Here is a 72,089-nt window from a genome sequence, read left to right as displayed (position 1 = left end):
GATTGGTGTTGATACTGCAGAGAACAAATTTTCACCGACATTATAGACATCTGGTGTTGCCATATGGGAAGAGGACGAACTGGAAATGTTGTCAGAATTTTTATGTTCTGGTGAGCATTTGGAATCAGAAACGTTTGTTGTTGATGCTGAGGACAAATTTTCACCGTCATTATTGACCGCGGGTATAAGTTTCACTGATGTAATCTTTTTTGGAGATGCGTCTGGTGTTGCCGTAGGGGACGAGGACGAACTGGAAATGTTGTCAGAATATTTATGTTCTGGTGAGCATTTGGAATCAGAAACGTTTGTTGTTGATGCTGAGGACAAAATTTCACCGTCACTATTGACCGCGGGTATAAGTTTCACTGATGTAAACTTTTTTGGAGATGCGTCTGGTGTTGCCGTAGGGAACGAGGACGATCTGGAAATGTTGTCAGAATATGAACGTTCTGGTGAGCATTTTAAATTAGAAATGTTTGTTGATGCTGAGGACGACAAATTTTCGACGATAATATTGATATCTGGTGTTGCCATATGGGACGGGGACGAATATTGTCAGAATATGTAACCTCTGGTGAGCATTTGGAATCAGAAACGATTTGTTTTGATGCTGAGGAGGACACATTTTCACTGACATTATTGACAGCGGTTATAAGTTTCACATATGTAATCTTTTTTGTAGATGCATCTGCTGATGTCGTAGTGAACGAACTGGAAATATTGTCGGAAAATGTACGCTCTTGTGAGCATTTGGAATCAGAAACGAGTGGTGTTGATACAGCGGAGGGACAATTTTCAACCGCCTTATTGACAGAAGTTCTGCGTTCCAATGCTATAATAATTTTTGGAGACGTTTCTGGTGTTGCCGCAGAGGACGAATTGAAATATTTGTTAGCAGATACTATGGAGGACACATTCAGGCTGTAATGATAATATGTTAGGTATTGTAGAACAGCTGGGTGAACAAAAAATTTGGAAAAATGTACGTTCTAGACTTAACTCTGATTGAACTTTTTTTGTGACGCTAAACAGATTTTGAGCAGAAACTTTAGATGTTGTTGATACGAGCAACAAATTGGTGCTGGCATGAGGTATGGGCAGTGGAGATAACAAATTTTTAAAAGATATGTTTGGTGTTAATACTGGGGAGGAGGAAGTTGTATTGACAGTGTTGGAACAGGAGCTGCAAATAACAGAAATTTCTAATAACTCAGCTTGAAATTTGTTCGTGTAGCTTAATACGTTATGTGTTGATACTAAAAAGGAGGTCATAGCGGTATTGTTAGTAGGACAATTGTGTCATTTTTGTAGGAGATACGACATGTGTTGTTGAAGTGGATGAAGATTTGTATTTGTAACAACTTAACCGTTCTGACGATGATATATGTTGAAATTTGCTCATAGAGCTTGTCGATGGTAACACTTTTAAAGCAGGGACGTTAGGTGTTGATAATATAGAGGAGGACATCGTAGTGGTAAAGTTTGGAGGACATATGAGTTCTACTGTTGAGATTCTTGAAGAAGGTCCTGTGTAGGTGCTTGGCAGCAATTGTTTGAAACCAGAAACGTTAGATGTTGATGCTACGGAGGACGAAGTAATGTTGGTTGTAATAATTTTTTAGATGTGTCAGATGTTGTTATATTAGAGAAAAAGTTATAATTGTTGGTAGAAGATGCATGTTCTAGTGGTGTTGTTGAGGTAGTTGACAGCAACTGTTTGAAACCAGAAACGTTAGACGTTGATGATAAGGAGGACGAAGTGATGTTGACACTGGTAGATAATGGACCTTGTAATAAATTTTTAGGAGATGTGTCAGATGTTGTTATAGTTGATAACGAAATATAATTACTGGCAAAAGATGTATGTTCTAATGTTAATTTACTTTGAAGTGTCTGATTACAACTTAGGTGTAAGGATGAATTCGAAATGGAATGATTATTATTATCAGAAGATGCTATTAAATTTGTTTCAAAATTAATTTTGCAGACTAATGACGCAGAAGGAACGATAGGTGTTAATACTGTAGAACAAGCATTATTCGCAGGAGACGAACACACATTATTAACCATAGGCATAGCTTCTAGCAAATTTTTATATTCGATAAGTTCTAACTTGTTATCTGAAAAGTTTAAATTAACAGCATTTCTTATCATAATGTTTATAAACCAACTGTACAATCTATAAGTAAATAGTAAAAATATGTAACTTGTAATACCCAGATTAGCATCTTATTCGCTCTTTTATTCTTTGTTAAATTGATTTATTTTGTTGATTTATGTCACTAAAATTTGCGACTTAAAGATTTGCCTTTCATCAGCATAATTTTTCTTTTTGTCGATCATAAACACATGAGAATTAATGTTCGGTTATGCCACACTGACGGGCATATATACATAGACCTTCCTAGAACCCTATTAAGAACCGGCATATACATATATTACTTTTGAATTTACAACCAATATTTTTTTGATGAGTTAAAAATGAATTAACAAAATGAATATACCCCAGAGATCATATATATATATACACATGCATGCAGACAAACAGACGGACATACCTAGATCTTCTTAGAACATTATTAAGACATAAAATATATTATACTTTTGAGTCTACAACAACCTATTAAGACCCAAAATATATTCCCCAGATTTTCGGTATAAACAGGCAGACGGACGTTGCTAGATCATCTTAGAACCTTATTAAAACCCATCTACAAACAACCAATATTTCGATGAGTAAACATCGGAACGACAAAATCAATATTCCCCAGATTATCCATATAGAAAAGACTACTGGACAAAGCTTGCTTAGACGATTAAACCACGTAATGACCCTGAATATTTATACTTTTGTTGGTATGCAACCAAATTTCGATGTGTTTCAAATGGAATGACAAAATCAATTTTCCCCAGATTATCTTTATAGACAGACAGACAGACAGACAGGCGGACATTACTAGATCCTCTTAGAATCTTATTAATACCAATATAAAATCAACCAATATTTCAATGAGGTAATATCGGTACGACACTATCAATAATCCCCTGATTATCTATACAGAGAGACAGACATAACTATATTCAATATTCCCCAGATTTTCTATCTGTTAGAAGCGGAATGACAAAAATCAATATTCCCCATAATATCTTTATAGACAAACAGATTGATATAGCTAGATCTTAATTGAGCCATATTAAAACCAAAAAAAATATATTCCCAATATTATCTGTATAGACAGACTGACGGACATTGCTAGATCATATCTTTATAGACAGACAGATGAATATAGCTAGGTCGTAATAGAACCGCATTAAAACCCGAAATATATTCCCCAGATTATCTGTAGAGACAGACAGACGGACATTGATAGATCTTCTTAGAACATTATTAAGATCAATATACACTCAACCAATATTTTGATGAGTTAAAATCGGAACGACAAAATCAATATTCCCCAGATTATCCATATATACAGACGGACATAACGAGATTTTCTATTATGCTTTCAAAAGACTAATGCCCCGGAATATTTATACTTTTGTTGGTCTGTAACCAATATTTCGATGTGTAAAAAACGGAATGACAAATTCAATATACCCCAGATTATCTATATAGACAGACAATTGGTCATAGCTATATCTTCTTAGAACCTATTAAGAGACGAAAGATATTGTACCTTTGAGTCTACAAACAACCAATATTTGGATGTGTTAAAACAAGAAAGACAAAATTAATATTCCCCAGATTATTATAGACAGACAAACATAACTATATTCAATATTACCCATATTATCTTTATAGACAAACATATGGACATAGCTAGATTTAAATATAACCGTATTAAACCCCGAAATATATTCCCCAGATTATCTGAATAGACAGACAGACATTGATAGATTTCTTAGTACCTTATTGAGATCAAAATACAATTAACCAATATTTCGATGAGTTAAAATCGGAACGACGAAATCAATATTCCCCAGATATACCACGGACATAACTAGATCTTCTATCATGCTTTCAAAAGACTGATGGACAAAGCTTGCTTAGATGATTAATCCACATAATTGACACGGAATATTTATACTTTTGTTGGTCTGCAACCAATATTTCGATGTGTTAAAAAGGGAATGACAAATTCAATATACCCCAGATTATCTATATAGACAGACAATTGGTCATAGCTATATCTTCTTAGAACCTATTAAGAGACGAAAGATATTGTACCTTTGAGTCTACAAACAACCAATATTTGGATGTGTTAAAACCAGAATAACAAAATTAATATTCCCCATATTATCTATACTTACAGAGCAACGGACATTGCTAGATCCTCTTAGAATCTTATTAAGATCAATATAAAATCAACCAATATTTCAATGAGGTATTATCGGTACGACACAATCAGTATTCCTCATTTTCAACTGAAAGACAATATCTATATTCCCCATATTACAGACAGACGGACATTGTTAGAACCTCTTAGAATCTTATTAAGATCAATATAAAATCAATATAAGATCAACCAATATTTCAAATGAGGTAATATCGGTACGACACAATCAATATTCCTCATATTATCTATAAAGACAGACGGACATAACTATATTCAATATTCCCAATATTATTATAGACAGACGGACTTAACTATATTCAATATTTCCCATATTATCTATATAGGCAGACAGAAGGACATTGCTAGATCTTCTTAGAACCTTATTGACACATCTATTCCGAATCAATGTTTCTATGAGTTAAAATCGGCAGGACAAAATCAAAGTTCCCCAGATTATCTATATATGGACAGACGGACAAAGCTAGCTTAGATGATCAAACTTCATAATCGGATTGGCAAAATCAATATTCCCCACATTATCTACATAGACAGACGGACATAACTAGATCTTCTATCGAGCTTTCAAAATGCTGACGGACAAAGCTAGATTAGATGATTAAATCTCATAATGACCCATAATAACCTTTGTTGGTCTGCAAGCAATATTTTGATGTTTTAAAAACGGAATGAGAAAATCATTTTTTATTAACACCCACATACACCCAACCAATATTTATTTAAAATCGGAACAACAAAATCAATGTTACCCATATATATATACAGGCGGAATATTCCCCAGATTATCTATAAAGACAATGGGACAATGCTAGCTTAGATGATCATTCCTAATGATGACCCAGAATATTTATGTAAATATATAAAATGTGCTAAAAAGGAAGTGACAAAATCAATATACCCCAGATTATTTATAGACACGTGGTCATAGCTAAATCTTCTTAGACCTAATATATACTATACTTTTTAGTCAACAACATAAAATTCGATAAAATTCTGAATAAAATCTAAAAACTTGCTAACAGTTAGCTCGTTTCTATAAAAAGTTACATGCATCCTATGTTGGTACACGTAATCAGGGCCCTATTTGTTTAGTTTTTTCCCAAAAAAAGTTCCCATTTTTTGTCTTTTATAGAAACAAATTTCTTCGGGACTATATATAATTTTTATATGATCCGGAAAGAGAACTTGATGTGTAAGCGTGTAAAATAAAACATGGTCCATATTTAAGCGGACATTGGGAGGTCTATAAGTTCCATGTATGGATCTATATCAGTTCCAAATTTTGTTATGATAACTTTATCCACTAAAATTTTACATTAATTCAAATTTTAACTGTTAGAGGTATCATATCAAAATTTGGAACTAAAATAGATCCACGATTCCTTTAATCGATAACGTTATACATATATTTTTTATTTTAAAATGCCGGAATTCCTAAAACGGTGAAAATGTGATTTTTATAAAAGTCCCGAAGGAAATTTGATTCTATAAAAGAAAAAAATATTGGGGCTTTTTTGGGAAAAAACTAAAAAAAATGCAGCCCTCTTTTCTTTACATGTTTAATCTTTGAATGCGTGTAACTTTTTATAGGGATGAGACGAGCAAGTTTTTTATGGCCGCCGTAGCCATATTTAAAAAAGAAAAAAAAAAGATCGAGCTAAATTAAAAATAATCAACACATGTAAGATTATTTTTTGTAGATCTTTGTAAGGACTTTTTTAAATATATTTTTGTAAATTTTTTAAAAAAAAAATGTCAGGTGACCAACTTTAAATCAACTTGAAAACACCTCTGCTACAATCTTGTAAAATTTCGTTACTATATCGCCAATAGTTCACGATACCGAATTATTAAAAAAAAAAACTTTCTAAACCACTGTGCATCCCCATTAACAACGCAAATTAGGGTGCATCAAAATTATATCTCTAATATTTAATATTTTAAATTAGAGTACTTATTAAAACTAATTTTGTAATCGGCCCCATTATGCAATGAGGACATATAAAACAATTGTTATTTAAGTTAAAAGCTCTTACTCAACTTTAATTTTGAAATTTATTTAAGGGTTGTAACAAAAAAAATTTGTGTAAACATCTTAAAACTGAATAAAGGAAGAATTATCTACATTAAATAAGTTTCCACTTACCATTTATCGAAATTAATATTGTTTTATATCTGGTACCTTTATATTTTACAGTACAGTTCCCGTTTTCTGTTTCTTTGATAGGTTTAAACATTAAAATTATCACCCCAATTATGAATAAAAAATTCCCCGGGAGTTTTTTCCCATTGAATTTAAATAGGAAAAATGGGAAAAGGAAAAAAAACTCCCGGGGAATTTTTATTCATAATTGGGCTGTATATGATTTAAGAATAATATATATAATAATATATTTTTTTTTAAAAATAGATCAACAAATTTAATTGCTTGTATTTACGACGAACAAAAAAGTTTTTTAAGAAACATATTTTTTAAATATTGCTTGAAAAGTATCAAGTCAAACATATACATATTTGTATGTACATATTTGGTAAATATTATCTCTATTTTCTTAGTTATTTTTTAATTATAGAAATTAAATGTTTTATCGATTAGATAAATTCTAATTGTATTTCAGAAAATCTAATTGCGTTTCAGAAATTTCATATTTAATTTAAATTCCAATTGTTTTTCAGAAAATTCCATTTGTGTTTTAGAATTTTCCATTTCTTTTTTAGAATTTTCCAATTGTATTTCAGAAATGAAAATTCTATTATAAATTTCTGAAATACAATTGGGAAATTCTAAAAAAGAAATGGAAGATTCTAAAATACAAATGGAATTTTCTGAAATACATTTGGAATTTAAATTAAATAAGAAATTTCTAAAACGCAATTGGAAATTTCTGAAGTACAGTTAGAATTTTCTGAAATTGATTTAGAAATCTCTGAAATACAATTGGTAAGTTCTAAAATCCAATTGGAAAAGGTGTAGTAATTAATATTAAATCAATTTTAAATGTGCCAACAAAATTTTAAAATTATACTTTTTATAAATTATTATTTCAGAAGACATTTCAATTTTTGAAAATAACCTTTTCATTTGTGGCAAGTTAATTCATGGACACGATCATAAAATATATGTATATGATTTAAGGATTTTTACCACATTTAGTTTGTCGAATGATAATTCGAAAAAATTAAACGTTAGTATAAAATATAAAGTTAACAAATGGAATTTAAAGATTTTTTGATAATTTTTTAAACTAATTTTGTAAAAATATATAAAAGATTTTGCTTACCCGTTATCCACCATTTAGTAAATGAAAATGTCCACAAATTATCCCAAACTGAAAAACTATTTATAAAACATTTATTAAAAATATGAAAAGCACGCGGATTCTGTTTAAAAAATTAACAAAAAAAAATGATACTTACCTACTTGCTGCCAACCACACTTGTTGAAACTTTTTCTGGAATGCAAGCCATTTCGGTATCTTTCCATTTTTAGGCCGATTTTGATGAAACTTAAGAAAAATATAACAAAGTCTAGTATTTACAATAACAGCACAAACATTAAAATTAACCCTTAATAGCATTTGGGGTTAAAACGACCCCAAACGTCTAAAACTATAAACAAATTGTCAATTTCAATAGTGCTGATCAAAATTTGAGTTTTATAGTAAACTAACTTTAAAATATTGTATTGTGTATTAGAAAACAGTACTACTAAGCCATTTTGAAAAATGTTCACAATTTTGTTCAATTGTGACAACACATTTTTCAAACTGCAAAATATTGTATTTATACCAGATTTTTGCTTTAATAGCGTAATAAATATTTTATTGAGGAGTTTTGAATAATAAAATTGATTTTAACCCTTTAGTGTACTTTTGATCTATTAAATTTTAAAAATAACTTGAATGATTCAGTTTATTTAATTCTGAAAAACTTTAAAAATATAAAAGTTGAGGGTCATTTTAACCCCAAGTGCTTGCTATTAGGAGCTAATTTTAATTTTTGTGCTGTTATCATAAATACTAGATAAAATCCAAAAATATATTACATTTCGCTATCTTTCCATGAGAAATTCCAAATATTGAAAAAATTTACCTTTTACCTTCTCGATTTAAGGGTTAACGTTTTCCGATTTTAGTAAAACTTTCAGACTATATTTAGAATTACCTGGATTATAATATCCTGAATAGCGTTTATTTAAAAATCATAACGGTAAGAAAATTCGACTCATTCGCCGAAATATGGCCAAAAAATTAGTTTTTCTCGAAAATCGCAAAATTTAAAACGCAGGTACGGAAAATCTATGGGAGGTTTTATCATACTTTTTCATATTTTTATTCCCTATTATGTTTTCAATAAATCCCAATGTGATGATCAAAAAATTCTGAAATTTGTTTAACGAAATTTTTAAAAATTTAACTGCCGTTAAAAAAAATTAAATTTTTTTGGTAATACCTGCGAATAGGTTAACGGTATCCTACGAAGATAAATACTCATATACAAGTAAATATTGATATATTCTAAGTAAAAATAAGCTTTTATTTTAATATTTCTCAAAATATGTTAATTTTGTTCCTACATTTCTTGTTCTAGTGGCCTGAGACACTTTAATGACCTAGCGATTTTTTAATAAATTTAACATTTTTTTGTCTTTTATATCTTATTAGAACGACAATTACGTACACATTTCGATTATTTTAAATTAAATTGCAAAAGTAATTATTTAATGGCAACATTTTCACAAAACCTGAAAAAAAAATCATTTCCCCCTTGTAAATACACCTTGTGGGGTCCATTCATAATCAAAATTATTCATTGGGAAATAAATACTTTTAGAAATTTAAAATATAAATTATTTTACTAAGCTTTGAAAAATATATAATGCTAGGTATACACGTTACGATAAGTCGTACGATAAATCGTATAAGTATGAAATTAGTAACGTGTATCATGTTGTCGTACTAACGAAGTATGAAAATCAAAAATTTTTGATTTTTGTGATATTTTTATTACTTGTCATTTTTTTCAAAGGAAATAGTACGATTTGTAGTAACGTCTATCACAAAATCGTACTTCAACTCATACTACGATTAGTACGAAAAATAGTATCGTGTATACCCAGCATAAGAAAAATTTTCATTTCGATTTTGAAAACATTTACATTTACATTTAACATTTCTCAAACATTACTTTGAGAAATTTCGAAAAATTTAAAAAAAAATATAAAAAAAGGATTTTTAATACAAATCATATATAATACAAAGGACATTTCTCTATAATTGGCTATCTTTGAGGATCTGGAGTTTTATAAAAATAAATTTTTGGGAAAGATTATAACTAAAATATTAATTTTATAAATTTGGTGGTAAGTTTTAGTAAAATTATAAATATATCACTATCAAAATAAAGAAACAAATATATCTTGTTCAGCTATAAATCCAATTTTTGAGCATTCAATTTCTCAGCATCCATTTTCTGAGCATCCAATATTCAATAGATTCCAATAAAAATTGGATACTATAAACCTGCATTCAATATATATGTATATCCAGAAATCTCAAAGAAGCGGAATTAAGAAGTTTGAATTCAATTCTTTTAATGCAACAGATTGACATATTAAAAAGCGAGATAAACATTTCAATTTTAAAATAACTAATATCACAATAATTGACAAACCTAATACTAATTACTATTTACATATAACGATTACATTTGCCATTTACCATTTTTAATTTGTTGGCTATTTTGTTTGTTTTAAATAATATAAATTTTGTTATAAAATATTGTAATAGAATACATAAAACACATCCAAAAATACATATACACTAATATCTACACAACAATTCAAATGCATATATACACTTTCACATACATACATAAACAATAATTTAACTACACTTAACATTTTTATATAATTTTGTTATAAAATGGGAACATTTGAATATCGCGATTTAGATATGTCAAGAACATCAGGCCTGCTCTTATCTTCGAATTAAATTTTGGTGAGCTATATTTATATCTTATTCTTACTTCTCATTTTATTTCTATTGTTTACATTTTATCATTTAAAATAATTTCAAATTCAAAATTGACTTTGTTTATTTATTAACATTATTGAGAATCATGTTAATAACATTTCAAGCCTTAATTTTTACATTGTTTAAATAATAAATAATTTTCTTTTGAATTTGAAATTACATATTAAAATAAACAACAAAAAGAAAACATACAGTGTAAGACAAAAATGTATAAATGATGGTCATATATTTACACTTTGTGACACCATTTTTAAAGTGCAATGTTTATAAAGAAACGTTTTGTGTTTTTTTAAACAATATTTATTAAGGATATTTTAGGACTAAATAAATAAAATATTTCCTTAATTATACTCCAGTAATCTAAAAAAAATAACTGTAACCCATTTACACACTTTTGGCGCAGATTACTAAAGTAACTTTTTTAGTACTTCGAATAACCTGCTTTCGCGTCAATGGCAGCCTGAATTCTGGAGGGCATACTCTCCACCAGTTTGCGACACTCTTCTTGCATTATAGATCCCTAGATATCATGGGAGCGCTCCTAGAGCTGAGTTGTGTTTCTAAATGCATTTTGATAATTATAAACGCGACGTTTTAGAATTCGCACCAAATTCTCAATCGGATTTAAATTCTGAGATTGTGGAAGTCAATCTAGCAATGTAATTTTGGCGGTTTTTAAAAAATTAAGCGTCTTTTTAGACTTATGTTTGTTGTCGTTATCTTGTAGTATCACAGTGTTTTCAATTTGTCCACGCCAATCATTCAGACTATCCACATCTGTTGTCTTGATAATGTCTATATACATTTCTGCATTCATATTACTACCAATTTTATGGAGTTTTCCTACACCTTTCGCAGAAAAACAACCACAAAATGGCAATATTCCACCACCATATTCTAGGCACTTTATTATATATAGTCGTCATAAAATCACGGTCTTTTAATGGCGCATTTCGTTTTTGGTAGTCATATTTTGGTCCATCAGTTCTAAAATGGTTAATTTTCGATTCATCTGTACAGATAACTTTTTCCCAATCATCAAAGGTCCATTTCTTAAAAAAATTTACAAATGTTAGTCGAAGAGACTTGTGTCTTTCAGTTAAACGAGGTTTTTTAACAATCTTTATTGCATAAAAACCACATCTTTTGATTTCTCTAAGAGATGCACGTTTTGAAATCTTAATTTGGTAGCATGAAGATAGTTTTGGTTGTACCTCACGGGGACTATTTTCTTCTCCTGATGCAACTAGACGTTATACAGTGAGACCATCTTTTAACAATAGAATTGAATTCCGTCCACAAATTGGTGCTGGAAAAGCCAAACCACATATATTCGCTATGTTCTCAACAGATTAAAAGAAATATTGAATTTGGTCGATATTTTTCGATGGGAGATACCATTTTTCAGCTGCTCGGTAACAGAATTTGCAACTTCGGTGATAATCTTCTTCATATTCAATATTCCTTAAAGAATTGTAAATTGTTAACTAGTAACATGTTTTAACTAACTGTCATTAATGAAATTGATTAAAATTGTTCTTTTTCTAAATAATAATAACAAGTTTATTTAACTTTAAAGAAAATGCGACAAAATTGTGTAATTCAGTTTTTAACTTTTTGATATCCTGGTATTTAAATGCCATTACTTGAAATTAATTTTTTTGTATTGCTATACTTCACTAATCATGATCTTCATATTGTGTAAAAAATATTGTCAGATTGGTAAATGTTGAGCATAAAAATTCAAATTATAGATATTTCCAAATTTATTTACACATTTGTGTCTCGTACTGTATATGTACTTACACTATACAATAATTATTAAATTTAACAATTTTGTATTACCAATGTTAAATAACTTTTAATAAACCATGTTATTGTTTACAATGATTAATTAAATTGGTTATTGATTCTACGAAAAGTTAATCTTCGATAGTTAGTTAAACATGTTCGGGCTATATACTAGAATTTTGTATTAAGATAGCATGGTAGGGAGGGTATTAGACCTTGAAGAAATCACATCCACTTCTTCAATTGACTTGTCTTCATTCATTTATTTTGTTGTTGTTGTAGTTAATGTAATGTAAGCTACCTATTTAAAATTTGATAGTTTATGGCTTTTAATCGGTTTAAAGGAAATAAGATCTCCACCCCAATATCCCTGAGCACGGCCGGAAAAAGATAGGTAGCAATGATTTCCTTATACATACATACTGCATAAATGAAATGAATTATATAACAAATGAAGTACATATAAATATGTACGAATTAAAATTAAACTATTATTTTCACTGGGGATATCACAAACTGTTTTTTGGGGAATTTCGGGGAGATAAGTCTCAAAAAAATTCTGGGATCCGTGATGGTGGGTATATACGATTCGGCATAGCTAGTGTTTATAAACCGGTTAACCGAAAAACCGGGTTTTCTTTGAAAGCTCGGTTTTTGCGAACCGCTTAATTTAAAATGTTGATTTTTAGTTAACCGGTTTATCCGGTTTTTATCACTCGGTTAATCGGTTTTTAAAATTTGGGACTAAAATTAATAAATCTTATGTTTTTGTGAATTTTTTATATTCATCGTATACACATTATTGGTCTGGTTTGAAACCTAAAATGCTGATTTACAATACAAACCTCTTTAGATTAATATTTTTAAGAATTACAATGATTCTAAATAGTAGAGGACGATGACTCTACTGAAAAACTTTTTCAGAATAAAATGCACATAATGCAACTATTAAAAATTAAAATTCCGCATAATTCTAGAAGTTAAGCTAAATCTTACTATTGTTTCTTTATAAACTTAGGGATGATTTTACCAAACCTTAAATTGAATTTGATGTACATAACTTCTTTCAATAAATTTGACTCATTATTGTGTTTTTTTTTTCCTTAAAAGTTTATTTTATTAATCATTTCGTTCCTTTTCAGAAATACACGTCCTAAAATCCATGATTTGAAATATTTTTGAAATCTGATAATGGAGTTTTATTAATTAGTTGGTATGATTTATAATGACAAATAATCACAGCTAAGAAGAAGTGCATCTTATAGGTCCTTTTTTGTGACTTGTAACATTTTCTGTTTCATATCAGAAAGTTTGGTTGAAATTTAATGAATAAACCAATAATTAAAACAAGTATTATATATTTAGTAACATATTTATACTCAATTCCATTTGACTGAGATAATAATTTTGAAATTTTTACAAAATAAAATGGACTTAGCAATTTTGAATATTTATAGTTATTTAATATTAACCATTCCTGACTACTAAAAACTACAGATTTTAAAGCTGTGTATACTCTCGGCTAACCGAAAACCCGGTTTTCTAAAAAAGGCCAATTTTCGGTTAACCGACAAACCGGTTTTTTAAAAAGTCGATTTTTTATAACACAAGGCATAGCCGAATATAACACTCATACTTGTTTATTTCCAAATATCCAAAATAGTTTGATTCTGCCACACTGAGTTACCGTTTAAAGCCATTACCCTAATTCTTAAATTACCCAACTCTCCACTTAATGTGCACAAGAAAAGCCATTACTGGAACATGTAGTATGAGCTGATAACAGTATACCTCTTACAGATAGTACTATGGCAATTAAATACTAACGTTTTAATGTTAATGAAATTATTTCGCCAAAGGGGTTTTTCATTTGTATTTATTTGCTCACTCAGAGAAAGGTACTTAATAAAACTCCAAGCTGTTCATTTTAAAGGACAAAATACTAGTATACATAATTAAGTTTTCTAATACGCAAATACAAACCCAAGATATACAAAACATAAAAGTTAATTCAAAAGAAGAGTTAAATTTAAACAAAATGAATTAATGATTTTTTATTCTATTGTATTAAATTAATACAGTAATTGTAGTTTATGTTCTTTAAAAGGTTATGTAAGGTGAAAAATCCACTGAAAGCCATAAATATATAAATATTGGTAAATTAAATAAATAATGAATTGATGAATTAAATAATAACAAAATGTTTAACAAATATTAAAGAAATCACAATATCTGGTTAATCATAGAGGATTTGTGCTAGACTTATGGATTTTGGTATTCGGTTATATATGTATTTCAACAATAAAGAAGAAATATCGTTATAATTATATGGTAATAAATATTTTCTATATTTTTTTTTTATTTTGATCACGGATACCTATAGCCGGTGTTACCATATGTCAAGTTTTGCTTTTATTTGAAAGTTTTTTTAAATGCAACAAAGATTTCATGTTTTGTCTAAAAAACTATTTTTAAAAATTTATTAAGGCCCTAATTTTGTAAATCACGTCGCCAAAGTGATATTTATGTGGAAAACAAAAACAAAATTTCAAAAATTTAAAAAAATTGTTTTTGTTTTATATACAAATTCTGAACAGAACAAACGCACCAAAATTCAAGCGTTGGTTTGCCTTTCATAATTTGAAATTTTTGTATATAAAACAAAAACTAATCTTTAAAATTTTTGAAATTTTGTTTTTGTTTTGCACATAAATATCACTTTGGTGACGTGATTTACAAAATTAGGGCCTAAATTTTTTAATGTTTTTATTTTATAATCTTTTTAATACCTTGTACAAAACGGATCCACTAATTTAAATTTATTAAAAAACAAGTAAGAGTGCTATATTCGGCTATGCCGAATCTTATATACCCTTCACCTTTGTTGTGGATGCATTATTATTTTTTATAATTAGTATATAGGTATGTATGTACATTGCCCACTTTCTGCGTACAGCATCCTAAATTTATCAAGAACACAAAAAACAACAACAACGCCAAACGAAACAGAACACCAAAAGAAAAAACAAAAACAAAATACGCAAGGAATGAAACCAACACACATCCAAACATACGTTTAATTGTATAAAAAACAACAACAACGCCAAAAGAAACAAAACACAAAAGAAAAACAAAATACGCAAAGCTTGCACATCCAAACATACGTTTTGTTGTTTTTTTGTCAACAAAACGAACACACAACCAAACAAACGTTTAGTTGTATAAAAAACAACAACAACGTCAAAGCAACAACCATACGTTTTGTTGCTTTTTTGTCAAAGCATGCAATACATTGTGTTTTTTGATGAAATTTTCAGAGGTTGTCTCGGATTTTTGCTCATATCTCCATTATTTATGGACGGATTTTGCTGATTTTAAATAGCAAAATTCTCGAAAGTATGTCTGACAGAATTGTTTAAGATTTGGATCCCGGAGATATCTGGGGCCTTCAGAAAATTGATTTCAACAGACAGACGGACAGACAGACAGACAGACAGACAGACAGACGGACATGGCTTAATCGACTCCGCTATCTATAAGGATCCAGAATATATGTATATACTTTATAGGGTCGGAAATGAAAAATGTAGAAATTACAAACGGAATGACAAACTTATATATACCCTTCTCACGAAGCTGAAGGGTATAAAAACATATTTCCTTAAATATATTGAGGCTTTAGCAACAGTGAATATAATGAAAGCCATTAAACAATCTACTCCCATATGTGTGCTTTTGTACCAAATATAGTTGATTTGAATAATAACAGAAAAACTGATGATGAATGGCGTGAACTACTCCATTTTGATTTGGCGGAATTTAGTGATCTCTAAAAATATGAATTTTTTTGTTATACGTTAGTTAGTTTATAGTTATATGTATATAGTTTTTGTTTATACATATGTGGAAAATCAAAAATTTTGGTGAATTTGACCAAAAATATTTAAAAAAAAATAAATTTACAATTCATGATCATTTTCCACAATGATATTTAAAAAGCACGCGATTTAAGTTTTTAAAAAAAATGTATATTAAATGTTATATTAATGCAGGAGGATGTATTTCATGCATTCAAATTCGAATTATAATATAATAAAAAGGATATTTTTAAGGTTATAAAAGTTTATTTTGGTTTATAAAATTGTAGGTCCTTAAATATATTCGTATCAAGCTAAATTAGAGCTTTCTACTTTTACACTTATTTTGATGGTGTTTGTAATTGGCCGCAGGGGTCTGGATCAAAATCTAAACAAATTTAGATTTTATATTAATATTAACATAGTATTATTATAAGTTTACAACTTTTATAAAAAAAATTAAAATTGGTGATACTCTAAAGCACAGTGTTCGGTGAATAATCCAGTAAGTATCCTCAAGTCACTCTTTCCAAGCGAAAGCAACGACTGGTATCTACGTCTGGATAGGGTGATGAATCGTTTGGACTGAAACGAATACGTTCCATAGTGTATCCACGTGCGATGCCAAAGAACGGTTCAGGATCTATAAACGAGCGTCGAGCGCCCCTTTTGGCAAGACAATTGCCAGCGTGACCTTCATGGACAAGTACCCAGCACAATGTAAGTTCATTGTGTGCGCCGAGTTCATTCAAGGATGTCCAGCAGTCCATAACAACAGCAGACCTAACTTCGTATGATGATAATGTTCTAAGAGCAGCCTGACTATCAGATATAACAAATATTCTATTATTTCTTAGTCTCCTTCTTAAGCCTTCATTGGAGCATATAAGGATGGCGTAAATCTCCGCCTGAAATATTGATGGGAATGTACCCATTGGGATACCCCTTTGAAAATTGGGACCATAGATACGAGCCCCAATGTCACCATTAGCCTGTTTGGAACCATCAATAAACCATACTCTTCTTTCATAATATAAATGGCTTGTACCGAGCCACTTTCCACGTTTCCCGTAATAAATCAGCAACGATTTTTTTGGCCATTTTGGAGGAAGTCATTTTTCTATGGAACCAATCACACGATTTTTAGCACGATTGGCTCATTTTGTTCCAAAAACTGTCTTCTTTCATAATATATATGGCTCGCACAGCGCCACTTCCCACGTTTCCCGTAATAAATCAGCAACGACTTTTTTTTGGCCATTTTGGAGGAACCCATTTTTATCAGGAACCAATCACACGATTTTTAGCACGATTGGTTCATTTTGTTCCAAAAACTGTCTTCTTTCATAATGTATATGGCTTGTACCAAGCCACTTCCCATATTATTTATAATTGTGTATTTTTACTTCCCGATTTTCTTAATTCGACGCTGAGTTAAAAATACCCATTAATTGGGTATTTTTACTTCCCGGTTTTTTAAATTCCCAAAATCGACGCTATCTTGGCTCACGTCCAAAAATGTCCAGTAACAAATATCAATTTCTCTATCAACGAACTGTCACTTTTAAATCTCTCTTGCTCTCTCGTTACAAGTTTTTAAAAGTAAACGAACGCAATCCCGTAAATTCCAGTAATAATTTGTACAAATTATCAAGTACGCGAACAAAACTAATATCAAAATGAACTAATAAACATTAGGAAATAAATCTTAATAAAGGACATTAAAAACTAAAACCAACAAGAAGAAAACCATCAAACTAATATAAGTTAAACATTAAGAACAAAGTGGATCCGGAGATTAGCATTTGAGTGGAACTGATTGAAATTGATCAATTTTGCGGTAAGTTCCAGCAAAATTATAATTTTTTTCTATTCGGTCAAATCATTGTTTCAAATGTTGTGCATGTAGTGCACCTATTAGTTGCCCTCTAATATGTTTAACTTCATACTGATTATTTCCAATTGCCTTTCGCATACAACATTTTTAGAATAACGAATTTGGTTTTATTAACTATAAAAGTATTTCCCGATTTCGTTTTTGTATATGATTCTAAGAAATCTATGTATGTAGATTTTCAGGAAAGGGCTTTAAGTCCTTACTTCTTGACCCATTGGTGGACGTAGCATTTGTTTCGGGTGTTTAATATCCTTACAGGTGTCACAATTTCTAACCAGTTCTCGAACTTGCTTTACCATCAACGGCCAATAAGAGTATTCGCGTATATTGTACAAGGTTTCCCCCATTCCACTATGAGACGTGTTTTTTACGAGTGACCTTTCAATTATGTTACTCGTCAATGCACTAGGTACGCAAATCTTCCAAATCATTTCTATTGAACTTTATCCTCTTATATACTACACTCTATCTATTTTCAAATCTGGTAGTTTTAAACTCCATCGAGCCAACCTTCAGTTTAGGTCTTGTTGCCGCATTAGCCATTTCAGGCTGAAATGATCCGTAATGACTGAAATCCATCATCGCTAGGACTACCGACAAATACTCTTTCTTCGTAGTTGAATAATTCTTTTGGGCATTGGATGAACTGGCGATACCATCCTACCTAAGAATTTCCGTACATCCATTTGTTTTGTCGGGGGCTTTATATCTACTATTGCGCTAACTTTTGGCGGCATGAAATAACCCCCCACGAAATAACACCCCATCAGATTTGTTAAAATATTGATTTGTAAATATGTATATTTTGAATCGCGCGATTTTTTATTTTTTACACAATTTATGCTTGATTACAAAATATTTTTTTTTATTTCATTTTCAAAATTTTGGTTTTATTGCATATGAAATAAGGACCTAAATTTTGGGGGGCTATTTCATTCTATTTTTGGGGTGTTATTTCGTGGGGGGTTATTTCATGCCGCCAAAAGTTAGCGCAATAGTAGATATAAAGCCCCCGACAAAACAAATGGATGTACGGATGTACGTGGCCACACTCTTAATCGAGTGTGGCCACGGTTATTTAATAAGTTGCGGGCCAGCGGGTTTGGGTGAACTTCAAGTTTTTTTAAATATTTTTGTATTTAAACATTTTATTTTTAAACATTTTTCGAGATTTCAGTATATAGATCTTTGTGTATATTCGCGTTTTTGATATACCAACTGTGATCATTCTTAGAAACTTGTTTTGGCGTCTTTGGATCTTTTCTACATTTGACGCTGAGGCCGTGTCCCATAACTGTATGCCATAACACCATATCGGTTTTATGATCATGTTATAAAGTAGAAGTGTACAATCTAAACTAAGCGTGGAGTTTTTGCCAATAAGCCAATTAATTTGAATTGATTTCAATTTCATTTGAGTCAACTTTGCATCTATATGACTTTTCCATGTATGACGATCGAGATGTATTCCGAGGTATTTCACTTCCGATTGTTGAATTATTGTTTGGTTATTGATATGAATAGAGGGGCATGATTTTCTACGCAATGTAAATGTAATGTGTGTACATTTTTGCTCGTTGACTTTAATTTTCCATTGTTTTAACCATTTTTCTAATTCAAATATGTGGTTTTGTAAGTAACGAGACGCTTCTTGAGGGTTTTCATGAATGCTTAGAATAGCAGTATCATCAGCAAATGTTGATGTATGAGTGCGATTGTTAGTTGGAATATCAGACGAATATATCAAATATAAAAAAAGGTCCCAGGATACTGCCTTGGGGGACTCCAGCTTCAATGGGTTGTGCAGTACTTAAAAAGTTTCCCTCTTTAACCTTAAATGTTCGACCAGTTAAATAGCTTTCCAACAGCTTATGTGTGTTTGCCGGTAAATTTTGACTCAATTTGTTTGTATATTAATCCAGCATGCCATACCTTATTAAACGCTTGAGAGATGTCGATGAAGAGTGCAGAACAGTATTTCTTTTCTTCAAACGCTTTTCTCACCATATTTACAAGTCTATGGGTTTGTTCGATAGTACTGTGTTTTCTTCTAAATCCAAATTGATCATTCGGAATACAATTGTTTTCAGTTAAATTCGGGTACAACTTGTTCATAAGTATCTTCTCAAATAGCTTTGATATATAAGACAATAGGCCGATGGGTCTGTATGATTCTACTTTTGTGTGATATTTTCCCGGCTTGGGTAACATGGTAACCAGTGAAACCTTCCATTCTGGAGGATAATATTCAAGTCGTAATATAGCATTAAAAATAAAAAGAATTATTTTTATTGCTATCCGGGGTAGCTCCATAAGCATCTTGTTGCTGATCTTGTCCATACCAGGCGCTTTCTTGGGATTTAAATCAACAATAGCATTTTCGATATCTCGAATCTCAAAACGTAGGGGTACGGCTGCTCCAAAATGGGGTGCAACAGGTGGCAACTCAATTGCTTCGTTTGATGTGTTCGGTGTAAATACTTTTTTTAAATGATTAACAAACAGATTCCCTTTTTCAGTATCATTTCTTGCCCAACCACCACTTGAATTTCTCAAGGGGGACTTACATATAACGGGTCTTTTAAGACTTTTTGTTGCTCGCCATAATGAGTAATCCGATTGCGAGGTTGCGTCCAGGCTTTCTAAATATTTATTCAATGATTCCATTTTTCGTAATTCCAAGAGCTTTTTAAGTCTTTTTATACAATCTTTAAGCTTCGAATTGCCACTCTCTTCGAAATCTTCTTTTTTCATTTAAGAGCCGTTCGACATCTGCAGAATTAATTCTATTATATCTGAATTGTCGGGGGGTTTGGGTAGCATGTTGAGCAGCCAGTTTGAGATTTTTATCGAAATTGATAACAGAGTGATCGATGTTTTCTGGTGTTCTTAGCGGTATATTTTCCGAGCAATGTGTACTAAGGTATTTTTTATATTTGAGCCAATTTATTCTTGTGCCTGCCATCGCTAAATTACCAGTCGGGGATACAATTTCTAGGGGGCTCAATAAAGTAACAATAGTGGGTGAGTGATCTGAAGATAGTTCCAGCGAGGATTCAATTTGAATCATTTCTCTAGGGATATTTTTCATCACGCTAAAATCTATAACATCCGGTATTTTTCGTGGGTCAGTAGGCCAGTAAGTAGGTTGGCCGCTCGAAAGCACATTCAAATCCATTTTTGAAATTGTATCGAACAAAACACGACCTTTAGGGGTAATCAGTCGTGATCCCCAGAATGTGTGTTCAGCATTATAATCGCCAGCTGCCAGGAAACGGGGGCCTAGTGATTTAAAAAATCTATTATATTGACTTTCTGTAATTGAAAATCTAGGAAAATCGATGAAATCACTAAGTTTCGATGAAAATCTTCAAGACAGATTGTAGTAGCTTGAAGATAATATTCGCAAAAATCACACATTAAGTAGTGTTTGATTCGAGTTTTTATTAAAATTGCCGAGCCTCCGCATGCTCTACCTCTGGGATCTTTGGTGTCATATATTACATATCCATTTATTCGAAATGAACTTCTGGACGTCAAATGAGTTTCAGAAACCAGCATTACATCAAAATTTGTTGGTTTCTTAAAAAATATTCGAGTTCGTTTTTGTTTTGGCGTATGCCGTTTGCATTCCAAAAACATATTCTCAGTGATATATGACAAAAACTTATTTTTAAATGGCAGCGAATGAGAATTTACCATTGAAATGAAAGTGAACCAGTTATTTTCGGTATCTGCTAATAACATAAAACCTAAAATACATTTTATTTTATTAAACATAAATAACTTTTAAACATAATTATTGACTTTTCCATTCTAAATCACATACAATTTTCATATAATCAGTTTGGGTCACTGTTGACGTCACTGAGCTTAAGAGAATTTTTTTAAGAGAGCCATGTCGCCATCTGTGTTTATTTCTTTATAGTACATTGCAGTGATGGGATTTGAAAATTTTAAATTCGTGCCGAGTTTTCTTCAAAAATGTGCCAAAATGACTTGAATAGTGCCAACATTAATTTTATTACAAAAGCCAGTAAATTAATTTGCATTAAAATTGTAGTTGAAAGTAAAAATTATGTGTACGTTAAAATTGCATATTGCCTAAAACAAAACATTCAGCAAAGATAACTAATAACATTTTCTTTTATTATACCCTTCAGCTTCGTGAGAAGGGTATATATAAGTTTGTCATTCCGTTTGTAATTTCTACATTTTTCATTTCCGACCCTATAAAGTATATACATATATTCTGGATCCTTATAGATAGCGGAGTCGATTAAGCCATGTCCGTCTGTCTGTCTGTCTGTCTGTCTGTCCGTCTGTCTGTTGAAATCAATTTTCTGAAGGCCCCAGATATCTCCGGGATCCAAATCTTAAACAATTCTGTCAGACATACTTTCGAGAATTTTGCTATTTAAAATCAGCAAAATCCGTCCATAAATAATGGAGATATGAGCAAAAATCCGAGACAACCTCTGAAAATTTCATCAAAAAACACAATGTATTGCATGCTTTGACAAAAAAGCAACAAAACGTATGGTTGTTGCTTTGACGTTGTTGTTGTTTTTTATACAACTAAACGTTTGTTTGGTTGTGTGTTCGTTTTGTTGACAAAAAAACAACAAAACGTATGTTTGGATGTGCAAGCTTTGCGTATTTTGTTTTTCTTTTGTGTTTTGTTTCTTTTGGCGTTGTTGTTGTTTTTTATACAATTAAACGTATGTTTGGATGTGTGTTGGTTTCATTCCTTGCGTATTTTGTTTTTGTTTTTTCTTTTGGTGTTCTGTTTCGTTTGGCGTTGTTGTTGTTTTTTGTGTTCTTGATAAATTTAGGATGCTGTACGCAGAAAGTGGGCAATGTACATACATACCTATATACTAATTATAAAAAATAATAATGCATCCACAACAAAGGTGAAGGGTATATAAGATTCGGCATAGCCGAATATAGCACTCTTACTTGTTTTTCATTAAGTACCTTAAATATTTATCTTTTACAATATATTAAATTTGCATCTGTATTTTATTTATCAGGTTGCACTTCAATTAAATTTTGAATTATTATTAATACATCTTTTAAAATATACTCGCATGTATATTAATACGAGTATATTTTAAAAATACACATATTATATTTACATTAATTTTGTTCGATATATCGATATATTTATTAATCAATAATCGGTTAATCTACATTTCTGGTCATATTATCAAAAAACCTTAGAAAACACATACAATAAACTAATAAAAATAGAAGTAACACAAAAATTATACAAATAAAAAAATCTAAAAATTAATAAATAATATTGAATTTCATATATGTAATTAAAATTATTCGGCTAATCATAAATAATAAGAAAGAAGTAGCAATATGTTTGATTAACCAAGTAAGAAAATTATTTTTCAGAATGTTTAATTAATAGATTAATATAACATCCCCAAATTATATTTAGTTTTACAGAAGTATACATACATATTTTTTTAATCTAATAAATATTCAGTTTCTATATCAGAATTTGTTATGTTTTTTTGCGTTAAGATTTTATACACATTGCTGTCATAACAGAATCGATTGTTCGATTTTAAAAAATCTGTAGTGTGAATCAAATAAGACAAAGTGTGTACATGCAACCGTTTTCTTAGTTTTGTTTTTATTCAATTTTGAACAGAAAAAATTCTTTCACACTTGCAGACGAGTGAGGAATTGAAAGAATGCCTTGGACGATGCGATATATATTACTAAATAAATGTTCATTGAAACGGTTTTTTACGTTTCCGACCTCTTTCCAAAAATCACTTATATTCAATCCTTAAATTTATTTAATTCTTCAACTTCTGATATAGATCTATACTCACTATTAATTGTTTCTGCGTTTTTCGCTTCATTTGGAAATAATTGTATAACAAAAGGAACAATATTATTTGTTTCGCCACTTAAGACATGTCCAGGAGTAAATTTGGGAAACCAATTTAGAAAATAATCTTTAAAATCATATTTATTTTTTAAATATGTTAAAAACGAAATGTAAAACAACTTTTCCTTACTTTTAAATTCCAAAATTTTGTCTTGTGAAATAGATTTTGTTGTTATTAATAATTCAACTTCGGCGTTTAGATCTATATCTACAACTTCAAGGCCATCGATATATGTAAATATAAAAAAGATAGCTTTTTTATTATTACATGTATTCTTGTGTCTTCAGACTGCATTTCAATATTTATGTCATTTATAATTTTCAGAACATAGGATAGGAACAAAAAATACATTTTCATTATATTATTTTTCAAACTATTCAATATAAATTCGGTTTTTTCATTATTAGTCTCAAAATCAGATAAGTTAAAGAAATATTTCAAAGGCTCCCATTGTTCAAGTATTCTATTCACAGCAGTTTGGCGGGACAACCAACGTGTTGGAGCATACCTTAGAATTGTATGTATTTCTGAATTAAAATACTCCTGAAATTTTATAAAATCATCTTTTCGACTTGAACTATTACAAAAGAATTTATTTATGCCTTTGATTAAATCGTCTATTTCGGTAGGCAAAGACTCTGAGGCATGTTGAGAATCTAAGTTTAAATTGTGGCAGATGCAACCACTCACAAATAATGATGGCTGAACTCCTCTTAATAATGCCTGAACACCTTTATTTTTTCCCATCATTACCGAACAGTTGTCAGTATTTTTTAGCAGGATACTGAGATGGTACTGTAAACGGTAAGTTATGTTCTGCCACGAAGTTTGTAATCATAATTTCTAAAGTTTTAGCCTTACTGTTAATAGAATCAGATGCTGCCACTTTTGAAATGAAATCATCAATTTTTGGACAAGACTTTGCTTCAAATTCAAATTTTTTATGAGCTTCACTTTCTCCATGCCGTTGAATGTGGTATTGGCTTCCGGTGATTTTGACATTACACAAAAAGCATATTTTTTCGTTTTGTTGTTCCTTCAGCCAGGGATAAGAATTAAGCCATAGGCCAATTTGCCCCTTTACTTACCTTTTTATTGTTTTATCTTTATTGGTGACTGGAGAAGGTTATATTTCCTTTACGGGAATATTCTGCGTAACTCTAAAATTGTGAATAAATAATAAATAAATAAATAAATTCATAATAACAAAATTAAAATACTGACCTTTTTACAAATTTGTCCATAATTTGTCACTTGGTTGCGTTTTTTATTTTTAAAATCACTTCTGGAAAAAAATTTAAACTATTTGCTTTAGCTTGTTTCCAATTGCAAAAGACAGTAAAAAAGTAACGTAGAAACAGTTTTTTTTGCTTTCATTCCCTTTAAACTGATATCTTAAAAGACAATAAGAAAACAAATAGAAAACATTGTTGCATTTTAAGGTAGTATACATAATAATATGTTTCTTTAATTAAAACACATTTAGTGTCTAAAAATTTAAAAAAAATTGCCATTTAAATTTAATTAATATTATCAAGAAATGTATACTATAAAAAATTTATGAAAATAATTTTTTTTATATTTTGAAAAATTTTTCAAAAGTTCCAAAACAGCAGCAAGTGTGCCAAAGTGCCATTCAACATACAATAGTGCCAAAAATGGCACAATTGTGCCACAAATCCCATCACTGGTACATTGTAGAATGTTGTTGTTGGGTAGAATCTACAATGTGGAATGAAATGAGAATTACAAATCAAACACACGCGTGCATAATTTGTATGTATTTGAGTGCGTTTGGTTTATTATACCCTTCACCTTCGTGAGAAGGGTATATATAAGTTTGTCATTCCGTTTGTAATTTCTACATTTTTCATTTCCGACCCTATAAAGTATATGGGGAATTTCACGTCAAGTGAACCAACTTTTGAAATCGATGTCTTCCGACCGCGATGAAATTTGCACCAATGTTAGTTCTATTGGATAGTAATTCGGACACCATTTTTCAACAAGATCGGTCAAGAACTCTCTGAGTTATAGGAGGTCAAAATTTGACATTTTGGCCAAACAGGTGTTTTTTTTATCCATATAACTTATTACCTATTGTGTCCCAAATAGTTTAGATAGCTATTTATGCAATCTTTCGAAAAAAAAAATTCAAAAAATTTAATAAAATATTTTTGATTTTTTTTTTAAAATCAAAAATATTTTTGACTTTTTTTTCAAAATGGGCCCTTTTAATTTTTTTTTTTTATTTTTTTTAAGAAAGCTTAGGTCTTTTCCTAAGCGACCTATATGGTCGCTTAGTGGGATGCGAGTGGGATATCTATCAAAAAAAATATTTTGTAACTCAAGATTTAAAATTTTTGAATTTTTTTGCAAAATCAAAAACTTTGTTGACTTTTTTTAAAAAAATGGACCCATTTTTTAATTTTTTTTTTGCTCAGAAGAAAGCTTATGTGTTTTCCTTTAACACCCTTTTTGTCGCTTAGTGGGATATCTATAAAAAAAATGTTTTGTAACTCAAGACATACAATTTTTTACTTTTTTTTGAAAAATCAAAAACCTTTTTGACTTTTTTTTTCCAAAATGGACTCTTTTTTTATTAATTTTTTTTTTCTCAAAAGAAAGCTTAGGTCTTTTCCTTTAAAACCTTTTTGGTCGCTTAGTGGGATGCGAGTGGGATATCTATCACATAGTCAATTTAAGGCAATCGCGGTAATGGTGTAAATCTTCTGATGAATCATCTTTTAAGTAATTTAAGTTGATTTCCTTCAACATCAATTTAACATTTTCATGGTAAATACAAACACATACTGTGTGAGTTCCGCTGCTTCCTGCCAAAAGACTGAAATGAGATGAAAGACTGGATGTCTGTACGAATCGATGGCAAGAAAGTTCAAATGCAGAAGAGAATGGTTCTCTGTAACCTGAATGAATTATTCGCAACATTTCAATCTGAATACGAGGATGTCAAAATTGGATTCACAAAATTTACACAACTGAGGCCAAAACATTGCGTTTTGGCAGGAAGCTGCGGAACTCACACAGTATGTGTTTGTATTTACCATGAAAATGTTAAATTGATGTTGAAGGAAATCAACTTAAATTACTTAAAAGATGATTCATCAGAAGATTTACACCATTACCGCGATTGCCTTAAATTGACTATGTGATAGATATCCCACTCGCATCCCACTAAGCGACCAAAAAGGTTTTAAAGGAAAAGACCTAAGCTTTCTTTTGAGAAAAAAAAAATTAATAAAAAAAGAGTCCATTTTGGAAAAAAAAGTCAAAAAGGTTTTTGATTTTTCAAAAAAAAGTAAAAAATTGTATGTCTTGAGTTACAAAACATTTTTTTTATAGATATCCCACTAAGCGACAAAAAGGGTGTTAAAGGAAAACACATAAGCTTTCTTCTGAGCAAAAAAAAAAATTAAAAAATGGGTCCATTTTTTTAAAAAAAGTCAACAAAGTTTTTGATTTTGCAAAAAAATTCAAAAATTTTAAATCTTGAGTTACAAAATATTTTTTTTGATAGATATCCCACTCGCATCCCACTAAGCGACCATATAGGTCGCTTAGGAAAAGACCTAAGCTTTCTTAAAAAAAATAAAAAAAAAAAATTAAAAGGGCCCATTTTGAAAAAAAAGTCAAAAATATTTTTGATTTAAAAAAAAAAAATCAAAAATATTTTATTAAATTTTTTTAATTTTTTTTTTCGAAAGATTGCATAAATAGCTATCTTAACTATTTGGGACACATTTTGCTAAGAACAATAGGTAATAAGTTATATGGATAAAAAAAAACACCTGTTTGGCCAAAATGTCAAATTTTGACCTCCTATAACTCAGAGAGTTCTTGACCGATCTTGTTGAAAAATGGTGTCCGAATTACTATCCACTAGAACTAACATTGGTGCAAATTTCATCGCGATCGGAAGACATCGATTTCAAAAGTTGGTTCACTTGACGTTAAATGCCCCATATATATTCTGGATCCTGTTGAAATCAATTTTCTGAAGACCCCAGTTATCTTCGGGATCCAGATCTGCAATAATTCTGTCAGACATGCTTTCGAGAATTTTGCTATTTAAAATCAGCAAAATCGGTCCACAAATGCCTGAGATATGAGGAAAAAACCAAGACAACCTCGATTTTTGACCTATATCTGGATTACTAAGACATTAATATAGACAATATGGATATCTAATGATAGATAGGCCATGGTAAGATGGACCTACAATGGGTTAAAATCGGAAAAAAAATGTTTTAACCCGAATTTTTTTTCACAAAAAAAAATAGAAAAAACAAAAAAAAAAAATTTTAATTTAAAAAAAAAAAAATTAAAAATTTAAAATAACAATCGAAAATTTTTTTTTTCCAAAAAATGAAAAAAGCAACTGGAAAAAAAATTAAATTTTGTTTACCTAAATATATTTAAAATTTTGAAGTATAATTTGGTGAAGGGTATATAAGATTTGGCACAGCCGAATATAGCACTCTTACTTGTTTTTTTTTATTTTTGTTGTTAATTTTTTTCAACAAACAATTAAGGTATACTTTGGTGAAGGGTATATAAGATTCGGCACAGCCGAATATAGCTCTGTTACTTGTTTACATTAAAATGACAAATTAGTCACGGAATACGTTGCTATAAAAAACTAATTTTCGAGAAACTATAACACTATTTGAATATATGTAAATAAACCCTCGATATATTTTTGAAAAATTTTATTGTAAAATTTCTAAAATTCCGTTTTAGCTTGACAAATGAAATTTTTTCTTGATTCTTGACACGCATTGAAAAAGCTTGACAATCAAGCCAAAGCCTACCCCATACAATTGTCCATTCAATTTGGGACTTACTTCATTATTCAATAACTCCCAATAAAATTTTGTTGTGGATTATTTATTTTTTTTGGGAGTTACATATTTCATCTACAATTTCGCTCAATAAATTGTTTTGGATCATCTGTCTTCGATCGGTCTGAAAGGTTTTCCGAAGTAAAATATCTGCAATAAAAAAAAATATTTCCTGGGCCAAAGGACCTTTGTAACCGCCAAAGAGCTGCTATGCGAGAAATCTTTGCTAAGCGAAGCCGGTTTTTATACACCACGTGGTAGAAAGCGTGTCATCACTATAACTAAACATTAACAAAAATTTCATATTCCCCAACTTTTTTTTTAATTTTAATTAAGTGCTCTACTAACCATCTGTTTATTAATAAGCAATTTTATTTTAAGAAAGAATACTTGCTATACAATTTACAATTGATCATATGAATTTCGTACTTGTTGTACTTATATTTAGTACATGAATTTGGCCAAGTAATGGCAGATGAGCGGTAGAATAACAAATGTGAATTTCTAGACAAAAAGTTCATTCAATTGTGTAATGTGGCGATGAGTTGGCTGCTAAAAAGAGCTTAGATAAAACTTTTGGATTATGAAATCGTCTAAAAGACAGTAAGTAATTTATCTGATTTATACAGCTAGAAAAAAAATAACTTTTTCAATTTATTATAATCCAGGCATCAGCTGTATTGTAGTTTTCTATTTAAGTACAACTACAAAAAGATTTTTTTATATGTTATGTAGTACAAACACACAAATACAACATACTACTTTAATAGGTATGTATGTGTGTGTATTAGGGTATTCGAATTATTCGATTTTTCTCTTGTTCGTATAAAAAGAATAATTCGAATAAGAGATTTTAACTTGTTCGAATAATTCGATCACACGTTTAAAATTAATCGAATTATTTGAATAATTTAATTCTGTTTTTTAAAAAAAGTAAAAAATTAATCAAAACTTAATTTTTCGTCGGTTTTTATACCCTTCAGCTTCGTGAGAAGGGTATATATAAGTTTGTCATTCCGTTTGTAATTTCTACATTTTTCATTTCCGACCCTATAAAGTATATATATTCTGGATCCTTATATATAGCGGAGTCGATTAAGCCATGTCTGTCTGTCTGTCTGTCTGTCTGTCTGTCTGTCTGTCTGTCTGTCTGTCTGTCTGTCTGTCTGTCTGTCTGTCTGTCTGTCTGTCTGTCTGTCTGTCTGTCTGTCTGTCTGTCTGTCTGTCTGTCTGTCTGTCTGTCTGTCTGTCTGTCTGTCTGTCTGTCTGTCTGTCTGTCTGTCTGTCTGTCTGTCTGTCTGTCTGTCTGTCTGTCTGTCTGTCTGTCTGTCTGTCTGTCTGTCTGTCTGTCTGTCTGTCTGTCTGTCTGTCTGTCTGTCTGTCTGTCTGTCTGTCTGTCTGTCTGTCTGTCTGTCTGTCTGTCTGTCTGTCTGTCTGTCTGTCTGTCTGTCTGTCTGTCTGTCTGTCTGTCTGTCTGTCTGTCTGTCTGTCTGTCTGTCTGTCTGTCTGTCTGTCTGTCTGTCTGTCTGTCTGTCTGTCTGTCTGTCTGTCTGTCTGTCTGTCTGTCTGTCTGTCTGTCTGTCTGTCTGTCTGTCTGTCTGTCTGTCTGTCTGTCTGTCTGTCTGTCTGTCTGTCTGTCTGTCTGTCTGTCTGTCTGTCTGTCTGTCTGTCTGTCTGTCTGTCTGTCTGTCTGTCTGTCTGTCTGGCTGTCTGTCTGTCTGTCTGTCTGTCTGTCTGTCTGTCTGTCTGTCTGTCTGTCTGTCTGTCTGTCCGTCTGTCTGTCTGTTGAAATCAATTTTCTGAAGGCCCCAGATATCTCCGGGATCCAAATCTTCAACAATTCTGTCAGACATACTTTCGAGAATTTTGCTATTTAAAATCAGCAAAATCCGTCCATAAATAACGGAGATATGAGCAAAAATCCGAGACAACCTCTGAAAATTTCATCAAAAAACACAATGTATAGCATGCTTTGACAAAAAAACAACAAAACGTATGGTTGGATGTGCAAGCTTTGCGTATTTTGTTTTTTTTTTTTTTTTGTTTCTTTTGGCGTTGTTGTTGTTTTTTATACAACTAAACGTTTGTTTGGTTGTGTGTTGGTTTTTTTGACAAAAAAACAACAAAACGTATGTTTGGATGTGCAAGCTTTGCGTATTTTTTTTTTTTTTTGTGTTTTGTTTCTTTTGGCGTTGTTGTTGTTTTTTATACAGCTAAACTTTTGTTTGGTTGTGTGTTGGTTTTTTTGACAAAAAATCAACAAATCGTATGTTTGAATGTGCATGCTTTGCGTATTTTGTTTTTCTTTTGTGTTTTGTTTCTTTTGGCGTTGTTGTTGTTTTTTATACAATTAAACGTATGTTTGGATGTGTGTTGGTTTCATTGCCTTGCGTATTTTGTTTTTTCTTTTGGTGTTCTGTTTCGTTTGGCGTTGTTGTTGTTTTTTGTGTTCTTGATAAATTTAGGGGGCAATGTACATACATACCTATATACTAATTATAAAAAATAATAATGCATCCACAACAAAGGTGAAGGGTATATAAGATTCGGCATAGCCGAATATAGCACTCTTACTTGTTTAATATTTTATTGTTAAAGAAAAACAAAAAATAACGTTAAAGGTAACAATTCAAGTATTGATAATGTTAAAAAACATTCGAAAACAAAGTCCATCATTTAATTTTCAACAGAAATATTCTGATCAGATTAACTCCCGAACAATCTACAAAACAATTGACTAGCAAACCCTTTAGTTTCCGTTTTGGAGCTATGCTTTAAAAAATTTGAGCTTGTTGGAGTTTGAGCTGAATTCAAATACAATATATATGTATTAAGAACTTTTTTATGTCGTTCATTAATTCGGTTTTAAATTGAGTAACTAATTCTTTAGTAAATGAATTATTCACTTTATCTAAATAATTTATAACAAATTATATTATACGTCAAGCTCTATCAACGTTGCCGAATCTTTGCTTAATAAAGTGGTCTTGGGGAATTACACAATAAAGGGAATCTGTTCAAAGTTTGATATCATTGTCAGTGAACGTGGCTAATTTGAAGTCAGGCAGTTCATGATTGACGCATTTGCAAATACGCAAAATGTTTATTACCATGTTAGACAAAGATGTTCAACGATGTTCAAAATCATGTATAAGACGAACTCCATGCTTTTTTCTTGCAACAAAACGTTAGTTTGCAATATTTGTGTTTATCATTCGATTTATTAAATATTTTGCAACACTCCTCAATATCACTTTCGACGACCGTTTCAAAATCACATTCTCCATCATATTCAACTCCACTTTAATCTAAATTAATATTTCGCCAGCTAAATAGCAACTATTTTATTCCGCACCTTTTATTTTCATTGGTTCAAGTCCTAAGTTAAAAATTTTTAAAGATTTGTTTTTAGAATTGTAACTTCTTGCAGTAATATTTATAATATTTACAGAAGGAGCTATCGGAACAGTCATCTACACTGATTAAAAGACCTTTTATCTATAGTTATTTGTCAAGTTTCAGAAACAATACAATTTTTATGAGTCATTATTAAATTTGAAATTATGAAAAATTTTAAGTAATTTAATAAATTTAAATATTGAACATTTATTCGTTTTATTCGATTATTCTACATAAAATTGTTCGAATTATTCGTTATTCGAAAATGGCCATTCGAATAATTATTCGTAAGAAATTATTCGATTAATCGAACGATCATTAGTCGAATGAATACCCTAGTGTGTATGTATCTATGTGTATTTGGCATTTGTGTATGTGTGGGGTATATTTTCGTAATGCTTAGATATTTTATTGTAAAGCTAAAGTTTTTAGTTTTACCATGTTGTTGTGTATCTTTGTATTCAAACACCCTCTAATATATCATCAACACATTTAGCTGATTGCAGCCAGGCTGGAAAAGGGGTTAAATGATGATAAAGACGATGATGCTGAAGTGAAACAATGTATTCTTGCTAAAAGAAAATACAGCAAGTAGAATAAAGTGAAGTAAGTTTACAGTGTTGTATAAAACATAATAAATTTATTCATTAATTAATTATTTTCGACATTTGAGTTTAATTGTTGTGTACATATGTTCTTACTAATTTGTATGTCCTGTTTGAAATGATTAACTCCACAAAGGATTACAGATAAAAAGAAGGTAGTATCAATAAACAAGACGCGTTTCAAAACAAAATTATAGCATGGTTAGTCAATTATCTAACAGTATCGAGAAATGTTCTAAAATAAAGAAAATTGTTGCTAAACCAGGACACATTTAATAAGTCGCGATTTTCATAGAATTATAGTCATATTAAAACTCTACACAAGCTAGTGGGAGGGATTTAACTAGAGTTTTTCTTTTCCCACACTTTTTAATTTCCCGGGAAATCGGGATTCATTTTGAAATTTACCGGGATCCAGGGAATTCCCGCCTAGAACAAATTATTAAATTTTTAGAATGTTTTCAGAATCGAAAAAATGTCGTAGGTTTTAAAATTTAATTGGATGCAAATAAAAAAATTCAATAAAAATTTAATATAGAGGGATAAACTGATTCGATTTTGGTTATAAACAAACCTGTTGCCATTTGTATCGGAATGGTTTCAATTTCCATTAGATTTTGTTCTACCTTCGTTAGATTTCAATTCATTTTGTTAATTCGCAAAAAATAAATATTTAATTTTTTATAATTGGCAATGTTTTGTTTATTAAATCAAAAATTAAATAAAGATCTTAATTAAAATTTGAAACAAAATTTTCATTTTACTATTTGTGAAAAAGCTAAATACTAAAATAATTCCTCTTTCGATCGGAATAGAATTATTATACATATCGAGCCCTTGACGCCAAATTATCGTAAGCGACATTTTCAAAAAAAATTTTTTATTGCTAAAATTAAAATTTTATGGACCGACTGATGTTTTAGCGTTCTCAGAATATAAAAATTTTTAATAACTTAAAAATTAAAGGGGGCAAGATTTTATCGTAAGTCAATGTTTACATTTTACAGTAAACGAATTTTATCGTAAGCGACACATAGTGGTATAGAAAAAAACAGGGAAATAAATCTGTAACTTCTAAATGGTTAGATTGGTTTAAATGAAATTTCACATGCGCAAAGAAGAAGTGTTCTCGAGTTTAAGAATTTTATTTTTGATTTGTTAAATAAAACAGAAAACTTAAATTAATAATTTTTTTTATTATAATATTTTGCTTTTTGTTATATTATTTTATTTTTTATTATTACAATTTAAATATACTATGTATATGTTTTTATATATTGTTTATACAATTTGATCCTTTTCGCGGATCCTTAAAATTAAATGTTTAATATTATACTTTAACTTGCTACTGCACTTTTCTTTTTCCAAATTAAGACTGACTGCTTTGTCATCAATATTCATGTTTTATATTTAAAAAAAAAGAGAATGGTAAACTAATAATAAAGCTGATCATGATTGTGCATGCATGGTAACAAAGTAACAGTGTAAAATTGGGCATGCAGAATCATGATGCATTTGACAAACTATTTTGTGTGTACATACGTAAGCAATAGAACACTTATCTTACATACACATTGTATGTATGTAAGAAAGTGTGAGCATTTTTGTTTACGCTTAGTAACAATGATAATAAACTGGTTTGTAATAATTGGAAATACCGATAAACAAGGATGCTTTATTTTCTGAAATATAATATTTTCTAAAAACTGAATATCACTATTTAACAATATACATAGGTACTTAGTGCATTAACTTCTATGAGTTTCAATAAACTCATTAGTAAACATTATTTAACTTTCATGAAAAATAAATGGCACGATACTCGCTCTAGGATGCTTGTACCTTTAGTTAAAGGTGAGTTGTTGGTCCAATGAAATGGTCTGAGTTTGTCGAATTTATTACTTCAAATAATAATAAAAAAGCTGATAAAAGCGATTAAAAATTTAAATTTTAAATTATGGACTGAAATAGGTAAACTTTATTAAATAACCCGCTGTGCTTCGTTACTCCTACGTAATAAAATAAAAAAATTTTAAAGATTTTATAAACTCTTTTTTAATGAGGTGAAACAAATTAGGTAAAATTATAAAAAATAAATTTTCAGACAAAGTTTGAAGAATCTCGCAATTTTAATTATCCAGCTATTCAAAATTTACTATGTACTTTGAATGGAAAGTTTCACACCCACTGTTCCGATCCAGACCATTTTTAGCTTAACTCCGTACAGTGATAAGAATTTGATTCATACGAAGTTTAAACACATTACAATTATAGTACTCCAGATATTCGAAATTAAGTATTTACTTTGTATGGGAGGTGCCAAGCCCACTAATCCAATCCCGACCATTTTACAGCCAAACTATGTAAAATGATAAGTGAGCTATCGGACAAGTTTGAGGAATCTCGCAATTATAGTTCTGAAAATATTTATTTTCTTTTGTGTGGTAGGTGACTTAAACCTTGTTCCGATTCTTCCCAATTTGGTTAAACTTCATGTCGTGATATGAAATTGATTCATATAAAGTTTGAAGAATTTCACAATTATAGTACTCCAGATATTTGAAAATAACTATTTACTTTAAAAAATTCAGTCTCGCCCATTTTCAGCCAATCTCCGTATAGTAACAAGAATTTGATTCATACAAAGTTTAAATACTTCACAATTATAGTACTCCAGATATTCGAAATTAATTATTTACTTTGTATGGGAGATGTCACGCCCACTAACACAATAACATTTTCACCCAAAAAATGTAGAATAGTAAGGGTGATATTAGGGCAAAATTTTAAGACTTCCACAATTATAGTTCTCCAGATATTCGAAAATAACTATTTAATCCTGTATAAAGTTCGAAGACTTTCACAGTAATTGTTCTCCAGATTTTACACAATTAAAATTAATGTGTTATTGTTGATTTTAATAAATAAAATAGGATAACACTGCTTCAAAATAACACTTTTTGTCAGAACTTGAAAAGCGTCCTAATGGAGGTTGTATGCCTATTCGTAATTTTTCAAATTCAACAATAGTTATTTTAATTTTTTGCTATGAAAACCATTTTGCATAGTGCTTTAAAGACAATTTTATATAGACAAAAAGGAGATATTACTTATTAAAATCGGTTTATATTTGCAAAAGTTATTAAACATTTTCGAAAATATTTACCCTGTTTTTTTTTACATTTATATGCGCTGGGGGAGAAAATACTCAAAAAGGTATTAATGAAAAGTTGAATAACTTTTACAGTTTTCATCCGATTTGAAAAATTAAAACCATGTTTTATTAAGAACTTTTCATTATACATTGATATAAATTTGTATAAGCTTTCATATCAAAATAAGCAATGAAAAGCGACTCAAATTAAAAAAGATCGTAACAAAAACAATACTTATAACTTACAAATGTATCAATAAATGCATGTCATTTTGAAGCGTAATAAGTTTTCTTTACCAACACGTTAAAAAAAATAAAAATTGAACAAAAACTGACTGAGTTACAGGTCGATAAGTTGAAAAAAATCACTGTAAACTAGAGGTGGCCAGAAAGAGAGTGTTTAAAATGCATATGGTGTAGTGTAGGGTATTCAATCGATTAACCGTTAATCGGTTAACCGATTAATTTTGGACGGTTAATAATTTAAAATTGCCGATTTTCAAATAACAAATAAACCGATTAATTTGTGTCGATTAACCGATTAACCGAAATTCCTTTTTTTTGCACTTTAAAATTATTTTTTGTATTTATTTTTCACTTTCAATTCAAATACAAATTTCAAATTAAAATTAGATACTTTTGAACATCCAATAAACATGATTAGTGAGTATGTATAACAAGTTGTTATTATCAACTGACATATTTAATTTACATGTCTTTGAAACTTTGTTTGTATTTACATGCATAGACGACATTTTTTTTGAAATTAGTCTTTTATCATAACTAAACGAAACTTAAATTAATCAAAATCTAAAACAATCCAAAAAGGAATATTCTTTATCATGCTTTTGATTTCTGAAACATATACAATCAGCGAGAGAGTTTTTTTCCAAGAAAAGTTTTATTAAATCTAAAGAAAAAAAATCGTTTAAATTATATTATTTTTATAAAACATTATTTCAGAAGATCTCACTAAAACCCTAAAAAACTCACACATCGCTCATTTGCTGCAACAAAGTCATAATTCAAAAAAGTCGTTTCGAGAAAAATGTCTTTGAATTTTTTATGACATTTTACTATTTCTTAAATAAATTTTCAACAAATCATGCGATTTCAGAAATATAAATAGTAGATGTTAATATCTTTCTAATATGTATTTAACCCAAATTTTTACTTATCAATTATACGAGAAACCATGAATTTTAATTTTGATGTTTACAACTAAAAAACACTCTAACACAAAAAACAATTGACTTTTTTGAAAACTGATAAAAATATATGAACGATTATATTTTGTATTACTCAGTTCAAAAAACACGGATTTTGAGTTATGACGTTGTTGCAAATAAGCGATATGTTTACAAAAATGATCTCAAATGCCTTATTTGCTGTTTTTTATGTTTTTGTACACAAAATTCGTTGTTGAATTTTCAATTTAAAATTAAAATAGAAATTATTCGGTTAATCGAATAATTTTAAATTAACCGAATAAATCTAAACCTCGATTAATTATTTGCTCGATTAACCGATTAAACCAGAAAGCCGATTAATTGAATACCCTAGTGTAGTGTAAAATATAAAAGAGAACACAAATGAATATACATATGTGTACTTTGCACCGAAAATTAAATTGTTTTTGTTTTGTGTTTATTTTGAGTTTTTGCTGAGAACATTCGTATTGCGTGTGTATTAGTGAGAATAACACAATGCCCTCAAGGGCATGTTTGGCCACCTTGCTGTAAACGTTTTTTTCAGAATAACTGCTGAATTTGAAGGTGTTTCTGAAATTTTTTGACACAATTTGTAATGTACTCAGCAAGTCCTATAACCCACACTAGGTAATTTTCCATGTTTTTTTCCAACGTTCTCTGATCATTTAGTGGTGTCCCGTTTTGGAAATTTCAAAAGGTGGCAAGTCTAGTCACAAAAATAAAGTGTATTACAACAACAACTGGGCAAGTAAGATCATTCAAGATCAACTATTAAGTAACAATATATGTATGTACGTTTGTGTATAATTAAATGCAGTCTTACTATATATATATACTATTATGAATATGTATATGAATATACATATGTATGTATATGTGTGCAATATGTACACATAACTTTTAAGTTCTGAACGTGGACCTCATTTGTCCACCAGGGCCGCGACCAAGGGTCCTCAAAGTAGGACACCTCGGGTATATTACATTTTTAAAATGACCCTATTTCTTCGTTTGTGTTCCGATTTCAAAAAAATTACACACATAAAATCTTTTCATCGAGTGCTACAACAGACCTAGGCGTAGCTGTCTCTTATAGCTTAGGAGATATTCGCATTTGAAAATTAAATTTTCAACATTTTTATCCAACATATTCCCGTTTTTTGATAACAGCGTATCCAAATATTTTCCGATTTTCCCCAGTCTTTCTTCATTGGACTAACAACATACGTATGTGTCAAAAAAGTCCTAAGTTATATTCATTTGAATTTGAAAAATTTTGAAAAGCCGATTTTTCGCTAATTTTTTGGGAAAAAATTACTTTTTTTATTTTTAGGTTTAGGTTAGCTTTCTAAGTATTTTGGGTGCTTCAAAAATCTTCCTAAAATATCAAAAATCTCATAATATTTCGGGATTTATTAATCCCGAAAAATCCCGGGATTTGTGAAAAAGAATCCCGGGATTCTTTCGGGATTTCGGGATTGGCATCCCTACATTATACTAACTGAAAAAAAAGTTGTAAGTTAATGTCTGAGAGAATTCTTATGGTGGAATTTTATGGGGATAATTTTTGTGTAAGATCTTAACCCTCTAGCTCCTCTCTTTAGGGGTAAATTTGACACCCTTTGAAAATGGACATTTAAGGATTAAACTATTCTTTTTACCGAAAAATGTCAGTGGGGGTCACCAAAGGTACCAATGTTGTTAATAAAGCTCTTTACGCTTAATTAGCAAAAATACACGCCACCTCGGGTCGTACAAAGAGAAATCACGAGACAAATATTTTTGAATCGGGCCCTATTTGACCATATCCCCCATATAAATTTTATTTCTTATATTAAAACCATATATATTCTGTAAATAGATATGTATGTATGTTAGAGTGACAGCCGATTTTTTTTTTTAGATTTCAAAGAGTGCCGGGTGGAATATTGTGACACTAGGCCTAAATATTAAGTGCTGAAAATTTGAGCCAAATCGGGCAACGATTTCTGGACGCGCATCGAGGTCAAAGTTCAGATATATGCAAAATTGTACTGTTAATATGGAATAAATAGGTGAAACTCGTTAGCTTTCTGCATTGTTTTCTAGAAATATGTAGATTTATTTATATTAATGAATATTACATTAAAAAAAAAGTTTTGGAAATTAACCCTGTATCTCCTTTGGTTCAAAATGACCCAAAAACTGTATTATCGCCAAAATTAGAGAAAAATGCAAATTTTTCAGTTTTTGAAAAAAAATTTGCTACTAAATAAATACTTTTGCAATTGAATGCAACAGAATCGAAATATGTACGTAATTATCGTTGTAATGAGATATAAATGACAAAATTTGATTAAAATATGTTAAAGTTATTACAAATTCGCCAGACCATTACCGTGTTTCAGACCACTTGAACAAACAATTTAGAAAAAAAATTTAGATATTTCGAGAAAAATTAAAATAAAAGCTCATTTTTACTTAAAATATGTCCATATTTACTTGTATATGAGTTTTTGTCTTCGTAGGATATCGTTAACCTATTCGCAGGTATGGCCAATAAAAATAATTTTTTTTAACGGCTGTTTCAAAACTCTATTTTCAAATTTTTAAAAATTTTGTTAAACAAATTTCAGATTTTTTCGATCATTACATTGGGGTTTATTGACATCAAAGTAGGGAATAAAAATATGAAAAAATTATGTCAATACCTCTTACAGTTTTTCCGTACCTGCGATTGAAATTTTGCGTTTTTCAAGAAAAACTAATTTTTTGTCCATATTTAGGCGAATGAGTCCAATTTCCTTACTGTTATAAATTTTAAGTAAAACCTATCCACAATATTATAGTCCTTGTAATTTTAAATATGTTCTGAAAGTTTTACTAAAATCGGAAAACGATAACCTTCGAATCGTGAAGGTCAAAGGTCAAATTTTTCAATATTTGGAATTTCTAATGAAAAGATAGCGAAATGTTACATATTTTTGGGCCGATTTTCATGAAACTTGAGCAAAATATAACATAAAGTCCAGAATTTAAAATAACAGCACAAAAATGGAAATTAACCCTTAGCAGCACTTGGGGTCCAAATTATTCTCAACTTTTAAAATCAAGAAAAACACAACCATTTTGACCCCAAGTCCTCTTAAAGGTTAAAATTCATTTTTGCACTGTTGTTGTAAATGCTAGACCCCAATATATATTTTCCTTAAGTTTCATGAAAATCGGCCCAAAAATATGTAACATTTCGCTATCTTTTCATTAGAAATTCCAAATATTGAAAAATTTGGCCTTTGACCTTCACGATTCAAAGGTTATCGTTTTCCGATTTTAGTAAAACTTTCAGAACATATTTAAAATTACAAGGACTATAATATTATGAATAGGTTTTACTTAAAATTTATAACAGTAAGGAAATTGGACTCATTCGCCTAAATATGGACAAAAAATTAGTTTTTCTTGAAAAACGCAAAATTTCAATCGCAGGTACGGAAAAACTGTAAGAGGTATTGACATAATTTTTTCATATTTTTATTCCCTATTTTGATGTCAATAAACCCCAATGTGATGATCGAAAAAATCTGAAATTTGTTTAACAAAATTTTTCAAAATTTGAAAATAGAGTTTTGAAACAGCCGTTAAAAAAAATTATTTTTTTTGGCCATACCTGCGAATAGGTTAACGGTATCCTACGAAGACAAAAACTCATATACAAGTAAATATGGACATAGGTTTAGGTTTAGGTTACGTGGGTTTCTCGCAAGTTAGCGAGTTCACTCGGAGGCCTTGCGGCCCATTGTGGTACCCTTAGAAGTACTATTCCCTTATGCTGAAAATGTCACACATAAAGTGAGAATAGTTTCCCTCCCTAGTTTCGTCTATTATGTGATTTCTGTGGTCCCTATGGGAACCAGCCGGTACTTCTAATAAACCCAATCATATTCACTAGTGACACATCCTTGAGACAGTCCAGATCATGGAAAAGAGCTCTACCAAGATGTAGTAGTCTATGCTCTTGTAAGGCTGGGCATTCACATAGAAGGTGCTGTACCGATTCCTCCTCCTCTTCATCTAAACAACTTCTACAATAGCCATAACGTGGGTAACCCATACGTTCCGACATATGTCCAATCATGCAGTGCCCAGTAATTATACCCGTGAGAAGTCTAATCGAATTCCTACTAAGAGACAAAAGAGTCTTAGTTCTATCCTCTGTCAGATTGGGCCAGAGCATTCTGGATATTCTACAAGTGATGATATTTGACCACCTGAGTTCCGTCTCGCTCAAAGCCCATTCATCTATCAATTTTGATACTGTCACCAAGGGAGTGTGAATATCCCTTTGCGCAAGAGATACGTCCAGGGACGACCCGTTGGTTGCGCACTCATCAGATACTTCATTTCCCCGGATGCCCGCATGTCCTGGAACCCATATCAACTCCACGTGATGTTGTGTCAGTTGTGCCAGTGATTTGATACAATTGAGAAGACATTTCGACCTAATCACGTTGGAGTTAAGAGCCTTGATTGATGCCAGGCTGTCCAAGTAGATATGTATGGTCGAATTTTCGAGATTCAGTTCCCGGATTCTTCTCGCGGCTGTATCAATAGCATAAATCTCTGCCTGGAAAACCGGGTATCGGGTAATCGAAGAGACATCAAAAGGTCCAGCTCATCTGAGAAGATTCCCGAGCCCGTGCCTCTTTCTGTCTTTGAACCATCAGTATAGATTGAGATCACGTCATCTCTTAGGACAGAGTTCGCGGCCCAATCATCCCTTGTCGGTATTCTGATCCTAAATGTTCTATCAAAATTCGGTGTGGGTATTATATAATCCGTTTCCCTCCCTATGATTGGCCTGCCTATCTTTTGTAGGATGGTGCCATGACCAATACGATCGTGCTTCAGTCCGCTCGACTGTTTGAGTCGTAGAGCAGACTTAGCAGAAATGCATTTGATATATATATCAAGGGGAGTTATATTAAGCATCGTCTCTAGACTGGCCTGAGGTGTGGAATTCATAGAGCCAGTAATTGCAAGACATGCTAATCTTTGTACCTTGTTTAGAATAGAGAGGTGAGTCTTAGTGTCCACCACTCTCCACCAAACAAGAGCCCCATAGGTCAAAATAGGTCTTATGACCGCGGTGTACATCCAGTGTACAATGTATGGTTTAAGACCCCATCTCTTCCCAAAGGTTTTCTTGCATATATAGAAGGCACATAATGCCTTCTTCATTCGACTCTCAGCATTACGTTTCCACGAGAGCTTAGAGTCCAAAATTACGCCAAGATATTTGGCTTCGCTTGAAAACTTCAGAAAAGTACCATCCAGTCGTGGAGGTTTAAATTCTGGAGTTTTATATCTCCTGGTGAAAAGAACCAGTTCGGTCTTGGCAGGGTTAACACCCAAACCGTTTTCCTTGGCCCATGATAGCAGAACGCTGAGTGCTGATTCCATGAGTTCACTTATTGTGGGAAGAAACTTCCCTTGAATAAGAAGCACAACGTCGTCAGCATATGCGACTACTTTGGTACCTATTCTACTGAGCCTGAAAAGGATTTTATTTACGACAAGATTCCACAGAAGTGGAGAGATGACCCCACCTTGTGGTGTGCCTCTTGTCACAACTTTCCTTGTCCTACCAATACCCATATTAGAGTTAATGGCCCTGCTCCTAAGCATATTTTCTGTCCAATTCCTTATCCGCTGATCAACACATATTTTTTATTTTTAAGTTATCGCAAAAAATTTCTAAGAGGATGTATAATGAATTTATACTTTCTGAAAGCTAAGTTTTCATAAAATATTTTAAATGAAAAATAAAAAATTTTTGGGACTATTCAAAAAACACCTATTTTTTATGTAAAATTAAATTTTAGGGCAAAAAATCTCAAATCGCATATTCGATATCAAAATATAATAACCGATTTTAGATGGCCCAATATGCTTTTAATTATTTTGTAAAGGATTCCGATAACTCCGTCCCTGGTATGGATATTATAGCCAAAAATCTAAAAATTTCCATTTTTGGGATTTTTCAACAGTTTTTTGGGAATTTCGGGATTGCTGATAATAAATTTCAAAATTCGTTTTTATTTTTCCATTTTAAATAGAAAATTTTACATAACTGTGAAATTTCGTTAAAAACTATTCATAAATAAATATTTTATTTCAATTCGAAAAATTTGTATCTATGCAAAAATTCAATAAAAAACATTTTCTGTCATATTTTTCAATAAAGTATTCCATGTATTTTTAATTGTCAAAAGTTATAAATATTTTTGAAAAATAGACAAATAGCTTGAACGAAATTATAATATATCGCATCATAAAATGTTTAATTCTATGTATAAATTTCAAAATAATCGAAAAAAACATTCTCCTGTAAAATTTTTGTTTTGTCGCTTACGATAATTTGGCGCTAAGGGCTCGATATGTATTTGAAATAATTTCCACATTTTAAATTTCTAAATATATTTTTATACCCTTCACCTTCGTGAGAAGGGTATATATAAGTTTGTCATTCCGTTTGTATTTTCCACAATATAATTTTCCGACCCTATAAAGTATATATATTCTGGATCCTTATAGATAGCGGAATCGATTAAGCCATGCCAGCATGTCTGTTGAAATCTATTTTCTGAAGACTCCAGATATCTTCGGGATCCAAATCATCAATAATTCTGTCAGACATGCTTTCGAGAAGTTTCCTATTTAAAATCAGCAAAATCGGTCCACAAATGGCTGAGATATGAGGAAAAAAACCAGGAAAACCTCGATTTTTGAGCTATATTAGGATTACTAAGTCATTAATATAGACAATATGGATATATAATGATAGATATTTCAAAGACCTTTGCAACGACAATGGGTCAAAATCGATAATAATATTTTTAATTTAAAAAAAAAAATTTAAAAACAAAAAATTTAAATTATAAAATAACAATTCGAAAAAAAAAATTTTCCAAAAAATAAAAAAACAGCTTTGGAAAAAAATATACAGGCAAATCCCGGTATTGTCATATCCGGATATATTGTCAGGCCCATTCGTTAAATCGAAAAATTCGTTATATCGAGATTTATTTTTTGAATAAGTTCAAGCGATTTCGGGTACTCAAGCCTCACCTGCCAGTAAATGAACTGCGAACAAGACTTCGGGTTCCTCCAGCCCAACAGGGCGAGAAAAACCCCACCACCAGAGACGGCGAGCCGCCGAGAAGTTTTTGGATGGGCTAGGTAATAAACCTGCCGAGTCCCTTTTTGAATTTATACAAGAAACAGCTGAAGTTATAAATTCCGAGGTCAGTCGTGTTAATGACGAAATAGCAAATTTAAGAAATACTGTTGAATTGCTTAGCAGAAACTTTGACACATTGAAATTAACAATGATTGAAGGGAAAGTAGCTACTACGATTTCTAGAAGCTCATCTTTCATATGTGGAGCGAAGCCAACAGAAATGAATTGTTTAGATGCGGTGATTTTGAGGAAATTTTCGGAAGAAGCAATTGCATTTGGTATTTCTCCCTTGCATGCGATAATCAAATTTATGGAGTGCATTTTCCACATTTCTTACCGTCTAAGTTTCAAAAATGGAGAACAGACAGTTATACAAAAATTGAAATGGCGGCAAATACAGCTGAAATTCAGAAGAGATTAAAGTTGACACTGGGTAGAGTATCCAAAAACCGGTCAACCGGTTTTTTCATATTTGTAAACTCCAACGGTTTCCGTTTTTTTAACTTATAGGTTTTTTGACAAACCGATTTTAATGAAATATATTTTCTAAAGCTCATTCAAACATATTTATGAAATACTTTGATACCATTTTTAAAAATATTGATTTATTTTATAGAAAATTGTAGCATTTGACAACATTTCGTAAAAGATATAAAATAATTGCATAAAGAATTCAAAAATGCTAAATTTCCATTAAATAAAAATTTAATATGAACTGGTACCGGTTTTTTGAAGACAAAAACCGAAACCACTTAATTGGTTTTTTTAAAAGACAACAATCGAAAACGATTTTTTCAAAAACACACTTTTTCGGTTAAACCGGAAACCGGTTTTTTGGACACTCTAAAACTGGGCATAAATGTGGATGCAGTGAAGCAAGGTATGGTCACAACAAACGATGGCAATACGGCAAGAAGGTTTTTCGAAAATCCAGCCAAAACTGCAGACGTAATTGGCATAACAGAAGAATTAATACATAGATTTAAAATTATTTTGGCCGCAATAAATTGTAATGCAGCGATCGACACTAACAAATTTCATATATATTGCATGGATACTGCCAAGTTGTTTGTTGATCTCTATGACTGGTACTACATGCCTGTAACTGTGCATAAGATTCTGGTGCATTTTTCTTACATTTTAATTGATTATTTGTATCAGGTATTCTGTCCGAGGAAGCTCAGGAAGCGAGGAATAAAGACTATAGATTACATCATTCGCGGAGTATTGGACGTGTAGCCACTATGTAGTGCTCGACGAGGAGATTCCGTATGTGTATTTTTTTTTAAATTGGAACACAAACGAAGAATTAGGATCATTTTAAAAATTGAAAATACCCGAGGTGTCCTACTTTGGGAACCCCTGGTCCCGCTCCTGGTAGGGTCATGAGGTCCAAATTCAAAACATAAAGTCGACTACACTTCCTCTTTGCGCATGTGAAATTTCATTCAAATCGGCGTAAGGGTTTAGAAGTTACAGATTTATTTCCCTCTTTTTTTATTCTCATACCACTGTGGGTTTGCCGCAAACTAGTGGAAAGTATGCCTAAGAGACTATAAATGTTTATTCAAGCAAAAGGATACCATACAAAGTAATGATTTTTATATTATTGTTACCTTTTTAGCATACGATGTTAAATGTTCGAGTTTGGCTTTTAGCAGATTTTTTTGTTAATTTACAGTCTTATTTAAATGGTTTTTACTTTTATTTTACATATGAATTGAATAAAGAATTACATAAGCTACAAACACACTTTTTATCTAATTTTTAGGTTAAATTAAGAGATATATACAAAATTTCCTACTATACGAGACCATTCATTTTCGTTGTCCGGATTATATAAAAAAACTTTTTAATACATTTTTTAAACTTTTTCTTACAGTTTGGCTATTTTTTTAAAAGAAAACAGTTTTTTTTATTTTTGAGCAAATGTCAAATGTTATCAGCGTTGCCAGAAAAATTTTGAAAAACAGAGTTCCATTATCAAAAACTCGTTGTTTGTAACTAGTTTATCTCAAAAGCTAGTTACAAACCAGTTTTTGTTTTGTATGGATAAACAAGTTTCTTAAGGTAGGATCACACGATTGCCGCAATGAACCAATTTAATACAATTTTTATTGTGCTGAATTGGGGCCCAATAAAGAAATTGTCCCAATCAAATTCTCTGCAGTCACATGATTGCTTCATTTTATATAAATTTGATTGTCGTAAATTGGCGCAAAGCGATTTAGTGGCAATAATTGTCGCATTTAAGTCACACGATTGTTCTAGTTTACGGCAACTCAGAGAAACAGCTGTTGTGCTAGATGTTAAATTTTGTTTTGTTTACATAAATGTAAAACCAATCTGTTTTTGAAAAAAATATTTGTTAAATAAAAAAAGAAAATTGCGTCGGCCTTAATTATCATATAAAAAAATTAATAAAGAAATGTTAAAAGATGTATGTTGGTCATAGAGTGGCTCACAAAAACAATATTTCATTTACAAAAATTAATATTGGCGCTAATTGTCTTCTTTGATTGCCGCACTAGAACACAATAAATATTGGTGTATTTTTAACTTTTTTATTGGTGCATGTTGCCTATCAAGCATTCACATGATTGCCGTACCAGGGTTGCATTTGATTGGGCCAAATAAGCACAATATTGTTGTGGTTTGACATATGAGCCAATAAGTTGTGAAATCACACGATTGACGTATAAAATAGACCAATAATTGGTGCATTGCGGCAATCGTGTGATCCTACCTTTAAACTAGTTTATCACCATAAACAACTTATAATAAATTTATGGCGTAGGTGTAAATGCACTATAAGGGTGAATGTTTGCAAATATTGTGCAGAGCGCAGCAAACATTTACAATTTTTACTACTTTCGGCGGACTATAGGGAAGACACATCTGAAGGCTTCTAAAACGACTTTTTAAGTTCCCTATAGTTCTCTCTACTATATTTCTAGCTGATGAATGAACTAAATTAAATTTGTGTTGCATTGAACCAAAGAACGCTGATTTCTACGGCACCAAAACATAAGGTTTTAATGCATATGCAGAGTCGCTCCATAATACATCACTTTTGCACTCAGTACAGGAATAAAAAATATATTTTTGAATTTTGTATCAACTTTATAAATTAAAATTTATTAAATAACAATGAAACTTATCCAAAAAATCGATCACTCTCTTATCAATTTCGATAAAAATCTCAGAATGGCTGCTCAACATGCTACCCAAACACCCCGACAATTCAGATATAATAGAATTAATTCTGCAGATGTCGAACGGCTCTTAAATGAAAAAAGATTTCGAAGAGAGTGGCAATTGCACAGATACCCCCAACTAAAATCGAAGCTTAAAGATTGTATAAAAAGACTTAAAAAGCTCTTGGAATTTCGAAAAATGGAATCATTGAATAAATATTTAGAAAGCCTGGACGCAACCCCGCAATCGGATTACTCATTATGGCGAGCAACAAAAAATCTTAAAAGACCCGTTATATGTAAGTCCCCCTTGCGAAATTCAAGTGGTGGTTGGGCAAGAAATGATACTGAAAAAGGGAATCTGTTTGTTAATCATTTAAAAAAAGTATTTACACCGAACACATCAAACGAAGCAATTGAGTTGCCACCTGTTGCACCCTATTTTGGAGCAGCCGTACCCCTACGTTTTGAGATTCGAGAGATCGAAAATGCTATTGCTGGTTTAAATCCCAAGAAAGCGCCTGGTATGGTATGGATAAGATCAGCAACAAGATGCTTATGGAGCTACCCCGGATAGCAATAAAAATAATTCTTTTTATTTTTAATGCTATATTACGACTTGAATATTATCCTCCAGAATGGAAGGTTTCACTGGTTACCATGATACCCAAGCCGGGAAAAGATCACACAAAAGTAGAATCATACAGACCCATCAGCCTATTGTCTAATATATCAAAGCTATTTGAGAAGATACTTATGAACAAGTTGTACCCGATGTTAACTGAAAACAATTGTATTCCGAATCATCAATTTGGATTTAGAAGAAAACACAGTACTATCGAACAAACCCATAGACTTGTAAATATGGTGAGAAAAGCGTTTGAAGAAAAGAAATACTGTTCTGCACTCTTCATCGACATCTCTCAAGCGTTTGATAAGGTATGGCATGCTGGATTAATATACAAATTGAGTCAAAATTTACCGGCAAACACACATAAGCTGTTGGAAAGCTATTTAACTGGTCGAACATTTAAGGTTAAAGAGGGAAACTTTTTAAGTACTGCACAACCCATTGAAGCTGGAGTCCCCCAAGGCAGTATCCTGGGACCTTTTTTATATTTGATGTATTCGTCTGATATGCCAACTAACAATCGCACTCATACATCAACATTTGCTGATGATACTGCTATTCTAAGCATTCATGAAAACCCTCAACAAGCGTCTCGTTACTTACAAAACCACATATTTGAATTAAAAAATGGTTAAAACAATAGAAAATTAAAGTCAACGAGCAAAAATGTACACACATTACATTTACATTGCGTAGAGAATCATGCCCCCCTATTCATATCAATAACCAAACAATAATTCAACAATCGGAAGTGAAATACCTCGGAATACATCTCGATCGTCGCCTTACATGGAAAAGTCATATAGATGCAAAGTTGACTCAAATAAAATTGAAATCAATTCAAATTAATTGGCTTATTGGCAGAAACTCCACGCTTAGTTTAGATTGTAAACTTCTACTTTATAACATGATCATAAAACCGATATGGTATTATGGCATACAGTTATGGGGCACGGCCTCAGCGTCAAATGTAGAAAAGATCCAAAGACGCCAAAACAAGTTTCTAAGAATGATCACAGTTGCCCCCTGGTATATCAAAAACGCGAATATACACAAAGATCTAAACGTGCCCATTGTAAAAACTGAAATCTCGAAAAACGTACAAAAATATTTAAAAAAACTTGAAGTTCACCCAAACCCGCTGGCCCGCAACATATTAGATAACCGTGGCCACACTCGATTAAGAAGGAGGGACACAGCAGACCTAATCTAGAAGGAAGAATGCCAATTTAACCAAAACAACCATGAACACAAAATTTTTTCGTCCGGCACTGGCTGGACTAATTAAATAATAATATTAGATATAAGAATTGAACCACTTATTGTTAGTTCATTAAATAATGAAGATACAATAAATAAATGATGAAAAAAAAAAAAAAAAAAAAAATTTATATGTACAAAAACACAATTTTGTTGGAATTTTGTTAATGTTATTTTTGAATTAAGAAGAATAAATACAAGCTAAATGTATTGGTTCACTAATTGATTTAAGTCTTAAAACAATTATACAGAGATGATTTTTAACACATCAAATATTTTTTATCCAATAAATAACAAACTTCGATTTTTTACGGTTTTCATCGATTTTAAGATGAAGTTTGTCAAAATCTTTATATTTCGTTCAGTTTTAAAAGCTTTCATGAAGGAACTTGAATGTGCCGCAGCATATTTTGGGATAAAAGTGTCTAATTTTCCGCTTACAAATATTTATTTAAATAATTTTTAAATTCTATCATTTCAGTAAGTTGCCACAACTCTTTCACAGTGTTTCGTGGAACAATATATGGGCATTTCCATTATGGCGCACAGTGTTTTGTGGAACAATATATGGGCATTTCCATTATGGCGCACAGTGATTGGCCAAAAATGGTTAAAACTTATGTAGGAATTTAATTATTTTTTTTTAATATTTAAACTGAAAAGACTTCAAATAGATTATATTTAAAATTTTAAAGAAAACTGTTTAGTAGTTTTGAAATTATAGCGGTTTAAAGTTAGAGTTTGTATACATTCCATACTATGCAACATAGTAGAGATGAGCGATATTTCCATACCTGTGATTTAATCACTGTGATTGAAAAATCACTGGTAACAACAGTTACTGAATATTGCAAGTAACAGGTACAATTAAGTCGTTCTTTTATATTTTTCAACATACTGTTAAATGTTGTTCTTTTATTTTCTTCAACATTCAGGCAACGTTTTAGAAAAATCACTGGAACAACTGTAGTAACAGGTACTTTTAATATCGTTCTTTCACATTTTTCAACATACTGTTAAATGTCGTTCTTTTGTATCTTTCAACTAGAGATGAGCGATATTTCCATACCTGTGATTTAATCACTGTGATTGAAAAATCACTGGTAACAACAGTTACTGAATATACCAAGTAACAGGTACATTTAAGTCGTTCTTTCATATTTTCAACATACTGTTAAATATCTTTCCTTAATATTTTTCAACATTCACTGGTAACGTTTTAGAAAAATCACTGGAACAACTGTAGTAACAGGTAATTTTAATATCGTTACTCCACATTTTTCAACATACTGTTAAATGTCGTTCTTTTATATTATTCAACATTCACTGGTAACGTTTTTAAAAAATCACTGGTAACAAATGGAGAAAGTAACAGGTACTTTTAATGTCGTTCTTTTACGTATTTCAACAAACTGTTAAATGTCGTTCTTTTATATATTTCAACATTCACTGGTAACAACAGTTACTGCATATTTTTAGGCGCATAAATTTATATATCTCCAACACAGTGTACATATAAGTAAAATAAAATATTAGTAACATATCAGTTAGTTCTCTTAACATTTTGTTGCATTTGCTTAATTCTGTTATTTTCCTATGTTTTTTTTTAACAGACGTTTTTAAATCAGCAAATATTAGTTTCTGGTTAACATAAGAACAGATTTAAGAATGAAAATAATACATAATGTATTCTTCTTAACATAATTGTTATTTTGCTTAACATAGACAAAACGTGATCACAGTCACTGTTTAAAAGAACAGTGATTTATAAACCACGTTCACTGAGAACGACGTTCTTCAAAAATCACGGGATCGCTCATCTCTACAACATAGTAAAGAATAGCATACATTTGGTTATGACAGTAAAATTAAAAATTTTTTTTCTAAAGGTCGCTAAAGAAATTATTGAAAATGCAAGTCTGATATCTAATTAAATTTTCAACACTGATATTGTTTACAAATATTGATCATATGTATAGTACCTTTTGCTAAAAGGCAGTTGCAATACAAAGTTAAAATTTTCAACAGAGACAAACTTTAGAAGTGAATTAAAAAAATATATCAAAAATTACTTTTTTTATATATTATTGCCACAAGTATGTATTATGACATATATAAAATTGCCCCAATTGTTTTGGTAAATATTTTTAGTGTCAACATACCTTCAGATTCGTGATATTTTCAACATCTGGGTACAGATAAAACTGAATAAAACTGTGATGATTGAAATTATACAATATATAGCAAATCGTTCGCAAAAGGAGTTATTGTATTCTGAGGAGCAGAAAATAATTTTTACACTTTTAAAATTCATTGGTGATTGGCCAGATACTGAAATATTTAGTGAAGAAGTTTGTGCTGTTATTTTAATTTAACTTATAAAAATTCAGTTTATGAGTAAGCGTTTGGTATGGGTTCCAAGTACAAGCAATTGCAGAGGTCGACCCAAATTAAGTTAGGAAAAAGCATCACATCGCACGAAAAGAAAGCGAGTCGATGAACTTGTTGCATCAACTTCAGTGGATGCTATAACTAAAGCAGCACAAAAAATATCTGATGCACAGACGGCATGTATTGCTTGTGTATTGGGACTAGAGATGCCAAACGGGGAATCCCGTTCCGGAAAATCCCGGGATTTTTTAATTTTAAATCCCGGGATTTCCGGGATTTTCCAAATCCCATTTTTCATAAATAAATATGGGAAATTGTAATTTTTGTGTGCCTTTTTCATGCATTTTGACATTCTACATGCCCAAATATCACAAAGTGATGTTCAGAAAAGTTGTTAAGCTCAACTACTGCTACAATATAGTTAATAAAGGAAAACGGTATTTTTGGTTTTCCTTGAGTGGGACTCTAGAAATTGATTTTCTAGAGCCCCACTTCTTCACCTTTTTTTGTAAGTTGTCTAACAAAACTCAGTTTAAGTCCTCTTCAAATGAAATAGATTTTATCTCAGATAAAAATATTTCGATTGCTATAAGATAAGGTATTGTTTTTACCAGTATGTCGAATGGCTGGGTCGAATTGTATGGACGATCAAAAACTAAAAAAACGTATAACAGAAACGCAATCTACGGAAAATTCTAAGAAAGTTTCCTCAAGAAACCATAGGTCTAAAATCAAATCCAGTCAAATCTCGGTATAACGAATCTCACTTTAACGAAAATTCGATTTAACGCACGTTCAAATTCGTAACATTGACCACCTTATATAACGAACGTTTCAAAAATTGTATGCTCGATATAACGAATGATGAGAAAAATACAAAAAAAAAATCAAACAAACCACCAAATTTTTAACATTGACAACCTTATATAGCGAATATTTCGAAAATTGTACGCTCAATATAACGAACAGAAAGTATAAAAAACAAAAGTAGTCATGAATGTAAAAATAAGAAAATAAGTCGTTACAGTACCGTTTTCAATGGTTGCTTTCTTTAATAATAGGTCTGTCTATTTTTCTATAGTGGTTTTAATTGCTTGTTTTCACAATATCGAATGAAAGATTTCGTTCGCATTCTAAGCAAAAGAAAACTGATTCGTTCACATTAGCATGAACTTAAGGAATCCAAAATCAGATTTCTTCCGCTTAGAATGTGAACGAAATCTTTCATTCGATATTGTGAAACAGGCTATAATTCACGTGAATTAAATATGGAAAACCGTAGAAGAATTTCATTGAACGAAAAACTAAAAATTTAGATGAATGAATGAATGAATGAAATATGGAATAACAAAATTCTCAACATGTATTTTGAAGAAAATAAATACAAACATTTTTTCGTGACTAAGTTTTTTCTGTAAATTATCTTTAAACAAATTAAGTGGAATCTTCAAAATCTGTTTTTTTTTTTAATGTTTGTCCGAGTTTAATTTTCTACAGTTTGAATCATTTTCAGAATCGAAATCCCTTATATTAATCGTGGCAAATACACCAAGCCATCCTCCAGAAGAACAATTAGTAAAAACTACTAAAGATATACAAATTTGAACGATATTCTTGCCTCCTAATGTCACACCGCTCATCCAACCTAGGGATCAAAACGACATAGGTTTAGTTAAATTCCAAAATATAAAAAGTTGTCCAAAATTAAAAAAAAAATCATCTCGATATAACGAATTATTCAATTTAACGATATGTTGTCATATCGTTCGTTATACCGGGATTTGCCTGTCATTTCATATTTTATCCAATAAAAAAAAATACTGAAATATCATTGGATAAAAGACGAAATTCGCAAGATAGGATTTGATTTTAGACTTATGGTTTCTTGTGGAAAATTTCTTAGAATTTTCTGCTATACGATTTTTCGTGAAAAAAATCGACACACACACCCTAATGTAGTATTTATTGTTATTTCTTCTTATATAATGTACTCATGCAAGTATTTTATGATTTTTACTGTCTAATATAAATTAATTGCAAAACAAAAAATTTTCTTTCAATTGTAAAGATATAATTATGTACGTTTCTTTCCCGGGTCGGGATTTCGGGATTTTTTACCAAATCCCGAACCCCGGGATTTTCAAAAATCAGTCCCGATTAGCATCTCTAATTGGGACATGTATTCGATACATATGGAATTCCATGTGTATGTCAAAGTTCACATTATACATACGATTCATAATTTCCACGTTCAAACGTACATATGTAATTGCACGTGACATAACCTCTATTAGTTTATATGTTTGTTGTTTTTAACAATATATTTAAACATTTTTAAATCACAATAAATATATTTAATGCAATGAAATTTATTTTGTTATGATTTTTCTTTACTATTTTTTGTTTTGTTTTTTTATTTTGCACTCACACAGTGTTGTATTTCAAAATACAACACTGTTATACACACGAAAATAGAACATGCTCTAATTGCCAAAAATGTCACGAGTAATACACATGTATTTTACTTACACAAAGTTTCATATGGATCACACGGTATGTATATGTTTACATATGGAAAAATGTCCCAATACATGGCACAAAACACAAGCATACATGCCATCTGACCCCCGTTTTAGCAAGTTATCGATGGAACAAGCATTAGCTCTATATATAGACATTTATCTATCTGTTAGGCAATATAATATGATGAGAAAAGTAGTGAATTCTATTCATGAAGATTGTTTCCCGACTTATTACTTAATTTTAGAAACTGAAAAAAAATATTCCGGAGGATATTACCGTAACAGAAACTTCAGCAGAAGTTCCATTGCTAAATATATTAGACAAAACACCTAACAGTATTTTAAACAAGTGTTTCCTAAAATTAACTTTTCAATGTAAAATTATACTGATGCAATAAAATTTTGATATTATTAAATTTTTTTAAATTGTATTAAATTTACAAAGTAAAAAACTTTTTTTATATGAAGGTTAAGCCATTTATGTAAGTAAATAATATGGGTACGTTCTTCCTCCTATTCCGAAACAATATTTTATTGTCATATTGGGAATGTTATAACTGTGTCATTTACATTATGAAAATTTAAGTTTTTGTAAAATTTTCTTTAATTTTTGAAAAAGGACATTTGTGATCTTGTATGTCCTTGTACCGAATTCATCCAAATTTGGTCAAAACGTTAAAAATGTTCCAGAAATTTATTGTTCTGATTTGACTATCTTTTATCAGTTTAAGTAAGTGTACCAAATTTCATGTCTGTACGAAAACTGCCAATCGTTATATGAAATCAAAACACTGTGTGGCTGATGAAAAAGTCAGATTTGTAAAAAGTTTTTATTATATTTGCGAAGTAATTAAGTACCACTTTATTCAGAAAAAATATTGCAACAATTGTCCCTGAAAATGTAACGTAACTGTAACGTCTGAACCTGTTAAAAACAGAATTTGTTTACGTTTCAACGTGACATTTACTAACGGTGTTGTCAACTTGTTGTTTTTAAAAGTCTTGTATAAAAAATACTTATGCTCAGAACGCTTAACAATATTTGCAATGTTCTAAAAATGTTTTAAATATTTCAATAATATACATAAATACATAAATAAAAAACAAAATGTAAGAATAGATAAACTCACTGTTTATTGTTGATTTTTTGTTTAAGCTTTGATATTTTTACAAATAAAGCTTGAGTGTCTGTAATTCTCATTCACTCTATAGTTTGATTTGTATAATATCTTTAGTTTTTCTAAAGCCTTTTGGGAAAAGGTTTCCTGATGATCTGGCTTAAGCAACCAGTGAAATGCGCATAGTCTACGTTTACAATGCAGAAATTGAAAGGTAGACAGACGAAGTTTGAAGGCGAGGTGTTGAAGAGGTACATTGTGTATTACACAGGTTTAGGTTAGTTTAAAAGAGAATAAGAAAAATGTCTGCCTTTCAATTTCTGCATTGTAAAAGGGGACAAAGGAACTAGCATATCCCACAACAATAAATGTCAGTGAATTTATCAATAATTGGGAAATTTAGCACAATTCTTACTAAAAACAAATTTTTTTTATTGTTATGGTAATATTTACATATTATACAAATTAGTTCACACAAGCATTTATAAAATGTATACTAATAATAGTCGAAAGTAATAAGTTTGAAAATATTAAATTAATATTTTGTATAGACAAATTAAATTAACAAATTAGCGCCATTATTACAACTTGCCTTTATGTTCGAAATAGTGAAGGTGAAACTTTAAGCAATAGAAAAAGGTACCATTAAAGTTAACTATTACTATTACGAACATAAAGGCAAGTTGTAATAATGGCCCTTAGTATAAAGTACAATACAATATTAATTAATTTTTAAGTTATCGGACCTTTAATAAATAAAGTCTGTATGACAAGGTAATAAATAATATTTATAATTGTCTCCTAATGGGTTAATATAAACATATATGAAGTCACTTCGAAGCACTTCACAATGATGATGAATAAATTTTTTTTTAAATCGCAGAAAAAAAATTATAAAATCGCTTGAACAGTATTTAAAACAATTGTGTTGATAACACTTTCAAACAGCTGTTTAAATTTGTTTGTTTATGTCAAAAACATATGACACGTTTTTAATGTTCTATAATCGCACTAAAGTGTTACGTTAAAGGTAGGGTCAGACTACGCAAATTATTTGACAGAAGATGTTTCATGTGTTTGATCAAAACTACATCAAATAATTCATGGGTTGATTTTGTGTTCACACTGTACACATTTATTTGCCATATTTGTTTAATCAAACTACACCGAAATACTATCAAACACACAAAGGGGAGAATATATTTGACTTGTGGTCACATTTATGGTAATATTTGTTCTAAATAATTATTAAATAAAGCTGTAAAACAACTTTAATTTCTTTCATCAATAAAAAAGACTTCTCTAGAAAGTAAAATATTACCAGATTTTGCTTTACATTTGAAAGAATTATGAAATTTCAGTACTCTTATTTAAGCGTCAAATATTTTATGTTTCTAGTTTGAACACAAAATATTTTTGCACTGCAAACAAGAAAACAGCTGAATTTGGTCAAACAAATTTATTTGCCAATATGAAAACATTCTTGTAATGTGACCAATGTGTGACCACTAAACAGCAAATATTTTCCTGCATTTTGGGTATTTTTTTATTTGATCTTGCAATTCATTTGCAAGATCAAACACCGTCAAATAACAGCTGTTGCATCATGTGTTATCGCAAAAGTAGTGTTGCTATATCTTAAATTAAAAATCGCTAAATAATGAAAACAAATCGCGAAAAGAACACAAGCTTGAACAATTTAATAATATAATTATTAAATGTTTATTTATTAAATTATATTACTATCACAATTCATAATTGAAATTGAATGGAAATGTAATCATGTTTTATACTTGAAAAATATTTGAAATATTAAATATTTTTCAAACAAAAAACATATGGCTTGAATTTATGTTTCATTTCTATTGGAGAATGCTATTGAAATAAAGTGTAATACAACTGTAATTCAATTGCTTGACTATAACTCAAGGCTTGAATTACACTTGCTATCAACTTGAATTCCAGTAAAAATGCTTATTGGTTTTTTAATACATATTATTAATCGAACACGACTTTTTCCAAACTTTTTTCATTCAGTATAAGAACATGTTCACAAATATTGTTAAATTTTATGGAAATGTTTACCTTTTTTACATAAATTTTTAATTAATTCCAATTCAATCGCATTATCTAAAAATTTATAATAAACATTTTTGTATGATACTAAAATCAGAAAAGTGAAAAATGCTATTAGACATATTCTTCTTCTGCAGTAAAAAAAAAATTAAACAGATCATAATGTTTAAGAATTATTTTTTAATTACAATCAATTCATACTATTTATGTATGTATAAAAAATTTTCTTTGATTTTAAATTCAATCTGTATAAAATTTCAGTCAAGGCGAATTAACAAGGTGAGTGCGTCCCGGCAACAAATACAACAAGGCAAAAACAACAGGCATTTTGTTTTTGTTCAAATGTAGACAATATGTCAAAATCAAGGCGAATTAAAATATAAACAAAATAAAAGCGAATTAAAATTTTAGTTTGAAGTCGTTTGTTTTGATTCGGTACAATTGGTTCTGCATTGGGCAGAAGATAACGATTGCGGCCCGACGTTATAATTTGCTTGGATGAAAAATGGTCAATGCAAATCCGTGCATTTGGTGTGAATTGCATTTTACAAATTTCACCCCATTTTGACCGCCTCTTCTCTTCCTTGGGAACATTAAAAAATGTCCCATTTCCCCGTTCCACTTTTTTTTTACATAGCCAGCAGCTGCGCATTTTTTATTTAAATTGTTAAATTGCACTTTTAAATATTAAATTTATTTATTTTCACAAAATTTCACAAATTATTTTTTTATTTTTAATTTTCACAGCAATTTTTTAAATGTTAAATATCAGAAAATATTTGTTTATTTTTTTAAATTACAATACTCGCTTGCTTTTTTTAAAATAAAAAATGTAAACATAAACAAAGTTTGACATATAGTCTACATTAAATTACGGCGAATTTAGAATCAGCTGATTTTATGCACTCACCTTGTTAATACGCCTTGATTTCAGTTAATATTCCATATGTACATATGAGCAATTTTAAATTTTGAAAATAGACAAACTCCATGTATAAATAAAAAATAATCAAACATCAGACTATGTTAAACGTATAAAAATATAAATCGCATAAAATTGCAAAAATCGCAACATAGACTTCATGTCTTCAATTAGTTTTTCTCCCAGTATGTCATCCTAGGCTGAATGACTTTTATGTGAAGAAGAAGACTTCATTTATTGATGCAATTATTTAGTGAAAATAATTTAAATAACAAATATTCAAGAAATATTGAATATGTATTTATGTTTAAAAAAAAATTGTGAATTTGTGTCTTTAATTTAGTACGAAAAATATTTAAATAATCTCCTCTTATTTTCCCGCCATGCTGAGCAAATAATTTTCTGTTTTTTTCTATTTGATCAAACAATTATTTTATGAAAGTGTTTGATATAGTGTGACCACACGGCTAATATATTTACTGATTCTTTTTCGCAGCAGTTTGATCAAACAAAAAGTGAAAATTTAAATTCAATATATGATAACAACATTCAATAAATCTCTAATAAAATGATTACTTTACAATTCGAAATAAGTGCTTTAACCTTAAAAATATTTGCAAGATCAAATTATATATTTTTTAGGTATTTATGTAGCTAGTGGTCACACTTTGTTCACATTAAGAAAATATTTTGTTTGCCGACAAATAATTTTGTTTGACTAAAATCATCTGTTTTGTTGTTTGCTCTAAATTTTATTTGTGGTCAGATTCAGGCAATGAAATATTTGACGATAAACGTCAAATATTAGCTGTGTGTGACCGTACCTCTAGTAATCCAGATATAGGTCAAAAATCGAGGTTGTCCTAGTTTTTTCCTTATATCTCAGCCATTTGTGGAAGAATTTCGGAGATATTGATGTATGAATCGTGTATGTAAGTTATTTGGGGGCTTCGGAAAGTTGATTTCAACACACAGGCGGACATGGCTATATCGATTCCGCTATCTATAACGATCCAGAATATATATACTTTATGGGTCGCAAATAAAAAATGTGGAAATTACAAACGAAATGACAAACTTATATATACCCTTGCCACTCATGGTGAAGGGTATAAAAAACTAAAATTGATATTGTTACGAAATTGTACTTGAATTCAAATATAACGATTTTAACGGCTGATTTAAAAGTAGCATAATGCTTTCAAGTAACAGTGCTGTAAAACTGTAACATATCTGTGGGCATTGTTAAATAAAAGCTTTCAGTTGATTTGATTGTAAGTTGGCAACGCTGTATTCGAGTTCGAATAATCAGTTAAAGAACATTGTAGAAAGTACACCACAGATGGCGTATGATTTAGAATATTCGAACTTTGACAGTTAAAGAGCTTTCTAGATGGTAATGCAGTGTTATAAATAGTGGCAGAGGTTGCAGTCGTTAGTTAGTTGATCAGAGACGCTTTTCGAAGAAACATCATCTAAGTGCCTTAAAGTGTGTTGTGTTTTTTTTCAAGTAAATTCGTGTACATTATAAATTGTGTCTGTAATTCTGAGAATTTATAAACGTGTATAAAAAACATTGAGTGGCTATTTAATTCTGTTGTTGTTGTACATTTTGAATAAATAAAGAGTTGTAATAATTTTTAAACTACTAAAAGGCTTTTATTTGCAATCAAAAGTATCCGGTTTATTTAAAGGAAATAAACCAGCGTTTTGAAAAGGTTAAAACGTAACAATATTTTATTTTTGGTAAATTTTTAAAAATAAATTTCACGTCTGTGTTTATACGAATCTTCCACTTAAAATAGCACCAAGAACATTTGATCGCATAATTAAGGCAAACAACAAGAATAAGAAAAAAAACTTGTTTACTTTCAAAAAGTACCGTTAAGTTGTCTCTCATTAAAAAAAGTTAAATTTTGCTTTTGGGTGAACAACAAAGATATAACAAAAATACAGAAAAAAATTAAGTGCGTCTATAGGAATATGCACCAGTGTACATGTATTTTAATAACAAAAAATAAGCCTTTTTAAAACGCTTGAATACTTTTTAATTCTAATTTTGATTACTTCTTTTAGCGTTCACAAGGTCTTGGAGTCAAATTTGACCCATTTTGAAATTAAAATTGAATTTTTTCTTAAAGTGAGTGGTTGATATTTTCGATATTTTATGAATTTTATTTAATTTGAAATGTCAACAACTACGTTAGGTTTTTTTTTAAATATATATTTTCTATTTGAGTTAAATTTGAGCCGAAGATCGTTAACATTCCCAGCGGATTTTTTCCCCATACATCTTCCAACTGAGATCAATGACAATGTAGATGCGACTAATCCAAAGTCTGTATTCAGTTTCCACTTACATTTACACATCGATGGCCTAGGCCGTAATATGGGTCCAACTCTACCGACATTGTAAGCGAAGGTCGGATGGGTCCAACTCCACTTACATTGTAAGCGAAGGTCGGATGGGTCTAACTCCACTGACATTTAATCATCTTAAATTTCTCTTTCTGAAGCCGAACATTTCTTATAATATGAAAAACACACAACACACCGTTGTCCCGTTATTTATTTTTTGGTGTTTCTTTGTTTTTTCTATTCTTTCAGAGAAAAATTTCATATTGTAAAGTGTTTTTGAAAGTACAAGTGGTTTAACCGTGATTGTGGCATTAAAAATAAATAATTAAATAAAATAAATAAATTTTATGTTTTCCTATTGACATAATAGTTTCAATAAATACATTGGGATGTGTTTTAAATTGTAATAACCTGCGGACTGCTGGGTTATGAAGGTTAAAATAATCTCTTAGGAATAAAACACAGTTTAAATGCTTTATTTTTATGGTTTTATAAAGCTAAACATTGAAAATGATCTTTCACTCAGTCTACTTGAAGGGCATAAAGTTAACAAAGCATTGAGTAAGTTTTCAAGCTTTCCAGATCGCTTGTGACACTTGTCTAAATACAAAAAGTCTTCTAAAATAGTTGAAGTATTTGTTTTAAAAAAGTTTTATGAATTTTGAATATTTTTTAAACTGGTTATAACCGGTTATTAAAAACCGGGCCGATCACCCTAATATGTGACAATCAGTTGTATGGAAAAAAATGTTTGTTAAAATTTTGAAGAGTGCCGGGTGGAATATTGTGACACTAGGCCTAAAAATTAAGGCCCTAATTTTGTAAATCACGTCACAAAATTTCAAAAATTTGTTTTTGTTTTATATACAAATTTTCAAATTATGAAAGGCAAAGAAGCAACGCTTGAATTTTGGTGCGTTTGTTCTGTTAAGAATTTGTATATAAAACAAAAACAATTTTTTAAAATTTTTGAAATTTTGTTTTTGCTTTCCATATAAATATCACTTTGTGACGTGATTTACAAAATTAGGGCCTAAGTGCTGAAAATTTGAGCCAAATCGGACAACGATTTCTGGACGCGCATCGAGGTCAAAGTTCAGATATATGCAAAATTTTAGTATTTATATGGAATAAATAGGTGAAACTAAAATAGGTGAAACTAAACTTTCTGCATTGTTTTCTAGAAATATATACATTTTTTTATTTATATTAATGAATATTACATTATTTTTTTTTTGGAAATTAACCCTGTATCTCCTTTGGGTCAAAATGACCCAAAAACTGTATTATCGCCAAAATTCGAAAAAAATAAAAAAAATATATATTTTTTACTTAATTAAGAGAAGGTTCTGATAGCCATATTGATATAAATTAATAACAGTTACATAATTAATTATAACCATATACATACACATTTTTATAATTGTTTAAATCTTAATTACTTTGGAATTATTTTTTATTAAAGTAAAAACAAAAAAAAATTAAAGTGACACCACTGAATTAAAAATCAATTGTTTACTTTGCAGCTGACGATATATTTAAAATATTTACGGTCGTTATGTTCGTAATAGTAAAAGGTAACTTTAAGTAATAGAAAAATGTAGCTTTAAAGTTACTTTTTACTATTACACATTATGACAACATAAAGGCAAGTTGTAATAATGGCCCTTATAGAGGTTAATGTGTTTTTAGGAAAACGGTCATATATGGGAACTATGAGCAATTAATTATAGGCTAATCTTCCAAAAAATCGTTACATTGATTTTTATATATACCAACATTAGTTGGCAATCAAGCTGATGGAAGTATTTATAAGAGATTTATGAGTATTTAAGGCCCTAATTTTGTAAATCACGTCACCAAAGTGATGTTTATGTGCAAAGCAAAAACAACATTTCACACATTTTAAAAATTTGTTTTTGTTTTGTGTACACAATTTTCAAATTATGAAAGGCAAATCAACGCTTGAATTTTTGTGCGTTTGTTTGGTTACAATTTGTACATAAAACAAATTTTTGAAATGTGTGAATTGTTGTTTTTGCTTTGCACATAAATATCACTTTGGTGACGTGATTTACAAAATTAGGGCCTAAGTGATTTTCCCTCCGTTAATTGCAACTGATCTGGTTGATACTCTTTTGAATACTTTGAATTTATTATTGTTTTTATGTTTACGAAAAAAATCGAATAGATTATTTTCTAACGCGGCTTTTTCTTTATTAATATCAATTTTATACATTCCGACTAACGGAGGGTCGAATATGGACTGATATTCACAAATTCCAGTAGTATGAATTTTGGATCAACTGATTTGTTTAAAATGTTGGTTCAATAGCAATATTTGTTATATTTGAAAAAGATTTATGCGTATTTAAGATATTTTCGGAATAGGTCTAATATGGGGTCTGGGTCAAATATGGATCGATCCAAAAAAAAACGGTATTGCGATAACTACAGACTATACTATTTTAAATTTGCAAGATAAAAGGAAAAACAACAAACAAGTAATTATCAGATTAACGTGGCTGTGTATTTATTTATATTCAATATACAAATTCTCAAAAATTTTATAGTTGCTTCGGGTCGAAGTTCTTTACAGTTGGGTGGATTTGACTCCCGTGGTATGCAATTGACATTATTGTTTGAATACCACTCAAGGGCGTTTTTTCCATAGTGACATGATGCCAAATCGGACCAGAAATAAGAAGGCACTCTGTGATGTTTTATTCAAAAAACACTGTCATGAGTTAATAAACAAAATTTCCTCATTTTTGTTGTGTCATTGGATGAAGGCGGATGAATTTGTTCTACAAATTCACATTGCAATACAAGTGGCCGCAAAAACAGCAAAAAGAAAAATGTAAGTACAATTTGTTTTGTTTTTTTGTATTTCATAATTAATTAAATTTGTATTAAATTTCTGGATTCGTAAATGTGTAATGGGTTGCCCAAAAGTGGAGAATCTACATCGCTTCCCGAAGGATCCGACAAGGTAAGTTTTTGTAAATTTTTAACGTGTTAAATGAAGCCGGAAAATGCATGATTTTGCAAATTGGAAGAAATAAATTTCTGTCCAAAATGTAAAATCTCTTGTATTTCCGGCTTTAGTTCCAATTGGTAAAAGTATATAACCAATTGGAATTTTGTATAAAATAAGTTTGTATAATTTTATTTTGTGTTTAGTCCATTTTTATGTGTTATTTTATTGTGTGGTTTGTGCATTTTTTATGTGTGTTATGTATGTCCATTTAACGGCCGGCCGTTGTTTGTAATCTATTTGGAACACATCGAGTTGGTTTTCTATTTGATCACAATCGGGAATATTTGATTTATGTATAAACGGGTATTTATGTGTTGTTTTTCTAAAGTGGTTTCGTGTAAAAATTTTAAATGCGTCATTTAGTTGGGCATAACTTTTTTGGACTCTGTGGTCAGTGTTAAATTTTATATAAATACCTGTTTTATTAATTTAATATTCGTTGAAGTGGTTTTAGTAAGTAGGAGCTATAGTAAATTATGAACCGATTGTGTTATACCAACATTAGCTGGCAATATTTCAATATAATGATTTCTACTAAAAAAAGTGATTTATAAAGTGTTTTTTAAAAGTGGGCAATATGTGGAATAAAATTGCAGACAGCAATTTTTCAACGTTAAATCAAATAATATATAGAACTTTTATTAAATATCTCAAAATTGATCATATTCATGTACATATACAGGATCCCCGGAAGAATTGGTCCAATTAAGTCGATGGTTACAGTTGAGCATCTTTGTCCATTTTTGAAATTTCCATCAGATAGTGTACCCTAAAAGAAATGAAAAAGTTGTTAAGAAGTTATTCAATTATAATTAATTCTTTATTTCCAGGCACTTAGGACTACTTACCGCTGATCCTCGGAAGAATTGGTCCAATCACGTCGATGGTTACAGGTGAGCATCTTTGTCCATTTTTGAAATTTTCATTAGATAGAGTACCCTAAAACGAAATGAAAAAGTTGTTAAGAAGTTAATAAATTATAATGAATTATTTATTTCCAGGCACTTAGGACTACTTACCACTGATCCTCGGAAGAATTGGTCCAATAAACTCCATCATTTCAGGTCAGTATCCTTGACAATATGTACCTTGCACTTTTAACTTTATAAATTGAATGTAAAATAAAACATAACTTTAATTTCATATTTAACTTACTTGCTTATTTTTGCATGGAGAATTCTTCACCATGCACAATTATTCCAACTTGCATAACACGGTGCACTTCGCTACTCCTACCCTAGTAAAATTAAAAAAATATGCATGGAAATACGAAAATAACACATACAAAATTTGAGAATCTCTCAATTACAGTTCACTTGATATTCCAAAATATCTAACTAATTTTGTATGGGACATACCACTCCAGTGCTCTAATCCCACCCATTTTTAAACTTTTTATGTAAATATCAAGCTTTACTTTAACTTTCCTTTATAAGGGAGGGGTCATTCCTACTAAGCCGATCATGCTTAGCTAACCTCCGTATAATGGTAATAAATTGATTAATACCGAGTTTAAATTCTTTTAGAATTATAGTTCTCCAGATATTCAAAATTAATTATTTACTTTGTGCCACAACCACTAATGCAATCCCGACCATTTTCAGCCAATCTGTGTAAAATGGTAAGAGAGTAAAATGTGTGTAATGTAATGTGTGTAAAATGGTAAGTTTGAAGAACCTTGCAATTATTACTTTGTATGGGAGGTGACTCACCTCCTTTTCCGACCCCTCCCATTTTGGGTGCTATGCCCTCTAATCTAATTCCGTCTATATTCAGCTAAACTCCGCACAGTAATAAGAAATTAATTCGCTATAAGTTTAAACACTTTTACAATTATAGTTCTACAGATATTCGAAATTAATTATATACTTTGTATAGGGTGTGCCACGCCCACTATTCCAATCCCGAACAATTTCAGCGAAAAGTTTGAAGAATCTTGCAATTATAGTTCACAAAATATTTAGAAATAACTATTTACTTTGTATGGGAGGCGACTCACCATTTTTTCCGACCCTTCCCATTTTTGATTAAACTTCATGCAGTGATAAGTAATTGATTCGTATGAAGTTAGAAAACCGTCACAATTATAGTTCTGCACATATAAAATAACTATTTACTTATGTACAATTACATATTTACCCTCATATGCATAAACAGTTTTTAAATTTGTCAAAGGTTTATAAAACAGATTTTGAATGGAAATTTTGTTTGATAAATTTAAAAATTGTTTATGCATATGGGACTTTAAATCAGTGTTGCCATTTTAGAAATGAAGAAAAGCGTCAAGTGTATAGTAAAAAAGGGTAAAAAAATTAAGAAAAAAAGAGTAAAAAGCGCCAAGAGAAAAAATGGAAAATTTTAACAAAAAAAATTTAAAATTTATTTTTTCGCTTTGCAAATAACTCATTCAAAACGTGTAAAAACGGTAATAAAATTGGCACTCAGAACAAGGGTAAAAAGCAACAAAATTTAAATATAAAAGGCAAGTTTAAATTTTGAATTAAATTATTTATTTTATTATTTACTTAGGAGTAAATAAAACCTTAAAATAAATAACAATTCAATAAAAAACAAATTAAGGATAACTTTTTATAGAAAACCAATTTTATTTTCAAATACATCTTTTTAATAATCATCATCATCACCGGGACACAAAACAACTTTAATGAAATACTCAGATAATTTGCCTCCAGGTCTTTTATAAGTTTGATTTGTTACAAAATCACAAAGTTTTAACAAAAGCGCCACAAAATATGGAAAAAGCGTTAAAAAAAGGGTATTTGGAAAAAATAAAAGTGTAACGAGACCAAAAAAGCGTCATAAAATACCCGAAAAGCGTCAAAATGGCAACACTGCTTTAAATTACTAAAGTCTTCTTCTTTGTTTTCTATAACAACTCTCACTTAAAACAGAGCGAAATCAATACTGTTTAATTGTTTCTCTTATTTTTTTACAACAACAAATTGGACAAACACGCATTGCTTTGTTTCAGTGTTTGTATTGCTTGCTTGAAATTAGCAAAAGCACCTAAAAAAATGCTTTGCTTACAGTTTTTCAGCAATTGCGCCCAAGCTATAACAAACAGCAAAAGTAAAAAAATAAAAAAATGCTTGTTAGCAGTGAGATGTTATCTGCTTGCGCAGGCAGTCACAGCAATTAAATTCTCAAATGCTGTGAGCATTTCAGCATTTTTGTTTTTTCCTATGCTTTCTTTTGCTGTGCTTTTTGCTGCGCTCTTTCACTTTGAAATAACTGCTTAAGGTTTTTTATTAATGTTCAGAAATTGAATGTGTGTTTGCACTATTCTCTTTGAATTAAAGTATATTGTGTTTGGACTTCTCATTCTGTTGGCAAATTTTTAAGTGTAATCTGTTGTTAATAAAATTGTTGTTAGGGAGGCAGAATTAAAATTTTAGAAAAATAAGTTATATAATTATGTATGTATGTACTTATGTATTGAAATAAAGGCCCATTTGTTCAGGTGTATAAAATATAAATCCCTTTAATACCAATATCACAAAACAAGAGTTTTGTTCACCAAAATTGGCTTTGTAATGTTATTTTTTTACATTTCTTTTTAAAATTTCTTGATTTGTGAAAAAAAATTACAATTACTTTTGCTTAACATATTTTGAAAAGGCAGACAAGGGGTCGATAGAAATTCACAGAGGGCAAGTTTTATTTATTTTGTCGTCAGTTTATTGAAGTACATTGATTGAGCAGTTTAAAATGTCGCGTCGTGATCTTAATCGTAAATTTGTGGAAAAATATTATGATCTCGAAAATGATCTAGCCATATGTAAACTATGTTCCCATAACTTGAAAAGTGATCGTATTTATAATTTAAAAACTCATGTTATAAAAATACATAAAATAAATGAGGATGATTTCCGAAATTACATCAATAGTAACACCCCAAGCAATATAATAAAAACAAAAATTCGAAAACATGCCGTAAAAATTGAAATAAGCACAAAACAATTGTTTAGATCATATATTGGACTTGTTACTGAGGATAGTATATCATTTAACATTCTCAATTCTGAAAATTTTAAGAACATTATAAACCCAATTTGCGTGGGCTTAAGTGAAAAGTTAGGCAAACAATTTTGTCTTAATAGTAGGAACTGCCAAAAAGTTCTTCAATTAGTGGCCGACAGTATTCGGAAAGATATAACAGCAGACTTGAATCATAAACTATTGTCTCTAAAAATCGACAGTGCAACACGTTTATCGCGGAATATTTTTGGCATAAGCGCACAATTTATAAAGAACCATGAAATACAATCTCGCATACTTGGAATGGTAGAACTAAAGGGTGCAGGTTCTAGCAGCTCCAGAAATTTGGCTACCGAAATAGTAAATACCTTAACAAAATATAATGTTAATTTAACTCAGATTGTTTCAATAACGTCCGACAATGGGGCAAATATGATTAAGACCACCAAAATACTATCGCATTGTTCTATTTTCGAAGAAGGAAACGAAGGCCAAGATATCGAGGATGGAATGAAATGTACTTAAAAAATATAAAAATATTTGAAGACAATTCCCAAATGCAATTAGGTGACATCCAAATTTGCCGATGTGCTGCACACACAGCACAACTATGTGCTTTAGATGTCACAAAAGATGCAGAAATAAAGAACTTTTTATTAAGTTGCAGAAATTTAACTAAATTTATAAAAAAACCTTCAAACGGATATCGCGATTTCTTCGAATTAAATAGTTTAATGTTACCCCAGCTGGATTGTCTACATACAACATGATAAAATCATTAAAAAATGCTAAAGATGTTCTAATTAATATTGAGCCAATTAAAAATAAATCGCTTGATGAAAATTTTGAAGTCGGTGATAGTTTTTGGAACTTTATTGAAGGATATTATATTGCCTTTGAGCCTCTTCAGCGAACAATTGTTAAATTCCAAGAAGAACAATTGCATTATGGAAATTTTTATGCCGAATGGCTGAAGTGCAAACTATGCACAGAAAAAGTTTTTGAAATAGATGGTAATACATATGTTCAAAAAATATCAAAAAGTCTCTTAAATAGTATGGAAACTAGAACAAAAAAACTTCTAAATAATGAGAGTTTAATTGCATGCCTTTACCTTGACCCACGTTTCAACCATACTTTAACGCCTATACAAAAACTTGAAGCAACCAACTATTTAAAAAAACTTCATGAAAAAATCAAAAATATAAAAAAACATAATGAGCAGATAAACACAAATGTTTCTTCCTCTTCATCATCACAACTAGAAGTAATTGAGTTTTCACATAGAGGAGACGAATATCTAACTGAATATTTGACAAGAAATTTTTCATCACCATTGAATGAAGCAATTGAAGTAGGCGCTAAAATAGATAACTTACAGCTGCCATTTTTAAGAGTGGACTCCAACATCCTTCACTTTTGGAGAGATAAACAGTATAGCGATCCAGAACTTTATGAATTGAGTAATATTTGTTTCGCGGTTCCTCCCACTCAGGTAATATATCGAATATTTTTAAGATAATTTGTATTATTTTGTATATTTTTCCTTACTTATATTTTCTAATAACCGATTATATTTGAACAATTTCTAATTTCAGGTAACTATTGAACGTGCCTTCTCATCGTTGAAACTAATTTTGACCGATAATCGTAATCGAATTAAACAAGATACTCTTGAAAATATATTGCTAGTTAAGCTTAATTCTACATATTTAGACCAGGCAATTGAAAATTTACCGTTATTTGAAGATGACTAAGAATGAACACTAAATATATGTATGTATATACAGTACATATTGGATTATAATAATTTAATTCCTGCTTTAAGATGAATTTTAATTTGGTTTTTTTAGATGTTTTTTTATTTGTATATATTTTTTTTTTGAGATGAAATAAAATTTACACATTTTTCTTAAAAAATCAGTGTTGTTGTTTTTCTTTTAAATAAATCATGAGTTCTTCAAAAAAAAAAAAAACAGCAAAAATCTGTTTAAAACGGTTATTTCTCTAAAAAAAGTTCTTTATAAAATTAGTTTAGTCAGGTAAATGTGTATTTATTTAGTAGTGTTGAGTTCAAAAAATGCCAAAGGGCTCTCAAAACTTTTATTTTCTTAACTTATTTCTATATGAAACTTATTTGTGTTGAATTTTTTTCGGGATACCAACGATTTTAGGATTTTTATGCTCGTTTAAGTAATTTTCGGAAGAGGGCCTTATATGGGAGCTATGGTCAATTATGAATTGAATTTTTAGGTGTAATTTATTTGTAAAAATGTTATTTAATATCTATATAAATCAAGCATTTATGACGGATAATGTCTTATTTCTGGAGGACATTTATAAGGGGGCTATGTGAAATACATGGACAGCCAGCCAGACTCGAAAATAAAATCTCGAAAACTGAACGATTTTAACATATTTATGATTGCAGTGTTATTAAATAACTTTCTTCCTCTGGGTAATTTTATAGCAGCAATAATATAATTTTAAGTTAACTATTAATTTTGAAACGAATCCATATAGCATTTCTAAAATATTTTAAATTTGGTAGGTTTTGGTAGTTTTTAATTAGAAATTTGGTAGGAAAAATATTTTATGAGTGGCAACGCTGCTTAAGGTTCACATTAAGGTACACGTTTTTGCATATGTGTTAGTAACATCTTTAAACGCTCATAACTCCTAAAAAACTGAACCGATTTCAATAAAATATATATTCTGCACTTCTGTGAATACATCCCTTTAAAATGGTATATTTCTTGCCCAAATTGATTGTATAATGTGAGCGTAAAAGGGGTCTAAAAAATCGACTTGCCTATTAATTATTCCAATTCCGGCCACCAACCACATCAGTAGTGCGATTCACTAACTTTTAACGAACCGACAATCGTAATGTTTATCGACATAAATAATCGCTTGCAGTAGCGATAGTGTGATTCAGTAATTTATTTTTAACGATTGTTTAAGATATGACATCTCTGTCTACAAAATATCAAAATAAGTGAAAAGTAGAAAACAATTATTTGACACACAATGAAATAAATAACCAGTGGTGTAGTGAGTACAACGTTGACTAGCAATCGGAAGGTTGTTGGTTCGACACTTGGCTGCGACTTACTTTTTTTTATTTATTTTTTTTAGTAAATACATAATTTAATAAATAATTCTACTAGCAAAACAACTTATTTCCGTCCAAAATGTAAAGGATTACTTTTGGGACATCGCAAACAAAAATAAGTAGTTCTTCCAGGTGAATAATTAGTAGTATAATCTTCAAATTCCCATATTTTTCAGCTTATTTTTTTATATTTTATTGTAAATATTAATAAGTTAAGTAAACAAAATTGTGTTTCCATTATTTTTACTATAGTTCCAGCTACGAAAGATGAAGATGACGAAGAAAAAATTGCAAATACACTTTATCGATTAAATAAACACAACTTAAATTATTGTCGCTAACATAAAAGTTAGTGAATCTCACTACAGATTCCTGTAACAAAACAAAAAAGATATTTTTAAATGATATTAAAATGTATTTTTCACGTTTTATATAATACTTACCGTTAATAAACAACTAAAGAGACAATTTCCAATTAAGTATTATTATTTTTTTAATATAATTAAAAAAAAAGAACAAAAATTAAATTTTTGAACAATTATGTTAAAAAATGTTTGTTTATTTTATTTTTTTATTTGTCATCATATGGTAACAAAGGTAATGTATAGCTGTTTTCTCAAACACATTATCATGCGCATGTTGTGTTTCTTTTTTTCTCTTTCACATTACCGGCTTAAGCACAGCTGATACACCTCTTTTGTAAACGTCAGTTTTGACGAATCTGTATATATATCTGTGGTATAAATTATTAAAGTAGTATTTTTTTTATAAATACTTGAAAAAGAAAGAACGATTACTTATAAAATTGATTTGCAATATTAAATATTGTTTGCTATTTTGTATAAAATAAACATAACAAATACATTATAATTGGTAGCACTACATAGTGTTTGCTGGCTGAGTGATTTCATATACAACAAAAATACAACCATTAAAAGAACAAAACTCATCAATAGCCGGATTGAATTGTTTTCTGAGTATTTATATACTTGCAAGTTGGCTCCTCCGTTTTGCTGCTTTGTGTGAACACAATTCCATTATTTTGAGACACCTGGGACCTATTCCACAAACAACTTATAAACTTTTCACTTTGCACTTATCAAATTTAATTTTTTGGCAAAGTGATAATTGTTTCTGTTCCACAATATTCTCACTTTCCA

The 72,089-nt window shown here is 30.2% G+C and overlaps 1 protein-coding gene across 1 annotated transcript in view; it reads right to left on the bottom strand.

Annotated features, from left to right (window-relative positions):
* The window catches only part of LOC135955628 (uncharacterized), an 891-nt gene extending 357 nt beyond the window's left edge, over positions 1-534 (bottom strand). The window contains exon 1 of the mRNA XM_065505986.1: positions 1-534. This exon is cut by the window's left edge and continues 357 nt beyond it. Coding sequence (XP_065362058.1) covers positions 1-534 — 534 coding nt within the window.
* Between the last annotated feature and the right edge of the window lie 71,555 nt (positions 535-72,089).

The sequence above is a fragment of the Calliphora vicina genome, chromosome 3, assembly GCF_958450345.1.
Source record: "Calliphora vicina chromosome 3, idCalVici1.1, whole genome shotgun sequence".
Taxonomy (NCBI): Eukaryota; Metazoa; Arthropoda; class Insecta; order Diptera; family Calliphoridae; genus Calliphora; species Calliphora vicina.
The sequence above is the reverse complement of the archived record's forward strand: the minus strand, read 5'-3'. Positions and strand labels throughout refer to the sequence as shown.